The sequence below is a fragment of the Oncorhynchus nerka genome, linkage group LG18 (genome assembly GCF_034236695.1).
Source record: "Oncorhynchus nerka isolate Pitt River linkage group LG18, Oner_Uvic_2.0, whole genome shotgun sequence".
NCBI lineage: Eukaryota > Metazoa > Chordata > Actinopteri > Salmoniformes > Salmonidae > Oncorhynchus > Oncorhynchus nerka.
In genome coordinates, this window is record NC_088413.1 from 45,423,673 (window position 1) to 45,490,567 (window position 66,895).

The 66,895-nt window shown below is 43.0% G+C and overlaps 1 protein-coding gene across 1 annotated transcript; it reads left to right on the top strand.

Annotated features, from left to right (window-relative positions):
- The first annotated feature begins 2,623 nt into the window (after positions 1-2,623).
- Positions 2,624-44,087, top strand: LOC115145968 (calmin-like). The gene is made up of 13 exons (XM_029687690.2): positions 2,624-3,337; positions 27,571-27,632; positions 30,225-30,320; positions 30,599-30,682; positions 30,903-30,995; positions 31,115-31,308; positions 31,490-31,683; positions 31,988-32,070; positions 32,516-34,960; positions 38,292-38,491; positions 40,389-40,479; positions 40,624-40,682; positions 42,853-44,087. Exons 1-13 carry the CDS (start codon positions 3,247-3,249, stop codon positions 42,992-42,994), a joined length of 3,834 nt encoding a protein of 1,277 aa, XP_029543550.2. The 5' UTR covers positions 2,624-3,246; the 3' UTR covers positions 42,995-44,087.
- Positions 44,088-66,895: the final 22,808 nt, after the last annotated feature.

Genomic DNA, 66,895 nt, shown 5'->3' on the forward strand with positions numbered 1-66,895 from the left:
TGAGGAGGTGACAAATGATTCAATCCGCAGGGCATTCTATACTGCTGTTGAGAGCTGAGTCGCTATGTTTCTGTGCTTCTGACTTTGCTGCCCTATTTGTCTGCTCAACACTCCTCTCTCCGCATCTGTCTAACTGCCTGTCTGTCCTCTCTGTGTGCCTTGTTCGAACCAGCAGCAGCTGGTGCCCCGCCTTAAGCTGTGCCTTCTACTGCCCAGATGGGACCTAGCTGGCAACGAGTTTGTCAACAAACAAACAAACAATGCTATGGAGTCATACTATAAATCCATTTCTACTGCACCCCTTTTTGACATGCTCTCCTGAGTTCTCCTGAACTTTTTTTCACGGATGTTGAAAAAAGACGTGTTATTCCTCTCTTGCTGACAAACAATTGCTTCATAAAAGCAATCCTAACATTTCACACACACATGGCATGAGTGCTACACTGGAGCACAGTATGAACTGTAGTGTGTCTTGAAAGCAATCAAATGTACCGTTTCTTACCAAAAACACTCGGACACCTATTTCTTATCAACTGCAGTACTTGAGCTTCTGTCTTCTCCTCCTCCAACTATGTGTCAGAAATGGAATAGGCTGTATAGTACTGTAGACATCGAAATATCTGTCCTCGGAACTACCCTGCCCTGCATCGTGCTGCATAAACACTCGCTTCACTAATTATTGATTCACATTTCCTGAGAGGCAAAGCACAGCACAGTACTGTACAAGCCAGACAGACACCACCGCTAAGGCTTCATGACTTCAGTCCTGGAAGGAGAGACCAACCCGAATTGAATATCCATAGCCGATAAAATGTTGCTTATTTATACAGTACCATTACAAAACATGTGAACAGAGAAGAGATTCAAATACATTCTGTGAGTGCTTGTTTAATTGAGTAACCAAGTGCTACTATAAAAATGTATAATAGAATATGTCCATGCTCCCTGTGGGAGAGGGATGTTAGCAGGACTTTGCTGAGCTCATCTCCATGTAAGAGCTTTTAATCTAAAATAGATGAACCACCTGCAAGGTATAGGATTGTTCAGTGTGTGTAAACTGTGTGTGCGTGTACGTGTGTGTGTGTGTGTACATGTGTGTGTGTGCGCGTGCATACGTGCGCAGGGGCGTCATGCATCCCAAAACTCTGAGGGGGCACCAAATATGTGAGAATGGCTTTTTTTCTGGATATCTAAGCATATCCTGGTTATAAAATGTAAAAAATACTAAATATGCTTGCAACCCTAGTAGCAACGTTGTATATTTGCTCCAGCAGTTTCATATTTTCTAATAGGTTTACTTGTTGTATTTACACTATAGAGGTCAATCATCCTTACTGTAAGAAAACACCCACAATGAACACTGCACACTAGCCATTTAGAGGGTTGTTAGATACAGATCTCAAATAACGTAAAACATTATACTAACAGGTGTTGGTTGTACTTAATAATTCAGGTGAAGGCAGGTGTCAATGCAAGTGTTAGTGGTACGTCTCAACTGAAGGCATGTGTAACGTTTTGACAGAGGGTTTAGAAAGAGCTGAAAATGGCATGCAAGTTCATATCAGTCATACAAGAATGGCTTTCATGGGTTTCTTTAAATATTTAGCTCTTTTTGTCGTTAACCATTGTCACAAGTTGACTTCCATCTACATTTTATTACAAAGTAGGCCTACGGTTTCCTCTGTGCTTGAAGTTCCTATGGACTGGACATAGAGACGAGACCTGCAATTTTAGAATATCTTACAGTGCATAATCCTGGTTGAACCTTATAATTACCAGGGCTTTAATCACTGTTTGTAACTTTAATAACGCCTGCTAGCATACAGAGCACACATCATAAGGCCATTCTAATGATGTGGCCCTACACAGGAGCCAGGTTATATGGGCCAGCTACCCACAGAGACCTGGGGACGTCCCAAATGGCACCCCATTTCCTACAAAGTGCTATACTTTTTTTGTACCAAAGCCTTCTGAGTTCTTGTCAAAAGTAGTGCACTGTGTAGGAAATAGGGTGAGTCTTTGGTCCAAATGACCACTGAATGTAGTGGACTCTTTCCTCCCCTCGAGGTGGGATAAAGGTTATTTTTTACATTTCAGAATGTTCATAAGCTCCTCACGTGGCTTCATATTTCTATTTTCCTCATAGCTTGATCAGAGGGGGCATGCAGATTAAACCAACAGTGGTACAGTCAATAAGTCCTGTAAGGTATTGCACTTGCAAGCCACCGATATAGGCTACAGTAGGCCTACATGTGTTCCTGTACTAGTTTGTATGGGCTACAGTAGTAGGCTCAAGGGCTACTTAATTGGCCAACATTCCTTACACCTGTTGGACATCTCCTTTATAGTGCCCCCTGGAACTCTCTCTCTCTCCTCTTGACAAATGTTGATGTGTGAATAGCAGGTTCTACTTTACATTTTCCTTGATGGCGAGTGAAAAGAAAATGAGAAGTAGTTGTTTGAATGAGAGAGGTATTGAGTACAGGATATAATGCAGTACCATACGGGTGGCGCCCATGCTCGTTTAGTGCTGATGCGCTATATAACTGTAGCGTTGTGGTCCATCAGTTTTTTTGTAACATAAACGTAGTCTACCGGCAGAAGAAAATGTTTATTATTATCTCGGGCAGGGAATCATACTAACGCGCCGTGCAATTCTAACATAATGCAATTATGTTTATAGCGGAAACGGTCTATCTATGGTCCTATTCATAGCCATTCTGAGAACCATATCAGTCATTTTCTCTCTCTCTTTCTGAGCTGAGACTGGCTCTCCTTTCCTCGACTATGCAGTGGCGGGATGGTGGGTATATACTGTAAGATACAACAGCCCACCTCGAAAATATTATCCAGGTGCTGTTAATAATTCCCTTCCTCTTTCCTTGTAGTTTGGTCATCTGTGCCATTTTCCGCGTCCTCGCTTTGCGCCGTAGTGCTATGTGGGTGCTTTCTACGTCACCAGGGGGAAACTCAACGAAAACAATGATCCTTCGACAGAAACCGTATCTACGGAATAGCATTAGAGTAGATTAGACCTTCTCTATGCTATAGCCTACCCCACTCGTGGCTCAGCGTCCGGCGACCGCCACAATAGCCAGCTAGACAAGGGTAGAACGAAGGGGGATAAATAGGGTTGCCATCTCAATCGCCTCCAGATCACACGAGACTGGATGTAGCTTAGACTGTTTAAAATATATATATATATATCGAAGTCCAGTCTGCAACTTTCCCCAGGGTACCGTCCTGATGGCTGGACACGAGTGGGAGTATAAGGACTGGTTCGAACGGGAGGAATTTATCGGACAGATCAGCGACATCCGAGTGCAGAATCTTCAAGGTATGTGGGGCAACGGTGGCTACCATGTGAAATAGAATGGAACCACTGCGTTCATTAGGCTTTATGTTAAAGCTTTGCATTGGTTGTTTAGATTGAATCGGGGGACCCATAGTAAGTCAACCTCATCCGAATACCTTTCATGGTTGTAAAAAATGGTTTGTAAACATTCTACCGGTGCCATGCACAGACGGCTGAAGTTTGAACTTTTTGGGGTTTGTATTTTACCTCACTCCGTCCGCGGCTATGGTTGATCTCAGATCTCTCATCTAATTTCATCAAATCAGTTCGCGACGTGTAGGAATCTGAAAATGAAAGGGAGAAAACGTGACAATGGTGATAAACTGAAGACGGCTATGCACCACTAGAAATCTCAAAGACGGAGACCATGTTTTATTTTATAGCAGACAATACACTTTCAATGAGGGGGCAGACAATATTTGATTGCTAATTCACAGCTGCGTGTCTGTAAAACTTCTAGAGCTACAAAGTTGCACGTCAAATCAAATAGTTTTTGTCACATGCGCCGAATACAACAGGTGTAGACATTACCTTGAAATGCTTACTTACAAGACCTTAATTAACCACTATGTAGTTCAAGAAATAGAGTTAAGAAAATATTTACAAAATAAAATAAAGTAAAAAATAAAGTAAAAAATGAAATAAAAAAGTAACACAAAAAATAACAATACCGAGGAGGTGGTACCGAGTCAATGTGCGGGGGTACAGTTTAGTCTAGGTAATTTGTACATGTAGGTAGGGGTAAAGTGGCTATAGATAGATAATAAACAGCAAGTAGCAGCAAAAAGCTTTATACCTAGGATAGGATAAAGTAATCCCTCTCACCCCCCCCCTTAAAAGATTTAGATGCACTACTGTTCCACTGGATGTCATAAGATGAATGCACCAATTTGTAAGTCGCTCTGGATAAGAGCGTCTGCTAAATGACTTAAATGTAATGTAATGTAAATGGGTGGGGGGTGGGGGCGGTTGGTCAATGTAAGTAGTCCGGGTGGCCATTTGATTCATTGTTCAGCAGTCTTATGGCTTCGGGGTAGAGGCTGTTAAGGAGGCTTTTGGACCTAGACTTGGCGCTCCGGTACCGCTTATCTTGCGGTAACAGAGAGAACAGTCTATGACTTGGGTGACTGGAGTCTTTGACAATTTTTTAGTCCTTCCTCTGACACTGCCTAGTATACAGGTCCTGAATGGCAGGAAGCTTGGCCCCAGTGATGAACTGGGCCGTACGCACTACCCTCTGTAGCGCCTTACGGTCTGATGCCGAGCAGTTGTCATACCAGGCGGTGATGCAACCGGTCAGGATGCTCTCAATGGTGCAGCTGTAGAACTTTTTGAGGATCTGGGGACCCATGCCAAATCTTTTCCGTCTGCTGAGGGGGAAAAGGTGTTGTGCCCTCTTCAGGACTGTGTTTGGACCATGATAGTTTGTTGGTGATGTGGACACCAAGGAACTACAGCCCCGTCGATGTGAATGGGGGTGTGTTCAGCCCTCCTTTTCCTGTCGTCCATGATCAGCTCCTTTGTCTTGCTCACATTGTTGCATGTGACATTGTTACTTCTCTTCGCCCTGTTGTTTCTGACAGTTTCCCTGTGGTGTCAGTCTGAGTCGGTAGCCTATAGCCTGCCCTACGGTAGCATAGTCTGTAATGACTAGGCTATGTGCAGTGAATAAACAAGAATTGGGCAGCAAAGTGGAAAAAATGTATTTGAGTGTTGAGAATGAGAGCTTTGTCTCAGTCTCAAGAGGACGGATCACACATTAACTGAGGCCTCCGCAATGGATACACACACACACACACACACGCACATTTCTCCAGACGGACATATGAGCCTTCAAACACACTTTGTGGCTGCTATAGCCTGCCAAATGCTTTTCACTGTAGCCAGATTGAGCCATCCACTACAACAAACATTATGTATGTCTCTGTGGTTCACCTAGTAGTGCAATGAAATAAATGTAAAACGGTCTGATAATGCATAAGATATGTAAGATATGTTGGATTGTTTGTGTGTGTGTGTGTAATGCACACATTATAGGCCTATGCATATCCATGATGAAGAACCTAAGACATGCTCTTGACATTTGAAGTGTGAAATGGTACACGAGGAGAGGTACCTTTTCCCGTTCTGCTCTGTCAAGCATCTGGGATTGCTCCCCCCAGCTCTCTGTCGTTTTATCTTCCCCACTTTCTCTCTCCCTCCCTCTCTCCTTCCCTCTCATAACACCAACTGGTTTGACACTTCCATCTGATGACTAGCTGGCCCTGGAGGCTTTGTGGTTGGAAGAAAACATACTGAGGAGAACCCAGTGCATTAAAACAATGCTCTGAAGGGCCTTACATAACCAATACTCTCTCACCCATCAGAGAAAAGAGCAATGTCCCCCCTCTCTTTCTGTCTTTGCATTAGAGCGCTGAAATCTCAGAACTGTACGTTCCCACACAGCAAACGCACCCACACACACTCACTCACTCACTCACTCACTCACTCACTCACTCACTCACTCACTCACTCACTCACTCACTCATTCACTAAGGATCTACCATGGTCCACACACACCGACACAGTCATGAAGAGGGCACGACACGCCTCTTCCCCCTCAGGAGACTGAAAAGATTTGGCATGGGCTCAAAAAGTTCTACAGCTGCACCATTGAGAACATCTTAACTGTCTGCTTCACAGCTTGGTATGGACACTGCTTGGCATACGACCGCAAGGCGCTAGAGAGGGTGGTGCGTATGGCCCAGTACATCACTGGGGCCAAGGTCCCTGCCATCCAGAACCTCTATACCAGGCAGTGTTGTCAAAGACTAACAATTGTCAAAGACTCCGGCCAGCCAAGTCACTTTATTGATTCATCACATACGCTGCTCCTACTGTTCATTAGCTGTCACTTTATTCCTAGTTATATGTACATATATTTAAAGTCAGAAGTTTACATACACTTAGGTTGGTGTCATTAAAACTCGTTTTTCAACCACTACACACATTTCTTGTTTTGGCAAGTTGGTTCGGACATCCACTTTGTGCATGACACAGGTATTTTTTCAAACAATTGTTTACAGACAGATTATTTAACTTATAACGCACTGTATCACAATTCCAGTGGGTCAGAAGTTTACACACACTAAGTTGAATGTGCCTTTAAACAGCTTGGAAAATTTGAGAAAATTATGTCATGGCTTTAGAAGCTTCTGATAGGCTAATTGACATCATTTGAGTCAATTGGAAAAATATCAACATAACCTGAAAGGCCACTCAGCAAGGAAGAATCCACTGCTCCAAAACCGGCATCAAAAAGCCAGACTACGATTTGCAACTGCACATGAGGACACAGATCATAATTTTGGAGAAATGGCCTCTGGTCTGATGAAACAAAAATAGAACTGTTTGGCCATAATAACCATCGTTATGTTTGGGGAGGCTTGCAAGCCGAAGAACACCAACTCAACCGTGAAGCACAGTGGTGTCAGTCTCATGTCGTGGGGGTGCTTTGCTGCAGGAGGGACTGGTGCACTTTACAACGTAGATGGCATCATGAGAAAGGGAAATTATGTGGATATATTGAAGCAACATGTCAAGACATCATTCAGGAAGTTAAAGCAATGACCCCAACAATGACCCCAAGCATACTTCCAAAGTTGTGGCAAAATGGCTTAAGGACAACAAAGCCAAGGTATTGGAGTGGCCATCACAAGCCCTGACCTCAGTCCTATAGAACATTTGTGGGCACAACTGAAAATGTGTGTGCGAGCAAGGAGGCCTACAAACCTGACTCAGTTACACCAGCCCTGTCAGGAGGAATGGGCCAAAATTCACCCAACTTATTGTGGGAAGCTTGTGGAAGGCTACCCAAAACGTTTGTCCCAAGTTAAACAATTTCAAGGTAATGCTACCAAATACTAATTAAGTGTATGTAAACTTCTGACCCACTGGGTATGTGATGAAAGAAATAAGAGCTGAAATAAATCACTCTCTCTACTATTATTCTGCAATTTCGCATTCTTAAATTAAAGTGGTGATCCTAACTGATCTAAGACAGGGAATTTTAACTATGATTAAATGTCAGGAATTGTGAAAAACTGAGTTTATATGTATTTGGCCAAGGTGTATGTAAACTTCCGACGTCAACTGTATCTACCTCAATTACCTCATACTCCTGCACTTCGACTCGGTACAGGTACCCCGTGTATATAGCCAAGTTATCATTACTCATTGTGTATATATTATTACTTTTATTATTATGTTTTTAGATTCATTATTTATCATTATTTTACTTTTCTGGTATTTCTTGTTTTCTTTCTCTCTGCATTGTTGGGAAGGGCCCATTAGTAAGCATGTCACTGTTATTCTACACCTGTTTACGAAGCATGTGACAAAAACAATTTGATTTGATTTGACCCTGAGAGGCTCCCAGCTCATTGAGATGCTCATGGACCTCTTTCTGAGCTGGGGTGGGTTGTTCTCTGTACTGACCTGAAGCATCTTTCATTTGAAACACTCCACTCATCACTAGTTTACAGAGAAGAATGACTATTGAAACATCTCAACTGCCTACAGTATATAGGGAATAGGGTGCCATTTGGGATGCAGACAGTGGATGGAGGGCGGGATGTGTCTCTGAGCTCAGCAGGAATAAATGATGCATAAAAGAGTTAATCAATATCGGACATGTTGTGCTGGACAAAGATCGTAGTAGTTGAGCTTTAGGTCACTAGCACGGCTCAGGGGTGCATGTGTGTGTCTGTTTTGTGTACGTGGACACACCTGCTGCTAAGTAGAGAGACCAGCCGGCAACAGCAGTGTGTACACTCTACCTTTAGGGACTGGACATCTGTTGAAATAGTTTATGACAGTCCTCCACTGAACGGAGCCTTCTGCTGATGCCATACAGTACCTCACAAAACGCTCAAACAAGCTAGAGCCGCTGAGCCAGAGTGAAAGTCTGCAGTCACTGCTGCAGTGGACTTGACTTTCTACTCGGAGAGAGAGAGAGAGAGCGAGAAGGCTTTTCTTCTAAAGCCCAGTGACAGAACACATTTTCATACGATGTGTGGGGCGAGGAACTGCCTCAAACACTCACACTTGTTTGAATGTGATGTTCTTGAATGCTCACCAGGCCAGTCGAGTCCCCCACATCTCAACACTTTTTCAAGTCTAAGGGGGAAAGGCTGAGCACACACAGTGCTGCTTCCCTCACATTCTGGTATGAGTTTGAGGAGGGTAGGGTATAGAGAGAGAGATGGGGGTGGAGGCTAAAGGACAATGGTCTCTTCTCTTTCACTCACCCCCTGGCTTATTATCATTTTTGTTCCTCCTAAATTCTGTGTTGGTACTCAGGCAAGGCAAGTAAACGAGCTCAGATGTCCTCTTGATTCAGAACAAATTCAGTGTCCCTTTGATTCTCCCCCTGAAGCCCCCCATGTTTATTCAACTATACTGAAATCGTTGGTGAGACACACGAAACGCACTGAGTATTCACTATCAATGCACGCCATCCATCGCAGTGTTTGGATAACCTAACAGCAGTAGAACCTTACATTATTTGTTGTGTTCCAAATGGAACTCTATTCACTATATAATGCACTACTTTTGACCGGGGCCCATACGGCTCTGGTCGAAAGTAGTGCACTATCTATGGAATAGGGTACCATTTGGTTTCCGTACGTTGTGTGCATGACCATCACTGACCTTCAGCTTGGTTTTCTCTTGGACAGAGCCATTATATTGCAGTGTAAAAAGGGAACCAACTCAGATTAAATCAGTGCATAGTAGAGGTCGACCGATTATTGGAGCACCAAAAAAGGCAGATTGCGATTAATCGGCCAATTTTTTATTTGATTTATTTGTAATAATTACAATTACAACAATACTGAATGAACACTTACTTTAATTTAATATAATACATCAATAAAATCAATTTAGACTCAAATAAATAATGAAACCTGTTCAATTTGGTTTAAATAATGCAAAAACAAAGTGTTGGAGAAGAAAGTAAAAGTGCAATATGTGCCATGTAAGAAAGCTAACGTTTAAGTTCCTTGCTCAGAACATGAGAACATATGAAAGCTGGTGGTTCCTTTTAAAATGAGTCTTCAATATTCCCAGGTAAGAAGTTTTAGGTTATAGTTATTATATGAATTATAGGACTGTTTCTCTCTGTACGATTTGTATTTCATATACCTTTGACTATTGGATGTTCTTATAGGCACTTTAGTATTGCCAGTGTAACAATATGGATAAGAGCGTCTGCTAAATGACTTAAATGTAAATGTAATATAGCTTCTGTCCCTCTCCTTGCTCCTACCTGGGCTCGAACCAGGAACACATCGACAACAGCCACCCTCGAAGCAGCGTTACCCATGCAGAGCAACTACTCCAAGTCTCAGAGCGAGTGACGTTTGAAACGCTATTAGCGCGCACCCCGCTAACTTTGCTAGCCATTTCACATTGGTTACACCAGCCTAATCTCGGGAGTTGATAGGCTTGAAGTCATAAACAGCTCAATGCTTGAAGCATTGCGAAGAGCTTCTGTCAAAACGCATAAAATTGCTGTTTGAATGAATGCTTACGAGCCTGCTGCTGCCTACCACCGCTCAGCCAGACTGCTCTATCAAATCATAGACTTAGTTATAACATGATAACACACAGAAATACGAGCCTTAGGTCATTAATATGGCCGAATCCGGAAACTATCATCTCAAAAACAAGACGTTTAATTCTTTCAGTGAAATACGGAACCGTTCCGTATTTTATCTAACGGGTGGCATCCATAAGTCTAAATATTCCTGTTACATTGCACAACCTTCAATGTTATGCCATAATTACGTAAAATTCAGGCAAATTAGTTCACAACGAGCCAGGTTGCCCAAACTGTTGCATATACCCTGGCTCTGCGTGCAATGAACACAAGAGAAGTGACACAATTTCACCTGGTTAATATTGCCTGCTAACCTGGATTTCTTTTAGCTAAATATGCAGGTTTAAAAATATATACTTCTGTGTATTGATTTTAAGAAAGGCATTGATGTTTATGGTTAGGTACAGTCATGCAACGATTGTGCTTTTTTCGCAAATGCGCTTTTGTTAAATCATCCCCCGTTTGGCGAAGTTTGCTGTCTTTGTTAGGAAGAAATAGTCTTCACACAGTTCCCAAACTGCTGCATATACCCTGACTCTGTTGCAAGAGAAGTGACACAAAGAAATTCATGTTAGCAGGCAATATTAACTAAATATGCAGGTTTAAAAGTATATACTTGTGTATTGATTTTAAGAAAGGCATTGATGTTTATGGTTAGGTACACGTTGGAGCAACGACAGTTGCGAATGTGCACCGCATCGATTATATGCAACGCAGGACACGCTAGATAAACTAGTAATATCACCAACCATGTGTAGTTAACTAGTGATTATGATTGATTGATTGTTTTTATAAGATAAGTTTAATGCTAGCTAGCAACTTACCTTGGCTTCTTTACTGCATTCGCGTAACAGGCAGGCTCCTCGTGGAGTGCAATGAGAGGCAGGTGGTTAGGGCGTTGGACTAGTTAACCGTAAGGTTGCAAGATTGAATCCTCGAGCTGACAAGGTAAAATCTGTTGTTCTGCCCCTGAACAAGGCAGTTAACCCACTGTTCCTAGGCCGTCATTGACAATAAGAATGTGTTCTTAACTGACTTGCCTAGTTAAATAAAGGTGGAAAAAACATGTTTTTTTTTTAAATCAGACAAATTTATAGATTTCCGATTGTTATGAAAACTTGAAATCGGCCCTAATTAATCGACCATTCCGATTAATCGGTCTACCTCTAGTGCAGAGGATTTTGATATTGCTCTGTATTATTGCAGCCTATCCTGTCTGCCTGTACAGAGTGAAGTTCATACAGTATTCAGACATTATCATGCAGTATTCATTTGCTTAGACAGTTCTGCTGCTGCCTTCGCCTCCTCATCATCTCTTTCTCTCCTTTTCTCTGTCTCTCGCTCCCATCCACTCTGAGCCTCTATGTAAAACCGTGGGATCCGCGGTGGGTAAAAGAAAATCAGAATTAAGGTCATGTGCACTCTCTCTCTCTCTCTTACAATGCAGTTCTTGTAAGCACGGGAGAAAGAACCACTTTCATCCTCCCCTGCTCCTCCTCCACCTGCTCGTTATTCAAGGATTGCCTCACTGCACGGTTCTCCAGAGCATCACTGATGTAGCGAGGTTCCGGGAGGCCGTAGATGTACAGCAGTGGACTTCTGAGTTCTGACGTCTATATTTAGTCTATTTACCACTTTCTCTGAGTAGCATGCATGAGGGGCTGACTTCCCTGACACGTACCAAGTGTGTGTAGTGTGTTGAAAAATATGCAGCTGAGAGCTAGAAGCCTGCGCAGCAGAGCTATTATGTAAGCCGTGTTAACCCTGTCATATTTGGATACAGGAGCATGCTGTTGCTGACATGTACTAAGCGTGTGTGTGTAATGTGTGTGTGTGTGTGTAATGTGTGTGTGTGCGCATCTAGGGCTGGGTTGATACCAGTATCGCGATACTCGTTAGTATCGTGGCAAGGAAACAAAACGCGAAGCGAATTCACAGTGATTCATTTTCCAACTATATTACATACAGAAGGTGTTTTAAAGGGCCAAAGAGTTAGATCTGCTTCGTGTTTTCATTTATGCTATGGAAAAGATATTGCAATACTGTTATCGTCCAGGCCCTAGCGCATGTGTGTGTAGTGCAGAGGTTCAGTAGCATACTGTCACTGTAGCAGCCAGACAGTGAATGTGGAGTGTATCAAATATGGACGATTGCATCACTATTGCAAAGTCTCAGTTCACATGCAAGAAGGGGAACAATGTTATTGTGAACTGAATAGTGAATAAACTCAACTGAATGGTGTCCGTATCTTTGAAGAAGCAAGTATAATGTGGACAACACTGTCCTCATAGCGGTGGTTTTCTAATGAGCAGAGATATTGCTAGGGCCAGACCAACAGTTCCAGGATGATGGTCGGTCCAAGTCAACTGTTCTTATTTTATCTTGAGTGATGATAAGTCTAAAGTTACGGTTTATGCTTCAAAAAGCACTCCTTTTGTAGGAGGCCCATTTTCCACTCTAAAAATACCATGGCGCATTTTAAAAGGTCAACGGTTATATTGTCAAATAAACCTGCGGAGAGAGTGAAGTACACGGGGTGAGTTTACTCTTTGTCTGAGGTCTGTATAAGTGCCAGTTTTATTAGATGCAGGTGTTTCTACCAATGGGCTGAAGAAAGAAACGGTCCAACAGAACTTTGAATAAGTAACTCTCATGGATTGCAGTGATGATGACAAATCAGGGCTGTGCTCTCTCTGCCTACAGCTCTGTTTTTATGAAAAGCAATGATTGTTGTTCTTAGGTTGACCTGTAGCTGTCAGGGTAAGGTAATCAGTAACCAGGTTTCTATCCAACCTTTTTATGCGATTAAAGTACATGTGGGGAAGAAAATGTGATGACAGGACGGATGGAAACAGAACATTTGTCGGTAAACTTTCAAATGTCGACAGAACTAAATACGCTAGACAAGATGGGATCTTTTTGTGTCAGTAAAATGTATTATTCAAGAAATGTCCATGGAAATGCTTTTACGCATGTTGTGTGGTCCTCCCACTACGACTCGTGAGGAACGCTTGCAAGTTATTAGGGTACAGATTCAATCATTTATGATGAACTTCACAGGGTGGTGAAAGTGCCAGGTGATGAGCTCGATGCTCCTTTGCAATAAATATCGAGGGTCATATTCTGGTGGCATGATCATTGATGCTTGTCTGCCGTTTGACAAATAAAAATAATATCGCTCTATAATAATGTAACATAGACGCTGGGAGTCGAGAAGCAGTCGCAGGTGGTAAGTTTAATTAATATAACAAGTAACATGGAACGATACAATGTAGGAGTAGCGTCGAGACATGAACAACAGAAACAATACTGCCTGGGGAAATAACCTAAGGGAGTGCCAGAAAAAGGGGTGGTGATGAGTGAGGTAATAGAGTCCAGGTGTGCCTAATGATGAAGCGCAGGTGCGTGTAATGATAAATGCCAGGTGCAAGTAATGATGGTTCCCAGGATCGGTGGTTAGTAAACTGGCGACTTCGAACGCCGGAGGGGAGGAGCGGGAGTAGACGCGACAAAGAATATCATCATGTAGGCTATACCCGCACTGTCTCTGTGAGCTGTTGGCTACAGCACACATGCCAATACCAGAGTGGTATCGCTATATAACGCAACCTTTTTTTGTAAGAAAACCATCCGTAGAGTTGAAAATTCGATGGAAACCCATTTCACTTGTATTTGTAATTTTGGGGGGGGTTAACCATTCCATTTGATTTTTTATGTACACTACGTCATCACACAGTCTTTTATCCCAAACTATTCAATTGGATGGAAACACATCTCTGATGGGAAAATGCGCATATTGTTTTTATGCTGATTTAAAAAAAATATTTGCATGAAAGTAGGCTCTTTTTCCTTCCTTCTTCTTTTCACCAAGTTATGCTCTCCTTGCATATGATCTGATTTGAACTTCACTTTTAAAGCATTACTGATCTATAGTGCACTATATTTGGGAAGACAAAACACATTTTTTTCCCCTTCACTTTTTTTTTAACCAAAGATGACCCCTTCCACCTGATCCCTCGAAGTTATTCATGATTTGAACTTCACTTTTCATGTAGGTTACATGAATGTCATTACTACATCATTACTGATGAGGCAAAGATTTTGCATGGGCCCTCAGATCCTCAAAAAGTTATACAGCTGCACCAGTGAGAGCATCTTGACTGGCTGCATCACCGACTGGTATGGCAACTGCTTGGCATCCGACCGCAAGGCGCTACAGAGGATAGTGTGTACTGCCCAGTACGTCACTGACCGACCTTCATGTGTTAAAGTAATGATGGACTGCTGTTTCTCTACTCATTTGAGCTGTTCTTGACATAATATGGATTATTTTACCAAATAGGGCTATCTTCTGTATAGCACCCCTACCTTGTCACAACACAACTGATTGGCTCAAGCGCATTAAGAAGGAAAGCATTTCCACAAATGAACTTTTAAGAAGGCACACCCGTTAATTGAAATGCATTCCAGGTGACTACCTCATGAAGCTGGTTGAGATAATGCCAAGAATGTGCAAAGCTGTCATCATGGCAAAGGGTGGCTACTTTGAAGAATCTGAAATACATTTTGATTTGTTTCACAATTTTTTGGTTAATACATGATTCCATATGTGTTATTTCATAGTTATTCTACAATGTAGAAAATAGTCTAAATAAAGAAAAACCCTTGAATGAGTAAGTGTGTCCAAACTTTTGACTGATACTGTATATATTTAACGTTTGTACCCAAATTCACCCTAACTAACTGATCTGTATATGAGCAAACAGCACAGTGCATACAATAAGCATAGTTGGTTTTTGTTCAAAATGTGGACTAGATTTGTATCTTTTTGGTCTAGTTTAGTGGAAGCTTGTCTTTTGTATCTTTGTGACTGTACTTATCTTGTTTAGATATTTAGTCTGTTTGGAATGAGGAAGATGCAGCCTGTGACATCAGTACATATTTTCTTTATCTTCTCAAGCTATTCAATTGCCGGTGTGGCTAACATTTTCTTTAACTCAATCGTCTTTGAGAACAATCATCTTGTTCTTCAAGATAATGCCACTGTCAAAAAAAGACCTCTGTGATTTGAAGAATAAATCAGCGCATTGTTGCCATTGTGTCTTTCTGTCTTTGTTCTCCTTGGAAGTCTTTCTGTCATCGCCCAAAGCACGGAGAGGTAGAGCCCACACTTTTAACCCTGATCTCTGTGAAAGGAACCTACCTGCACTTCAAACAAATTACACACCAAAAATGTGGGTTCCTCAAGGGTTCTTTGTGAAGGGCGATGGTTCTATGTGGGACCATAATGACTCAAAGTACCCTTTGAGCTCTTCAATGGTCCTTTACAATTCACAAAATCATTTTTTGCTCTATTAAGTGATAATTCAAATGGTTTGCGCACAGCTCTTATTGTGAAACTGTGAGTGAGAGTGTTATTCCAGTTTGTCTAATGTGTTGTGGTATGTCATTACGTAGTAAGTCTTGTGCAAGACTCATGTATGGGCTTGTGTCAATTGAGAACGGTTGACTAAATCAGGCAGTGTCTCTCTCCTCAGGGACCCCCCAGCTGTTCCAGAGCTGCCACACCTGATTCAACTAGTCAATTAACACAATAATAACAGCTACGGAATTTTACAATATAATATGGCTGACCAGAATAGGTTCTATAAAAAAACATAAAGGGTTCTACATAACTCCAAAAAGGGTTGTATCCATAGTGGAACCCTTTTTTGGTGTTTCTTTATAGACCCTTAGGGAAGGGTTCTTTATAGTGCCATACAGATACAATTTAGAACCATATGAGCATGGTTCTTTACAGATCCTTCAAAAAAAGGGTTCAATATAGCACCAAAAAAGGTTTCGCTATGGTAACAACAAGCCAAAGAACCCTTACCTAGTACTACAATATTTAGAACCATTTTTTGGGGGTGTGTAGCTTTGACCTCACAAACACACTGGCTGAGACCCAAATGGGAGTCACATTTAGATTGAATACAAAATACTGGAATTGTTTGCATATGGAAATGCTTCCGTGAGAGTGTTTTGGTTTCCCGGTATTGTCCGTGTTGGATTCCCGGCACTCGCATTTAGGTAAGGTTTGAACAGAGGTTGTGTCCCAAATGGCACCCTAGTAGATGTGTACTACATTGGGGAATACGGTGCCTTTTGAGACACCGACAAACTCACTTAACCCACATTATAAATGGCCCTTCCTTTCCTGTCAGGAATGACTTTCAACTACAGAATATGTTTAGTAATGTAAATGCAATTCCCTTACAATGCCATGCAAACCTGTAGTTCTGTTGGACGGGAGGGGGGGGGGGGATCTTAGAATTAATTATTGGGCTATGGAGTTTAAGAAGCTACAGGTCTGTACTTCAAAAGTAGTGGGACCCATGCTTTCAGCTATTCAACCATGTTGGACCAGCTACCTCAAGGAAGAACGCATGCCTTTCTGGTATGAAGAGAGATTGTGAAACATAAGCAAATACTAGATAAGGTGAAGGAAGGAGTGAACACACTTTTTTAGTTTGGGTATAGTTCAGGTTCACAGGTCTCTGTCTCACCCAGCTAATAATTGGTGATCGAATCACTACACCCCTCTCTCCTTTTATAATGGTGTGAATGGCTGAGTTTATAGAGCCAAAAATAACCTGATTGATCTTGGCTCTGTGACAATGAATCTGCACCAAGAATCACAATGAATGTATCCCACACTTACTGCTCATTAGTTTGCTGTATTAGTGATTGTAGTTCAGAAGATGAAGTTATTCTTCAGATGAAGTAGGCTAAATGTTGATTTCCTGGCTGTCAGTTATGCAAGCAAAGGCAGCATTAATTCACAGTATATGCAGAAACTGGCCTGCCAGATCACATCCCTGGATTTTATTTGTGTGTAGCCTATGCATGTGTACAGTGTGTGTCTGTGTGTGTGTGTGTGAGAGAGTAACGACACGTTTCGAAGGATAGATAAGGAAATTGATTTCACAAACCTCTGTCTGAACTATTGGTTACCTGTCAAATCATGTTGAGTCACGCTTGGAAAGAATCAAAATGTTATTCTTCTTTTCTGTTCGCTAATTTTCCCCAGTGGAGGCGTGCAGACAACAAATGAACACTTCCTTTCTTCTAAAGGGGCCATCCGGGATTGGTACAGTACATCAATTTTTGGACTTTTAAATTAATGCTGTATAGCCATTGACTCGAGTGACCGCTTTGTTGCTTTTCGAATCCGAGATCCCCCCCCCCTTTTAAGGCGTGAGCTGAGGTAATTATTATGACACTGGACTGTTTCTATTGTAATCATACGCTGTTGGGAATAGTTATTTGTATCCTATTATCTTCTTACAGAAAAATACATACGCTGCATTTATATTGGCTAATCCCAAACATGTAGAATAAAACAAAGTTATTTTTCAATTCGACATGGATGGTGAGGCCTATATAGAACCAGGAAAGGCACTCTAAAATGTGAACTAAAGAGAATTGATATTATACACCCTAGCAACTCTTCTAGTTATACAACCCCTTTGGTTAAGAGTAAGACACCATCAGCAGTGTCTTTAGGGAATCCCCTATCATGGCAGTTTTTGTTTTAATATTTTAATATAAGATGAGCTCCACTTTGTGTAGCACAGTTGTATTGTTACTCTACACAGTGCAGAACGCAACGGCAGTAATGTGATGAATCCAAGCCAACCCACTGGGCACAGAGGTCAGTTCATCGTTTTGGTTTTACATTTGAAATCTGCAAAATATTTCACAGTCTCATTGGATTTAGGGTGAAAGTTGGGTGAAAAGCAAAAACGAAATCCCCTTTATGTTGATAACTTTTTGCAAATCCAATCAGTTTTCCATGTTGTTTTCAACGTCATCACATAGAATTTTTGTTGTTGAAATGATGTGGAAACAAGGTTGATTCAAGCCGTTTTTTTGCCCAGAGGGGACCTCATCTTAATGCAAAGCAACATGAATCAACAGCAGGGATACATTGAGGGAGGGTGAACCCAGCACCCATCCGTCCAGCGTATTTAATTTCATCCTTCTTTCTGTAGATTTATCCAGCACATTTATTACATCTTTCTCGCCTACTTTCAAAAGGATTCTGCACTTTCTGTTCCTTCCGACTGTTCTGAGGTGCGTAGGAGGTGGTGCCAGGCAGGCAGTCAACCATGGCTTCTCCCGACATGGCACCCTATTCACCCCATGCCCCCATAGGGCTCTGTCCATATGCAGTGCACTATATAGGGAATAGGGTGCCATTTGGTTTGAGACGCACCCCAGGACATCTGGAGAAATTCTGTTACCCAGGGAGGAAGATTCCTGTACCCCCTCCTCCCCGTGTTTTTCCTCCTTGTCTTCACAGCCTCTTGGCTGGCAGTGAGGCAGAACTCTGGAGAGGCGCTAGCTGCCCACAGAATTGCCCCCAATCAGACTTTGTTTTGTTTATTAGTGGTAATTACTCTCAGATGGAGGAATGGGACTGTTTGTTATATGGTGTGCCTTGTTGGTGGTGGTGTTGTTGTTGGTGTATCTATTGTACACACTCCAATGGTCAGTGAAGGGAATTATGTTGCTGAAAAAGGATGTCAGGATGTCAGATACTTTTCTCTTAGGCCGGGAATCAATCCGATCACAATTTTGTGGACAATTCATCATTTAGAGTTAATTCCCAGTTTAGCAATCATATGCAGCATTTACCATGAATGAGGGAACAAAGCTGCATCGCCGACAAAGCGCGATCGGATTGAATCCCAGCCTTCGTCTCTTACACTTGTTTTTGCACACTTCCCTACGGAATATCTGCAGATTATTTTGATGTTTACATCCAGAATGCTGATGCAGAGACTCTCAGCTCTCACATCTACTGTTTGTTCCTTTAAATGAGTGGATAATCACATGAACAGTAGGTGAATTTACACTGCAAAGAGACACTAACTAAAAGGCCTAGAAGTGCTTTTTTTATGAGCACACAGCTAGTATATACAGATCTGTGTCAGTGTCATTATACACATCTAGCATGTACAGATCTGTGTTCAACAAAAGCACTGAGTTAATTGCCTCCTAATGATATTTGTTCAGTCCTACAGGGTTGTCCCTTCTCTGTTAAACTCTCTGCGATAGCATGAAAGAGTAACATTATGACTGCGTACCAAATGGCACCCTATTTCCTGCATAGTGCACTACTTTTGACTAGAGACCTACGGGCCCCGGTGAAAAGTAGTGCGTTATGTATGGAAGAGTGTGCCGTTTGGGACGCTGTTGCAATGTTAATCAGATCATTCACATCCCAGTTAAAGGCTTTCTCTACCATATGATTGAGGAGTCTCAGACCTGCTCCCCCCACTCTTTGCATGGCAAGCAAAGGAGAGCTACCCCATTGCTCCCACCGAGTCTGGGATCTTGTCTAGAGCCAGTCCCACCACACTGAGACAAAAGAGAGGGAAAGGGGTTATAGAATAGAATATGTACGTCTGGTTGACAACTTACTATATCCCATTTCGTTATATGATAATTTAGGATTATTAGATTGCAATCATATGATTTTCTCTGCTTCTCCAGACAGTGTTGCTTCAGTTTCCCCTCGATACTGAGTTAAATCCGATCAATCCTAACAATAGAAATGAGTATCAACGGCAACAGCAGCAATATGTAGTAATGTTTGGTCCGCCTTCGAAACTAACAATAGCCTAGATAAGATTAGGGAAGATAGAGTGCTTAGAGAATTGCTTGTCACACTGTACACATTGACACGTCTACATTCACAGTAAGCTTGTGTTCAACATGCCAGTCAGACAAGAGGTACCGGTCCTTGGCAGTGTCCCAAATGACACATTATTCCCTACATAGTGCACTACTTTCTACAGAGGAAAAATAGTGCACTATATAGGGAATAGGGTGCCATTTTGGATGTATCCCTCATGTCAGTCAGTCTGGCCTTATTTCCACACAGAGAATGACCTCATCTTTAATGGCAGTGCAGCCAGAGAGCTGAAATAATGACACCGCTCTGCATTCACCTGTGTTACTCAGGATGTGACATCATCCATGTATACAGTATGTATCCTATTCATTGTGCTCTTACCTTCTGAGACAGAGAGGGAAAACCAAAACAAAACCACTGAGAACATTGTGTTCACGTAAACTAGTGCTAGTCTATGGATTAAGGTTAGAGTTGTACTCTCTGTGGGTGTTAACCCCGATACATTCCCAATCTGGCCCATACCATCATGGCCACCTAATCATCCCCAGCTTCATCCCCTCTCTTCTCCCCTGTAACTATTCCCCAGGTTGCTGCTGTAGAAAATAATGTGTTCTCAGTCAAATAAAGGTAATATTTTAATAACACTCCCCCCACCCCTTACCATACTAGAATGGGGACCTTCCAGGTGACTGCTGTTCTAAGGACAGACCTCATCAAGGCCTTCCAAGAAATGTAAACTTCTGTGTTGTACTGTGTCTATAATAGAAAACACCTCACCAGAGCTGACTCTTAATGCTGCTCTTTCAGGGGGAAAAAAAAGCTTCGGCTCAGCATCCTGCATTTTTCCCAGTACAGAACCTGACCTCAACACTTGACTGACTTACTAAACCCATGCTCTGGCTTTACAGCGTTATTTCACAGTACGGTGTCGTGGGAGAAGAAACAACATAATCGTAAATTCCTCTATTTCCACCCCTGAGTTCAAATGTCAGGGGCTCCTGAACACATGGCTCTTGGAAGGCAGTGTCCATATTTGCCTGTGGACTGGTGGAGGCTTTCATTGAATGGAAGACATCTGGAGTTGACACATGTTGGTGGGCTAACAGACAGATTCCCTGGAGAATAGGGCCTGCTTATACAAGCCTTTTGACAGATTGTCCCCAGACTGTCCCTAACAGGCAATGTTTCAACCAGCCGAGTCCACACTCCCCCGGACTCCTCTCCGGCGCGGCACTTGTTAGTATTCAAGAAGTGTCACCTTTTGTGTCGTAGGAATCTGAATCAGACACAGTGCTGTGACAGAGAGCGAGAGAGCGAGAGAGAGAAAGTAGGGATAATTCTTTTCCATGTAGGCCTGTCTCTCATTGCCTAGACGTTAGGTGTCATTCCCGTCATTCAGCACTGTGCTGTCCACACATTTGTGGGCAAGGAAAAACAAACGAACAGTCTGGTTAGGAATTCTAGGCGCACAGCCACACACATGCTATAAATCACCACCAGCGCACAATGGTAGACATTCACAGCAGCACACACACTCCAACAGACTGGGGTATCCGAGTGGGTCCGGATGCAGCATGCCATAGTAAGTCTCTCTGTAGAGCCCTCAGACCTGACGATACGTGCACCTTTCTATTTGGCCCAGGCTCTGTTATTCCTAAGAGAAACCAGTGCAACGTTTTGGATAATGTACCTGGAAAATTAGATCAACAGTTATGGATGGCCACGGTTATTAATATTTCCAGTGGGCAGTTGGGTCTTCAGACGTTTTTGGTGTGTTTTATTTAACTAGCCTTTCATGACGTGGGCATTTTCTCACATTGGCTAATTGACTACAGAAATGACTATTCTCATCACAGGGGAGGTGTACATGTCATGTACACTACCGTTCAAAAGTTTGGGGTCACTTAGAGATGTCCTTGTTTTTGAAAGAAAAGCACATTTTTTTATACAGTGTAGACATACAGTGTAGACAAATACAGTGTAGACATGGTTAATGTTGTAAATGACAATTGTTGCTGGAAACAGCAGATTTTTTAAATGGAATATTTACATAGGCGTACAGAGGCCCATTATCAGCAACCATCACTCCTGAGTTCCAATGGAACATTGTGTTAGCTAATCCAAGTTTATAATTTTAAAAGGCAAATTGATCATTAGAAAACCCTTTTGCAAGTATGTTAGCACAGCTGGAAACTGTTGTTCTAATTAAAGAAGCAATAAAACGGGCCTTCTTTAGACTAGTTGAGTATCTGGAGCATCAGCATTTGTGGGTTCGATTACAGGCTCAAAATGGCCAGAAACAAATAACTTTCTTCAGAAACTCATCTGTCTATTCTTGTTCTGAAAAATAAGGCTATTCCATGCGAGAAATTGCCAAGAAACTGAAGATCTGTGTACTACTCCCTTCACATAACAGCGCAAACGGGCTCTAACCATAATAGAAAGAGGAGTGGGGAGGCCCCGGTGCACAACTGAGTAAGGGGACAAGTACATTTTTTTTTTGATGACGGCCTGGGAACAGTGGGTTAACTGCCTGTTCAGGGGCAGAACGACAGATTTGTACCTTGTCAGCTCAGCTCTAACCACTAGGCTACGCTGCCGCCCCATTAGAGTGTCTAGTTTGAGAAACAGATGCCTCACAAGTCCTCAACTGGCAGCTTCATTAAATAGTACCCGCAAAACACCAGTCTCAATGTCAACAGTGAATAGGTGACTCCGGGATGCTGGCCTTCTAGGCAGAGTTCCTCTTTCCAGTGTTTGTGTTCTTTTGCCCCTTTTAATCTTTTCTTTTTATTGGCCAGTCTGAGAAATGTTTTTTTGTCTTTGCAACTCTGCCTAGAAGGCCAGCATCCCGGAGTCACCTCTTCGCTGTTGATGTTGAGACTGGTGTTTTGCGAGTACTATTTAATGAAGCTGCCAGTTGAGGACTTATGAGGCATCTCAACATTTTCATAAACTATGAACAAAGAGGATACAATAGAATAGAACAGTCTCATAGAATGTAAACATTAGTTTATGATGACTAATAGTCTTATAAGCATAGTGTGATACTACAAACAGAAATACATGGAGAGTACATTGTTCATCTCTTGGGTTTCTCCTGACTGAAGCTCTTTCTCAGAGCAAGAGCAGGAGCCTGCTTTTACTTCTGTGTGTGTGTGTCACTTTTTTTCTGTGTCTGCATGTCTCTGCCTGATAGTGTATGTGGAGTGTCTCTGTGTGTGTCTAAGTTTACGTGTAGGTGTGGCTGTGTGTCTGTTATTGTGTCCGTCTGTGTGTGTATAGGGCATGTCGCTATAATAAGGGGGCCATTTCCCAGCGCTCCAGCGCCAGCAACCAGCCAGCAACCATAAAGACACAAAGAGCCTAGCTGCTCTGGTCTGGGCCAGGGGCTGGAGCTGGGTGACGGCTTTGAGCACTCAGCTGTGAAAAAGAGGGAGAGAGAGAAAGAGAGGGAGCGAGCAAGGGAGAAAGAGAGAGCGAGAGAGAGCGCACATTGCCAAGGCTGAAAGTGAGGCCTACTCAGGGCCCAGTGAGAGCAGCAAAGAACAGTGTCCAAACTCCAGATGAAACTTTGTTTGGATATGAGGACTAGCAGTACTTCTGTGTCTCAGCTGGAGTCAGCTGTTTGTGTTTTGCTGAATGGGGTGAAGGAACTCCTACATCTGTGAGTAAATGCCTCATTTTAGAACAAACACACACCAGAGGAATGAACAGATGACCCCATACTGAGAATTGCCTGGTGGCTGGTCATGGCAAATGAGGTTGTCATGAACACGAATGGTATTTCGAGAATGAATAAGGATGACGATTTCATTGCTGCTGGCAATTTTTTTCTTAATATGGCACGTTATTAGCCTGGTTGCCAGTCTGTTTCTGCTCTCTTGCCAACTCCTTATGAAATTATCATGTTTGGTTTGAAAATAGAGTAGGCAAGAGCACAAACAGATCTGGGACCAGGTTGGGACATTATTGATTGTCTCTCCTTTTGTCTAATTACTACTCACAGTATGGCTGTCTGTCTTTTCCCTATGTCTATCAGACCTCAGGATAAGACCCAGATGCAGACAGTTCGAAATAACAAATATTTCTTTACAAACAGGGGGCAGGCAAAAGACAGGTCAAGGGCGGGCAGAAGTCAGTAATCCAGGGCAGAGTCCGTAAAGTACAGAACGGCAGGCAGGCTCTGGGTCAGGGCAGGCAGAATGGTCAAAAAATGGGGGAACTAGAAAACAGGAACTAACGAGAAACATGAGTATGGGAAAAAAAACGCGCTGGTAGGCTTGACGAGACAAGACAAACTGGCAACAGACAAACAGAAAACACAGGTATAAGTGCACAGGGGATAATTGGGAAAATGGAGAGGGGTGGAGACAAGCACAAGACAGGTGAAACAGATCAGGGTGTGACATTACCCCCCCTCTGGGGATGCTACCTGGCGTCCTACCAGGGCACGTACCTGCTTAACCGGGGTGCCGGCGGTGGAATTCAGCGATGAGGGCTGGGTCCAGGATGTTCCTAGCAGGGATTGAGCACCTCTCCTCTGGACCATAACCCTCCCAATCAAACATGGGATCCCCTGCCCGAGGTCGAACACTCAGGAGACACCTCACCGTGTATGCCGGATGGCCATCGATGAGACGGGGGGAAGGGGTGGGCCTGGAAAGTGGAGACAGAAGGCTGTGAGACAGAGGTTTAATCATTGATACATAAAACGTGGGATGTATACAGAGGGTGCGGGGCAAACAGCAGAGGGGCTAAGGATCTTGGCGATGGGGAAAGGTCCGATAAAACGAGGGGAAAGTTTGTGGGACTGTACCCAGAGGGGCAGATCCCGAGTGGACAGCCATACCTTCTGCCCAAGACAATAGCAGGGAGCCGGCGTCCGGCGGCGGTCCGCCTGTCAACGATACCTGGAGGTGGTCTTGAGAAGAGCGGACCAAGCTCTCTTCCAGGTACGCCGACAGCGGCAGACGAACATCTGGGTCGAGGGTATGTTGACCTTTTCCTCTATCTCTGGGTAGAGTGGGGGCAGATGCCCTTCGAGTGCTCCGTGGGTTGAGAGCCCAGTGGTCGAGCAGCGAAGGGTGTTCCGGGCATACTCCACCCACACAAATTGCTGTGTGGGTGATGAAACCTGGAGGACAGACTGGCCAACGACCCAATGAGTGTGCAGAATGCCTTCCAGAACCGGGACGAAAACTGAGGACCTTGGTCAAAGACCATTTCCACCGGAAGTCCATGGATCCGGAAGACGTGCTGCACTAAGAGCTGGGCCGTCTCCTTGGCAGAAGGTAGCTTGGGGAGGGGAATAAAATGGGCGGCTTTGGAAAACCTGTCCACCACTGTGAATATAGTGGTGTTGCCATCAGATGAAGGGACACCAGTGACGAAGTCCAGGGATATATGTGTTCAGGGCAGGTGAGGGACAGGAAGAGGTTGAAGGAGACCAGCCGGAGCTTGCCGGGGAGTCTTGTTCTGAGTACAGACAGTACAGGCAGTGTCTGGGACAAACATCCGGTTAGTCAGAGCCCCTCAAGGGTCCGACTGGGAATGCTGCGCCTCACGGACCTGGTTCTATTCCCCAGACGAGGATAGCCAACAGACACGACGTAGGTCCAGGAACACCCGGTCAGCAGCTGGTGAGGTGAGTACTGACAGTGGGAAAGCCAGGGTGCTGTAACCCCGGATAAAACGGCGATAGAAATGGGCAAACCCTAAGAAGCATTGCAGCTGCACTCTGGATGTGGGTTGAGGCCAATCCACCACCGCTCTTACCTTTCCGGGATCCATCTGCACATTCCCAGCAGCTATGATGTAACCAAGGAAGGAGATTGTGGAGTGATGGAATTCACATTTTTCGGGTTTGACATAAAGCTGGAGGACCTGTTGGACGTGGAGAACGTGTTCTTGAGCCAAGCGGGAAAAGACGAGGATGTCGTCAAGGTAGACGAACACGAACTGGTTCAACATGTCGCGGATAATGTCATTAACCAGGACCTGGAACACAGCATGAGCATTGATCAGACCAAATGGCATCACCAGGTATTCATAGTGTCCTCTAGCAGTGTTGAAGGCTGTCTTCCTCTCGTCACCTTCCCGTATCCGTACCAGGTGGTGGACGTTCCAGAGGTCCAACGGAGGTAGTGGCCCCCTGGAGCGGCTCGAAAGCCGACGCGATGAGTGGTAGCGGGTAGCGGTTCTTAACCGTGATGTCATTGAGGCCCCTGTAGTCGATGCACGGGCGCATGGTTTTGTCCTTCTTCTCCACAAAGAAGAACCCTTCACCGGCAGGGAGGCAGAAGGACGGATAACCCCTGCAGCCAGGGAGTCCTCGATGTACGTCTCCATAACTTTGGTCTCCAGACCTGACAGTGAATACAGACGTCCCCAGGGTGGTGTAGTGTCCAGGAGAAGGTCGATCCCGCAGTCATAGGGTCGATGCAGAGGAAGCGAAGTGGCCCGGGCCTTGCTGAAAACCTCCTGGTACTCCGCGGACTTCAGGCAATGGGCAAAGCAGAACGGGCTCCAGCCCATAATAGTACCAGCAGTCCAGTTGATAAGGAGTTGTGGCACTGGAGCCAAGAAAACCCCAATACAATGGAAACCTGAGGAGACTTGATGAGCATAAACTGTATAGACTCACTGTGGTTCCCAGACACACACGGGTGGATAGGAGTGGTATTGTGGGTGACCCTGCATATAGAGCGCCCATTCGGTGCTCTAACGTCCATGGGAATGGAGAGGGGCTGAGTGGGGATGCCCAGCTCAGACACCAGGGTGGCATCCATGAAACTCTCGTCGGCCCCAGAGGCAAAAACCCAGAGAGATTTTGATTGATGCCCCACAGCAGGATGGCATGGAGAGGGGTGCGAGTAAGGGGAGAAGAAAAATTCTCTGTATGTTACACCAGAGTACTCGTACCTACTGATGAGCCTAGTCCTTTTAATGGACAGGTAGACACATAATGATCGGCAGTTTCGCAATACAGACAACTCTGGGTGTTAAGTCTGCGTATTTACATCCTAGTACCAAAGTTTCAATCCAAGAGAAATAGCCGTAGAATCACACTCATCTGGCTAGGAAATGAGGAAAGATATTCATGAGGTTGTTGGATGGTACTCCAGTGATACATTTAATGCACAACGACACACAGGTTAAGAGGTTTTTAAAAATAGCCAAGGAGTGAGCATGCAAGATATGACCATGATTCACCAACTAGCTTCACCGTATTGTGTATGGAAATCAATACAATATATCACATCGTATATAGACTTGTTTATACTGTATTATTGACTGTATGTTTGTTTTACTCGATGTGTAAACTCTGTGTCGTTGTATGTGTCGAACTGCTTTGCTTTATCTTGGCCAGGTCGCAATTGTAAATGAGAACTTGTTCTCAACTTGCCTACCTGGTTAAATAAAGGTGAAATAAAATATGATTGGATATAAATAGGTGTGTGTGTATGTGTGTGGTGTATGCATGTGAGCATGTAGATGTGTGATGTTGTATGTTCATGCAAAGGTTCACATGCGAGGGTTGCATGTGTGTGTTTGCATGCTAAGTGCACCCCCTTGTTGCTATGGTGTGTTGACAGGTCATGACTGCAGGGTAGAGGTCTTGCCGATTAACGACTGGGGTGTGTCACAAATGGCAACCTATTCCCTATGTAGTACACTCTTTTTGACCAAAGCCCTATGGACCCTGGTCAAAAGTAGCGCACTAAATAGGGAACGGGGCTATTTGGGATGCTACCTGGTAGTAGATGAGGCTGTTGTCTTACATGAGTCAGTATTGATGCTGCTGGTCTCTTCTCTGTATTCCCATCTTTTATTCACAGCCACCATATTCACATCCTCCTCTGTGTTTCTGTTGCTTTTCTCTTGCAGTTGAAAGAGAGGTCGTTCAGAAGAGGACGTTCACACGATGGATGAATCTGCATTTAGAGAAGGTAAGTCAGTCTACAGATCAGGGTTTGTGTCAATTCCATTTTAATTGAAAATGAAATTCTAATTTTCCTCATAGCTCTGAGAAGAAAAAAAACAATTGTATTTTTTGTTTACTTCCTGAATTGACTGAATTGAAATGGAATTGACCCCAACCCTGCTACAGTTCCCCCCAAAAAATCCATCCCTCAAAATAAGCGTATCTTACCCAACACCACAAACTGGAGTATGTATAGACTTATTCCTAAACCTGGGTTATTTTACGTTTCCGAAGCATCTCATTTCAATTTTACTGCCCTTTTTCTGACAACACTTTGAGCCTCTCCCTCTACCCTACAAATGATAAATGGAGACTGCTAATGCAGAGAGAGACCGTGTAAAAAAAATATTTGTCGGTAAATGCTAATCTGATAGAATGTGTAGATGCTATCTGTCTGCCCTAGAGTAGATTTACTTCTACTTAATGATGTACAGGTGGTACTGTGGGACTGCATCTCAAATTGCATCTCAAAGTGCTAGATTAGATGTAATAGGGCGATTCCATTCCAGCATGGCCCAAAAATAGTTCTGGTATCACAGATTTTTCTGGTAATTCACATTAAAATCTTCATTGGGAGGAAGGACGTTGAACATTTTTATTACATTTGGTATTTTTGGGGAAATTGTGATGAAAGTGGCAATTTCTATAGGCCCTTTTTAGACCTATACATGCCTCCTGTAAGAACCTATGATCCGTGAACCGTACATGGCACAGACAACATCTTGGTGTCATTATCAGTCCCTCCAGGATTTTGCGGAGGCAATTCTGACATTTTGCATGGCAACATGCTATGATTTTGTCCAATTTGTCGTGAAACTGCACTGACGAGGGAAAAGGTTTGTTGACATTTGGCTTGATTGAACCATATTATTTTTTTTTTTTAACTACGCAAGTCAGTTAAGAACAAATTATTATTTATTTTTAGACATATTATTTGGAACAATATACTTTTTAAAGACATCAGATTTCCAGAGTGGGTTCTCTGGTACTTTGAAGAAATTATACATTTTATACGTACAAATTGACATTATAGATCATTAACCAATCACAACCCTCCTGTACATTCAGCAAATCACCAGCAGAGGGAGTTCCCTTTAAATCCATTTTCCCATTCACTGTTTTGGTGGCGCTCATAAAATTGCTCATGACTTTAAAAGTAGGAGAGAGCCCACTCTGTAAATTTGACTTACGTGTAGAGTATATTGTTTAAAATAATATGTTTAAAAATGAACAAAATCAAAAAGGGTACTTTTGAGATAATAATATTAATAGTTTTAATGTTGAATAAATTAACGTGTTAAATTGTATTTCAGAATGTAGCGATACTCCATATTTTATAGCACAGTATTAGGAGTATAATGACCCTAAGGTGTTGTCTGTATCATGTACGGTTCCCTGATTATTGGGTCTTATAGGGGGCATGTATAGGTCTGAAGAGTGCCTAACATGGCTCCTTTTATCGGGATAAAAAAATGGTTTGTTACAAAAGTAATTAGCATATTAAACATCCTTTCTCCCAATTAAGTTTTTATGTGAGAATTGCCAGAACAATCTGAGATGCAAAAATATTTTTGGGACATGCTGGCATGGAATAATCGCCATAGGCCTTTTTTGTACTATTTCCCCCTCCTTTCTTCTCAGATTGCATTGTGTAATTTGAAGAACTGCTTTATTTACATGAATAGCATTCCTGAACAAATTACCAAGGAACTATGGTGAAAAGGCCCCCACATACGTTCTCTTTGTCTGCTAACCCACATGTACCCTCAGCCGTTCTGTGTTCCCTCCACTCTCAAGCACACATACACTTGTGCTCACAAATTGTTTACATATTTTTTTTTATCTTACCCTCCCTTCACCCCCACCTCCTCTGCTCTCTCTCGCTCACAAAGTCACGCACACGCACACACACCTCTGCCATTAGTCATTCAGTGAGTTTCACTACTCTAGCCTTACACCATTGTTTGCATTGGCAAGGCTGTTTTGTGCTTCTAAGGTTTCAGGCGACAGAGAGATGAGATGATAACAGAGCAGAGCCATGAGGCTGACTGAGAGAGAGAGGGTCCAAATAGTGATTAAGTCTTTGTTTCTCTCACACAATGAACCTCTCTTCTCTGACACACTGTCTGGCGTTACATCAAATCTCTGACCCACTAATCGACAATCATACATTTGTCCGCTGGGTTTCGATGGAAAGTTTTGCTCACTCCCTCTCTCAAGTAAGCGTTCAGATGTAGAGAGATTGGTTCATGCATGGTTCAGTTCGATGTCATAGCTATTACTTAATAGCTGTTTTGACTGACTGCTCATTATACTGATAAGATCCATATTTTGACAGTTATTGGCAGTCCTACCAGCCAGCATAAAACCAACACCAGAGAAATGTCAATGGTCGTTTTACTCCACTGCTTATGCTACATGTGCACTTAAGTCAGACATCAGACACACCCACTTTTAGTGGTTGCAGCTCAATAGCATCATCAAAGGAAGACTGAAATGTGTTTTTAACATCATCAGGTCTGTTGAAAGATTAACTCTCCTCTCCTCCTCTCTTCAGTGCACTCCTCCGATGGAGGTAAACGACCTGTTCAGAGATATCCAGGATGGAAGAATACTCATGGCCTTGCTGGAGGAACTGTCCGGATGCAAGCTGGTGAGATTTCCACCAACAATATTACACCATCTACACAGTATTCAGATGTTAGTGAGGCTTTGTTGATTAATTCGCTTGCGTCACAAATGACACCCTATTCCCTAGTCAAAAGGCCCTGGTCAAAAGTAGTGCACAATGTAAGGGATAGGGTGCCATATGGGAGGCAGCCCATGGCTATGCTAGATATGGAGAAGTTATGTATTAAAGATTGTGTTTGAGTTCGATTTTGGTGGCTAACAATTCATCCAACTGTTTATTGTATGGTCGGTGTCCTCCAGCTTCATGGATGGAAACAGTCCTCACATCGTATCTTCAGACTGAACAACATCGCAAAGGTCCTCACCTTCCTAGAGGAAAGAAATGTGAGTATCACAGCCAATCACCAATGAATCACCAATCACCTATTTAGGGAAGTGTCTAATAAACATCCTGAAATTATAGAAGAAGGTTCAGCTTTATTCCCTTCAATGATATTTATAGCTGAAGCGATTTTTTTCATATTGGGAGGAGCACCAGCACACCACTGTCTAAATATCCTGTTAATTGGTTGGATTGTTTACCTGGGTGTGATTACCTGCACAGGTGAAGCTGGTCAGTATTGATGCTGCAGATGTCGCCGATGGCAACTCTTCCATCGTTCTCGGACTCATCTGGAATATTATCCTGTTTTTCCAGGTAAAATCTCTCTATACTGTCTCTTTCTTCTCTCTCCTCCCTTTCTCTCTCTCCCACCGCCCTCTCTCTCTCAGATATTAAGTAATGAAATAAGTGCCGAGTCTTCCTCCTTCTCTCAGATCAAGGAGTTGACAGGGAACATTAAGAGCCAGTTCCCCTCGTCCTTCAGCCTCTCTTCGCTCCCCACCAGCTCCGACTCCGACAACTCCCACTCCAGCACGCCCTCCGATGAGAGGCCACGCTCCATCGCCATGAGGGATCATGGGAAAGCCATCAAGACGCTCCTGCAGTGGGTCCAGAGACGCACCAGGAAGTGAGTTGTGATTGGACAGCAATCATATGTCAAATTCATAAGAGACAAACTCACAAATAGGATATGGTATTTGATAAACCTGTGAAAATTCTGTGATACACACAAGTTTGAAAGTTTGACTGCAATCATGTTCAAGTGTTAGTGTCAGATGTTGCTGACTTGCCGAGTCTTGTCTTGTCAGGTATGGTGTGGCGGTGCAGGACTTTGGGAAGAGCTGGACCAGTGGGCTGGCCTTCCTGGCCGTTATTAAGTCTATTGACCCCAGCCTGGTGGACATGAGGAGAGCTCTGCTGAGGACAGCCAGGGAGAACCTAGAGGATGCCTTCAGGACAGCCCACTATAGCCTGGGCATACCCAGACTACTGGAACCAGAGGGTAAATTATTCAATTCAATTCAGTTAAATTCAAACCAATTCAATGAATTGAGACTTTATTAATTGTCACAAGGGGCAATTATGCCAGCCTGATCCCAGATCTGTTATGGCTGTATAGCCAACAGCTATGGACGTTGTCTTGCCAAAATAGTTGACATGACAACGGCCATAGCAGTTGACAAGACAGCATAAAGAGATCTGGGAATGGGCTACAATTATGCTGTACAATCAGAGTGTATTAGAAGATTTACCACTAGTCGATCTTAAGTCCCTCTGTTATCATTCCCACATTTCCATCTCCACAGACGTGACCATTAACCCTCCAGATGAGCAGTCCATCATGACCTACGTGTCCCAGTTCCTGGAGCACTTCCCCGGGATGGAAGAGGTGAGAGAGACTGCATCCCAAGGGCTCAGGTCAAAACTAGAGCATTATATAGGAAATGCGGTGCCATTTGGCTGCATAATATTTATCTCATGATCAATATATGATATATACAGTAGTTTAAACAAACCACTAGATCAGGGGTGTCAAACAAATGTTACCCCGCGGTCCGCATTCGGTCTTCACCGAGGTCTGGAGGGACGCCCTTAAAATGTATTATATTTCTCAAAATGTTCCTTTATCCTTCGCCTTTCGTTTCCCTGATTGTGTAGCTTTCGTTTCAATGGCTATTAGCAGGCTGGACAGAGTGAAGAGACTATAAATGTCGGTCTATTATGATTTCTACACAGCTTTGATTTGGTTTTAGTCATTTCAATATTGATTAAGGTCGTAATTTTTATTTGACACCCCTGCACTAGATACACAAACCACTCTTTCTCTCTCTCAGCCCCAGGAGAATGTATCTGATGTGATACAGAGGAGTGTGTCGTCAGGTAGACTCAGCTGTCGTGTCAACGACTCCTCCCATGACCTGAGGAATGGCGTTCACCGGAGTCGGGACCGAGAGAGGCCCTTTGTGGTCCGGAGAGACTTAGTCCAGCACCCGCCCAAAATCTTAATCTCCTCTATCTCCGAGGAGCTCAAGTCCCCCATATCACCGCCCGTGGTGGAGCGCTCCCCGGTCAACGAAGGCTCGACGGTAGGAACCACACCCAGCCCTGTCTTCACCGTCTCCACTTCCAGCTCTCCGCAGCCCTCATTTGTCAACTCCGTCATCGGCTCTGTGTCCTGTGACTCCCCAATCAGTGACTCTGTGATCAGTTCGCCAGACTCCTGTTGGGAGCGCCTGCCGAGCGAGGCAGTGACGCCAGACAGGTCTGTGGAGAGCCGTAGCGATGGGTCGCTATGTGACAGCGGGGTATCCTGGGACATCCCTCCCTCCACACCCCATGGGGTCACACCTGATCTGGAGGATCCGTTGCCGTCGGTTATGGGGCCAAAGGCAGGAAAGCCTCAGGATGAGGAACAGGAAGTGATGCCAGAGCTGTTTATCGACGAGGGGAACTACTCTTTTAGCTCAGTGGAGAGCACACAGTACAGGGCCAATACACAACTAGAAGAGGATGGGGAGGGAAGGGAGAAGAAAGAGAAGGAAGACGAGGAGGAGGCGTATAGCTACATTCTGGAACTTAGTGAGGACAAGGCAGCCAAGCAGAAGCCTGATCAAAGAGAAGGAAAGAACATAACAGAGAGAACAGAAAGTGACTCAGAAGGAATAGACAATAATACACGTCAGAGTAATGGCGTCAACAAGGAGCAGGGGCGGCCATCTTTAGAGTTCTCTGACCAGAAAAGGGAGAGTGTGTGTGAGGGTGAGAGTGTGTGTGTGGGTGAGGGTGAGATAGGTGGAGCTGTGTGTTCTCCTCAACACAAGGATACCAGCCATTCACAGCAGGAGACCCCTGACCTGCATGAAAAGCCAAATCAGCAGGACAGTGTCCTGGAGAAGACAGACAGAGCATCAGAATGTGCCAAGAAGGAAACAGTGGAACCATCTACAGATTCCAGAAAGGCTGGAAACCCAGAGGAGGGGTTAGCTATGGATCGTTCTGATAAAGCAGAGGGTCAAGCAGAGGAAAGGCACAAGCAGGTCACAGAAGAGTCAGAAACACAAAAGAAGATAAAGGACGTTCTGAACGGCCACATAGAGTCACAGGAGAACACTACGACTCAGGAGGTCACAGAGCAGTCACAACCGTATATGGAGATGGACCAGACTCGGACTATCCAGGGGGGATCCTCAGAACCAGAAGAGGAGAGCCATACTGGGCAAAAGGACCCGGAATCTCTGTCTTGCACAGACAATCGGCAGAGCTCCACACTCCCAGCAGAGGACAGAGAGGATAGGACCCAGAGCCCAGAGAGAGAGGCAGAGGTTGGGGATGAAGACCCAGACCTGTGTGAGCCCCCTGGAGGTGGCTTGGTTGAAAAGAGCGAGACAGACCCTTGTGGTGGAGATGCTAATGTGAATGTTGTAGTTCCTGAGAAGAAGAGAGGGGCAGAAAATGGCCATGACAGGGTGGATGCTACTGGGTCTGGAGCAACAGACAACAGAGAAACAGTAGTGGAGGTCCCCCATCAGGGCACACCAGTGTCCATTATCCCCTTGGAAATGGTGTACTACCCCCACTATGATGTCCCCATCTCCCATGTCACTGAGGCCTTCGTGGAGCCTAACCCTGGACTGGTCCTCACTGGGCCGGTTCCTCGCTCTCCTCCCTCAGACACACACACCAAGAACCAGTCTTTATCCCTACCGCCTGGTCAAGAGAGAGCCATAGAAAAGGATGTAGAGGATCATACTGAGGGCAGTCATAGTGAGACAGAGGCCTCTACTGTTGAAGAGACAGGGGACAAAATGTCAGACACAGAAAAGAGTGAAACCAAGAGTGTCAATGTGGCCTATACAGACAGTGAGAGGAGCAGTGCAATGGAGAAGCCTGAAAGTGAACCAATGGACTTGTTCCAAGCTGACATGAGTGGGGCCCTTGATCAGACAATGACATTGAGTGAGACTCTGGAACCCATGGACCTGTTCTACCCGGATACAGATGACTGTGGTCATGTAGAGGAACCAGAGAACGACGTGGAGACCTCGCCGTGGTCCTCTTCCTTCAGCAAGTCAGTAGAGACCTGGCCCTCAACCTTTAGTGTTGCAGCGCTACAACCAGCACCGTCCTCAGAACCAGAACCAGCGACACACACAGACTTGCACACACATAGCCAGGGAGAGACTCATACAGAGACACACAGCAGTCCAGACTCACACATAAAAAGCCAACTGGATCTAGAAGCTCTCAGAGAGGAGTCAACAATGCAGAAGTATGATAAGGTAAGCCAGTATGTATGGACAACAAGGACAGATCTGCGTATGCGTGTATGTGCATGTATGCGCGCCTCCTGCATATGTGTGTGTGTGTGTGTGTGTGTGTACAAGGTGATCCAAACAACACCAGACAACATCAGAGTGACGTGACATTTCACACATACACATAGGACAATGTCACTGTCTCATTACGTGCAATAATCTGTCTGCATGTGTTATATTATCGGTCATCCTTTTCTCTGGTTCTATCTGACGTGTCTGTCTGGGCGTCTGATAATATATGCATTGTTTTGGTGTGCTAGATGTTCTGCATACCAAGTCTGATTTGGAAGTCATTTCATAAGCTGTGTTGACCAACCATGAATCATGAATCAATCATGAGAACGTTACCCCATGATTTAAAGGAGGGACATTGGAGCTACTGTTCAAGACAGTTAAAAAGAAAGAGTGATATTTTTTATCAAGTGCTTTATTCTACTCTATATGACTACTATAAGGCTGGGAATTGAAAGGGATGTCATGATTCGATATTATCGCAATACTTAGGTGCCGCTGTGATATGTATTGCGATTCTCACGATTCTATAGGTATTTCTCACTATATGTCTTCTGCAGAGACCGGAGGGAGCATGATAAATGAGTTTTGATCAGTTATGGAAATAAAATTCATGAAAACATGTTGGCTCACTATTTAAAAAGAAGATGAAGAACAAGCTATAGGATGAAAAATATTTGAGTTTTGGCACAGGCACACCCGACCAGCGTTAGCTAATGATTCCTAGCAAAAACAAAGAAACAAAAATAAACCATACATATACATATTTATATACTAACGGTCAAAAGTTTTAGAACACCTACTCATTCAAGGGTTTTTCTTTATTTTTACTATTTTCTATAACAGTGCAGACATCAAAACTATGAAATAACACATATGGGATCTTGTAGCAACCAAAAAGTGTCAAATAAATCAAAATATATTTTATATTTGAGATTCTTCATTGCCTTGATGATAGCTTTGCACACTCTTGGTATCCTCTTAGCCAGCTCCACCTGGAATGCTTTTCCAACAGTCTTGAAGGAGTTCCCACATATGCTGAGCACTTGTTGGCTGCTTTTCCTTCACTCTGCGGTCCAACTCATCCCAAACCATTTCAATTCCCAAACCATTCAAATTCCCCAAATTCACTTTTAAGAAGGCACACCTGTTAATTGAAATGCATTCCAGGTGACTACCTCATCAAGCTGATTGAGAGAATGCCAAGAGTGTGCAAAGCTGTCATATTTGAAGAATCTCAAATATAAAATATATTTTGATTTGTTTAACACTTTTTCTGTTACGACATGATTCCATATGTTATTTCATAGTTTTGATGTCTTAAACTATTATTCTATAATGTAAAAAAAATAGTACAAATAAAGAAAAACCCTTGAATGAGTAGGTGTTCTAAAATGTTGGACCGGTAGTGTGTATATATATATATATATACATATACATTGGGGCAAAAAAGTATTTAGTCAGCCACCAATTGTGCAAGTTCTCCCACTTAAAAAGATGAGAGAGGCCTGTAATTTTCATCATAGGTACACTTCAACTATGACAGACAAAATGAGAAAAAAAAATCCAGAAAATCACAGATGTATTTATTTGCAAATTATGGTGGAAAATAAGTATTTGGTCAATAACAAAAGTTTATCTCAATACTTTGTTATATACCCTTTGTTGGCAATGACAGAGGTCAAACATTTCTGTAAGTCTTCACAAGGTTTTCACACACTGTTGCTGGTATTTTGGCCCATTCCTCCATGCAGATCTCCTCTAGAGCAGTGATGTTTTGGGGCTGTTGCTGGGCAACACAAACGTTCAACTCCCTCCAAAGATTTTCTATGGGGTTGAGATCTGGAGACTGGCTAGGCCACTCCAGGACCTTGAAATGCTTCTTACGAAGCCACTCCTTCGTTGCCCGGGCGGTGTGTTTGGGATCATTGTCATGCTGAAAGACCCAGCCACGTTTCATCTTCAATGCCCTTGCTGATGGAAGGAGGTTTTCACTCAAAATCTCACATCTCATACATGGCCCCATTCATTCTTTCCTTTACGCGGATCAGTCGTCCTGGTCCCTTTGCAGAAAAACAGCCCCAAAGCATGATGTTTCCACCCCCATGCTTCAGAGTAGGTATGGTGTTCTTGGGATGCAACTCAGCATTCTTTGTCCTCCAAACACGACGAGTTGAGTTTTTACCAAAAAGTGCTATTTTGGTTTCATCTGACCATATGACATTCTCACAATCTTCTTCTGGATCATCCAAATGCTCTCTAGCAAACTTCAGATGGGCCTGGACATGTACTGGCTTAAGCAGGGGGACACGTCTGGCACTGCAGGATTTGAGTCCCTGGCGGCGTAGTGTGTTACTGATGGTAGGCTTTGTTACTTTGGTCCCAGCTCTCTGCAGGTCATTCACTAGGTCCCCCCGTGTGGTTCTGGGATTTTTGCTCACCGTTCTTGTGATCATTTTGACCCCACGGGGTGTGAGATCTTGCGCGGAGCCCCAGATCGAGGGAGATTATCAGTGGTCTTGTATGTCTTCCATTTCCTAATACTTGCTCCCACAGTTGATTTCTTCAAACCAAGCTGCTTACCTATTGCAGATTCAGTCTTCCCAGCCTGGTGCAGGTCTACAATTTTGTTTCTGGTGTCCTTTGACAGCTCTTTGGTCTTGGCCATAGTGGAGTTTGGAGTGTGACTGTTTGAGGTTGTGGACAGGTGTCTTTTATACTGATAACAAGTTCAAACAGGTGCCATTAATACAGGTAACGAGTGGAGGACAGAGGAACCTCTTAAAGAAGAAGTTACAGGTCTGTGAGAGCCAGAAATCTTGCTCGTTTAGGTGACCAAATACTTATTTTCCACCATAATTTGCAAATAAATTAATGAAAAATCCTACAATGTGATTTTCTGGATTTAATTGTCTCATTTTGTCTGTCATAGTTGAAGTGTACCTATGATGAAAACTACAGGCCTCTCTCATCTTTTTAAGTGGGAGAACTTGCAAAATTGGTGGCTCACTAAATACTTTTTTGCCCCACTATATATATATATATATATATATATATATATATATACATTTTTTACAACAAATCAATACTTAGAGTCAAAGTATCTGTATAATATTGTCCAAAATAATATTGTGATATGTAACTGTAGAGATTTTCCCCCATCACTGATGACTAGCCAGTAACCCTTTACCCCCACACCCACTACATCCATACCCTATCATCCTATCCAACAACCTCCACCATCCCCTTACACTCTAAAGTACTCCCCCCCATGTGTGCCCAGGAGGTTGAAGTGAGAGGGGGCTCCAGGCTATCGGGCCCACAGGAATGGTGCTCCGTGCAGGGTGAGCAGACGGAGGGAGATGGGGGTGTGGTGGAGACAGAGATGGAGACCCACCGTGGAGCTGCTGAGAGCAGTGATCTCACCAGGACTGATGAGGAGAAGTCTGTCTCTGCTGCCAGAGGATACAATGAGACCATGAGGTAGGATACTATTCTTAGGTCCCTGGTACAGCTGGGCTATATCCAAAATGGCACCCTATTCCCTTTATAGTGCACTACTATGGGCTCTGGTCAAAAGTAGTGCACTCTATAGGGAAAAGGGTACCATTTGGGACGCCGCTTGAGAAACACAGCACAGAACATTATTTTTGGGGCAATGTTACGCAGCGAAAGACATGACTTCAGAACTGGGCCTCCCAGTTTGATAGAGCAAAATGCCTTAAATTTACTCAATGAAATGTGTTTAGATCTGGTTAGTCATTGATTAGATTTGGCTAGTCACTAATTTCCTCTCCACTAACATTAAGAAGCTCTAAGCAATTCAAATTGCATAATGACATACAGTGCATTCGGAAACTTTTTCCACATTTTGTTACTTTACAGCCTTATTCTGAAATGAATACAATTATTTTTTTCCCCTCATCCATCTACACACAATAACCCATAATGACAAGGCAAACACATTTTTTGGACATTTTAGCAAATGGGTAAAAAATAAAAATGGAAATATCAAATGTACACAAGTATTCAGACTTTGTTGGCTGTGTGCTTAGGGTCATTGTCCTGTTGGAAAGTGAATCTTCACCCCAGTCTGAGGTCCTGAGGGCTCTGCAGCAGGTTTTCATCAAGGATCTCTCTGTACTTTGCTCTGTTAATTTTTCCCTCGATCCTTACTAGTCTCCCAGTCTCTACTGCTTAAAAACATCCAACCAGCATGATGATTCCACCACCATGCTTCACCGTAGGGATGGTGCCAGGTTTTCTCCAGACGTGACACTTGGCATTCAGGCCAAAGTGTTCAATTTTGGTTTCATCAGACCAGATAATCTTGTTTTTCATGGTCTGAGAGTCTTTAGGTGCCTTTTGGAAAACTCCAAGCGGGCTGTCATGTGCCTTTTTCTGAAGAGTGTCTTCCGTATGGCCACTCTACCATAAAGGCCTGATTGCTGCAGAGATGGTTGTCCTTCTGGAAGGTCCCGCCATCTCCACAGATACTCCACTCTGGAGCTCTGCCAGAGTGACCATCAGGTTCTTGGTCACCTCCCTGACCAAGGCCCTTCTCCCCCGATTGCTCAGTTTGGCCGGATGGCCAGCTCTATAGCTCACCATTTTAGAATGATGGATGCCACCGTGTTCTTGGGGACCTTCAATGCTGCAGACATGTTTTGGTACCCTTCCCCAGATCTGTGCCTCGACACAATCCTGTCATGGAGCTCTACACACAATTCCTTTGACATCATGGCTTTTGGTTTTTGCTCTGACATACACTGTCAACTGTGGGACCTTATATAAACTGGTGTGTGCCTTTCCAAATCATGTCCAGTCAATTGAATTTACCACAGATGGACCCCAATCAAGTTGTACAAACATCTCAAGGATGATCAATGGAAGCAGGATGCACCTCTGCTCAATTTCAAGTCTCATAGCAAAGGGTCTGAATACTTATGTAAGGTATTTCTGTTTTTTCCCCAAAAATGTCTAAAAAAACAGTTTTTGTTTTGTCATTATGGGGTATTGGGTGTAGATTGACGAGGAAAAAATATAATTTAATACATTTTAGAATAAGGCTGTAACGTAACAAAATGTGGAGAAAGTCAAGGGGTCTGAATACTTTCTGAATGCACTGTAATTCAATTATATAATCTACGCTGATGATGACTGATTCTGAAATGTTTTATTGCAATAATAGTGGCTTTTTTCTCTCTGCTTTATTGAGTAAGATGAACAGTATGTTAGTCACTGTGTAAATAATAACTAACAAGATGTTTTCTTTGTTCTGAATGATAGTGTTCGTACATTTTATATCTAGTAGAAACATAAATATAGCGCTCTCTCTCTCTGTCTGTCTGTCTCTCTTTCTGTCTCTCTCTTTGAACAGGAGGGAAGCTGACAGTGATGGAACCACAGATGAACAGTGTTCTATGTGTTCTACACCACTCCACCAGAGGAAGGTGGCTGGCTCTAATGAGGTTTGTTGCAAAACATTTCAGATATTTAGGAACTATAATTATTTCCTATGTAAGTATTTTACCATAAGATGAGCCTACAAACAATACCTGTGCTTTTATCATCATCACTCATGTTTTGGGGATTGTAATCCCTCTGTCCCGTAGAAGGACAATCAGAAGAATGGAGCATCCAGCCGAACTCACAGTACCAAGTCTAACACCAGGTAAGAATAGGAGTCAGTAGGCCTCTAGTCCCAAAGGGCAGGGTGCAGCATAACTGTTATACATTTATAGCTTATTATGTTCAAAACAGAGGTTTGTTGCACAAACCGTTTCTCTCTTACTCACTTGTCTGAGCGCTCTTGCTCACTTGTCTGAGCGTAAGTCACTGGGTGGGGCTATCTTGTAGTTGCCATGACAACCCTCCTGTATGAGTGTTGAGGTGAGGCATCGTGGGAATCAGAGACACACAATATTCAACTGATACCATCACTCCTATGGGGCACAGCTTGGCTGGTGTTGTAATTGTGTGAAACATTTACATCATTACATCATCTACAGCCCTCTGGGGAGGGAGATGCCATACAGATTGTCTGTGTCCTAAATGACACCCTATCTCCCTTTATAGTACACTACTTTTGACCAGAGCCCATAGGGTGCCATTTAGGTCACAGCCATAGAGATAAAGGAATACAGCTGTCTGTAGCTCAGGAACAAAGATGTTGTCTTAGTAGTTATTAGGAGGACCTGGAGGAAATCTGACCAAGAAAAACATCAGATGCTAGTTGTATGAAGGGTATAACTAGGGCCCATAGTTTTTCCTGGTCGTGTCAAAACTCCCGTACCTAGTTACAGTATTAGTATGAGACTAACCTTGTCCCATATCTCTTTTGCTCTTGCAAACTCCATTGCTCATGACAATGAATGACAAGGAGTTGGCATTATAGCACAAGCAGACTGGCATTCAGCCTATCCCAGACATAGTTCAATTATTAGTATCAGAAAGCTATTCAACATGAAAATAACTCTTCAGTCTGGATAAATGAAATCCATCCTGGGCTTTTGTTTTGGTGTCATTAGAGAAGCCTCACATATAACCGTTTTTTTATTCAACCTTTGACCCATTTTACCCTGAATTGTAGCTCTGCAGTTTATGTTGACATTATCTCTTCCCAGCTAGCACATAATGTTCTCAGAACCATATGTTTCATAGAGCTTGGTGAGAGCATGGTTGTCCTATGATTATTTTGCATCTAACCTTCTCACAACATTCTGGGAATGTTGCAGGATAGCCAGCTAGCGCATAACATTCTGAGAACCATATGTTTCTTAGGTGGGAATTTCAGTACCTAAGCCGAACGTTTCCCAAAGGTTTTCTCATGGTTCTATATAATGTTCTCAGAACGTTCAGAGAACTTTAAGAAACAACTTTCTTTTGTGCGAATTTCAGTGCTTCACAATAACATTTTCTGAAGATTTCCTCATGTTTCTATTTAAAGTCATGTTCTCAGAACGTTCAGAGAATGTTAAGAAACAATGTTCTTCTGTGGGGATTTCAGTACTTCAGCATAGCGTATTCTGCACCTTTCCTCGTGGTTCTATTTAAAGTCATGTTCTTAGAACGTTAAGAAAACTTTCCATTAAAAATGGAAAAAAAACAGTAGTAACATTCAAAGAATGTTCTAAGAATGTTATTTAAAAACATATACATTCCGTTCGCAGCATCAACAATACTCTCTTTAGCCTATCTTGTTAATTAAGTGTGTTCAGGTGTGTTGGCCGTGCCCACTAATTGGCCACACATAATATTAATGAGTGTGTTTATTTCCCTGGATGGAAATGGGGTCTGCTTGAATAGACTACAATGAACAGTTTAAAAAAAACATGGCACGCTAGCTCCATCCTGGTGGCACAGTGAACTAATTCCATTGATATAGAACAGAAGATCATAGGTTCAGAATCTCACTGATGCCATGGCACAATAAAACAAATACATGTGTTTGCATGATTAATGCCTAAGCAAATTAATTTCCAGGTGTCATATCTGTGTTGGAGTTCCAAACAGTTAACCTAAGCTGTCATTATTATTAAAAGTCTTATTGAAACATGTTCTCAGAACATTATTTAATTGCCTTCAAATAACCTATTATTTCCATTCTCAGAAGGTTAGTAAACTTCCTAGGAAAACCTTCAGAGAACCATAGTAGAACGTTTTCAGAACCTCCCTGCAACCTAAAAATTCAAGTTCTCAGAACAGGCAAAGTGGAAACCAAAAATGTACATTCACACAATTTCCAAGAAACCAAATGTGTTAGCTGGGTTTAAAGTCTGTTTGGTTCTGTCGACCTTCTGCTGAACCCGGTTTTCTCTCCCTTTGTGTGTGTTTGTGTGTAGCTGGAGGGAGATGAGGACTCCTACTTCATTGACAGAGTACTACATTCTCCTACTTCTGTGGCTGCTCCTCTACTGCCTGTTGGTGTTGCCACAGATCGACTACAGGAACCTGCCAAGCCTTCTGCTCAACCTGGAAAAATGAATACACACACATACTGCGACACATGTACATACTGATACACACATCACAAACATGTCACACACACACGACACATACACACGCATGTACACACAACACTTTTTTTATTCCACAATCATTTATAAAGCTGTTTAGAGATTCTGCTCTTTGGCTTTTAATGTGGCTTGCATTGATATGCTTAAATTGTAAAGACAAACCTATAACTTTGTATGTTTTTCTGAGTTTATTGATGTACAAAGAAAGAAGCACTCTGAGGGCTATTTAATCCGTAGCGCTGAAGATCCTCTTTATAGCGCGATTGACAATTAAAGTCAATGTTCCCGCGGTCACGGAGACTGCATTCACGGTAAATGCTGGATATGTACACGGATCGTCAGCAATCGTCAGCAATACTTTGGCAATACGGATTGAATCCAGCCCTAAGAATGTAGGATTGCACGGTGCACAATTATAAAAAATGTTTTTGTAGGTATACAGTCCATGAAGCGTTGCAGTGGTCCATTTACATAAATGGCAATTTAGTGGAATAACATCTATGTTTCAGAAACGTCCCCGATGTCCTTTTTGAATTTACATGGAATTTGATAAGAAAAAGTGTGGCCAATGAGTTATGCAGAAATATTTACACATTTAATTAACTTATTAAGGTACTGCATTCTCTTGAAGGTACTTGTCTTACAAGCTCAGTGGATTCTGTACAGGCTTGTGAGTGTGTCAGTTGCACTTTTGAACCAGAGTATGTGAACTGCCAAAGATACAGTGTTTGGAATGCTGGATAGACAATACAAAATGAATTCACCATTAGCAAATTATGAAATATAAGTGTAACACAGTTTAAATAGTTTTGAAGTGACAATACTGATTTACTAATAATGTTGGTTTTATTTTAATAATATTTTAAGAATGCTGGAGTAAATGTCTATGGATCAGTTGAAAATACAGTATATGAATGGATTTTTAAAGTGTGATTATTAATTCCTTTATTAAATGCTATGTTTGTATGCCTGTGGTTGTTTTTTTAAACTGCTGTTATTGATTCAGCCGTGCTTGAACTTGTTAAAGCCTTTCAATAAAAAGAGAATGCTTTATGATTAAATGTTTATTTATAAAATACCTTTTATTTTTAAACAACATCTGTAATTAAGTACAGTACTATCATCATTTTTTGCTGTTGCGTTTTTAATCATTTTAATCGGCTTAGTTTACAGCCACCTAAATCTTCAATATAATTCCCCTAACAACAAGCACAGAATTCCTACACAGGGGTAAACCAAACTGGATTTACAGTGGGGCAAAAAAGTATTTAGTCAGTCATCAATTGTGCAAGTTCTCCCACTTAAAAAGATGAGAGAGGCCTGTAATTTTCATCATAGGTACACTTCAACTATGACAGACAAAATAAGAAAAAGAATCCAGAAAATCACATTGTAGGATTTTTCATGAATTTATTTGCAAATTATGGTGTGACACTATGGCATAAGGAACGATGAGCGGATAAGCATCACCCGTAATTTCCATTAAGATATCAATGAGCGAGCTAAGACGAATGTAGTCAGTATAACTATTTGTTAAGCACTTTTGAAATGTACAGCGACAGAATTCAGAACATGGGCTGTTCTTACAGTATTATCCACGTACACCAAGTCAGGACTGTAGGAAAATAAAGGCTGCATATAAGCAGGCAACAAAAGCTCTTACAATATTTGATGATGACATTTCTCTAAAACAGGCATTAGGCTACATGTGCACCACCAAGTCAGAAAGGTAGGTTAAGTTAAGAGGGGTAAAAGGGACCAAAGGATTAGGGTGAGGCACATGGCTACAGCTTACTACACAAGATATTACTTCTTAGCTACAGTATACATACAGTATCTCCCTGGCATATTACATAATTTATACAGCAGCCCACAATACATTTTTGGACTCATCTTGTTGTGCTCACTTGAACAGGAAGGTGGAACGCAGTGCTCCTTCTTGTGGGCAAATTTTTTCATCAAACTTTGTCATCAATGTCTGGTTTTCTCTGGATTTATGGCTCTGTCAAGACAACTGGGAACTCGGGGAAAAAACATCAGTAATCTTCAAGATCTGCACTCTAGGAAGAAGCCCGAATTCCAGACTTGGAATTCCGAGTTTGATGACCGTTCAAAATGTATTTTCCCAGTCGTTGCTCATTTTTTCCCCCAAGTTCCTAGTTGCCTTGAATTCGTCAGAAGTCATGATGATGGACTGACTGCATGGCTAATGTATTCACCCTTTTCTGGCCCATGGTGTTGCATGTGAATGTGTATCCTATTAAGCTTGGATAAGAGACCCTTAAACCCACACTTGGACTGCATACACTCTCCAATGAATAGCAGGCTAATGATTGCCTTGCAATGCTTGCAGTTGGCCACTGATTTGTTCCAAACCACTCATTGTTGAATTTGCCATTTCCAACTTGTTGCGTAATGTTTATGTCCAATGAGCGCCAATACGTCTTATCTATAATTTCTCTTCATATGACAGGGATTGAAAAGGATTTGCCAGTAGATTTTCGACTTGATTCATGAGGATGACTGCTTGTCTAGCTTGCTAGCTAAGATTTTGAAGGTATGAGGTTGACATGATCAGTGCAATCAAAAATACGGTAGATATATCGGGATTTAATGTAATTTTATCCCTGTCCAATGACCTTGAGCCTTCTTGTATGGGCAGTTCTAGAGTAAATCTTTGACAGCACCCAAGGGCCTTGAATATTTGAGCTCTCCCCTGTACATTTTGCGGTGACGTAGTTTCCCCATGACTGACAGAACACTGAGCCAATGACGGCGCAACTAGAGAACATTACCAACCCTTATACCTCGTATTTTCCCGCTGGCTGCCCCACCAACACAGAAAGCACTGAGCTAGGCTGAAACACCTGCATTTTGGAGCTGCCTTACTCAAGAAGTAAAAAAGAGACCCTGTTTGTATGCGACTTTATTAACTTAATATTACATTTTTTTTACATTGTTTGCAAACTGATACAAACAGAATGCATTAAATGCATTAATGTCAAAATAACATGCAAAACGAGCTCTGCCCCACCTGCCCTGAATGACGGGTTGCCACTGGTTCTTGGGCACAAGGACTATGGTATTCTGCTTGAAACATGTAGGTATTGCAGCATGGGTCAGGGAGAGGTTGAACATGTCAGTGAAGATACCAGCTTTTCAGCGCATGCTCTGAGTACGCGTAATGTTAATCTGTCTGGCCCAGCGGCCTGATGAATGTTAACCTGTTTAAAGGTCTTACATCGGCTACGGAGAGCGAGTGTCAAGCGTCTTAGATTAGAAGTGCTGATTTGGGATCAATTTAGCCGTTTGGTCACTATTAATAAGAATATATGGACAGTGGGGATCTGATCCTAGATCAGCACTCCTACTCATACATATGGCCACCAAAGTTGATCTGTATGGCCACTCTGCCTCAGTTACCTTGTGCATACTGCCATCTAAAGGACAACATCAGTCATGAACCATCATAAGGCTTGAGAAAAGCCTAGATTTGTCTATGGTTACATAATTTATTGTGTTGATATAGAGGCATCAGTGTCCCTTTTGAAACCATAAGGGAGGTAGATAGGATATGAGTCACAAATGTCTTTCAATACTGCTTTATTGGAATATAAGAAGAATCCAGAAAGCAATGAATTCAATGTCACTAATGACAGATTAACACTTCACACATTGTGTCCAATGGATGACGGTGTTGTCACTTTCTAAAGAGAACATCATGCTAACAAGCTAAACATAAAAATTGTCCATCCACATTGTTACAAGAGAAAAAATTAGGGTAGTCCACTGGACACAACCTTACTGAAGGAAGGAAATATTTTCTCAATGATGAAGTACTGTATATTATAGTAATCAAAGTGTCAATCATTGTTGTGTCTATTTGTGTTTTCTCCTAAGTGGTATTGTTGACAACCTTCCATTGTCAGTAACACCACTTTGAGCAAATAAAAATGGTAGGTTGTCTTTCAAATATGTTAATACGTAACCATTTGAATAGTATTTACAGATAGCCACCACCCACTACCAGATACCTCAACCATGTAATTGTATTCTTATGATGAAAAACCTTGCCTTATTTAACTGCCTAGAATAGAAATGAGATTGACACCAACTCTGCAGAGGAAAGTCTCACACAAGAGGGAAGATGGAACGGCCTGCGATTCCACACTGGTTGTATCCTCTAGCGATGATCAAAAAATCAAACAAGCAAAGCGTCAGTATAGGGACAAAGTAGAGTCGCAATTCAACAGCTCAGACACGAGAGTTATGTGGCAGGGTCTACAGTCAATCACGGACTACAAAAAGAAAATCAGCCCCGTTGTGGACCACGATGTCTTGCTCCCAGACAAACTAAACAACTTCTTTGCTCGCTTTGAGGACAATACAATGCCACCGACACAGCCCGCTACCAAAACCTGCGGGCTCTCCTTCACTGCAGCCAACGTGAGTAAAACATTTAAACGTGTTAACCCTAGCAAGGCTGCCGGCCCAGACAGCATCCCTAGCCGCATCCTCAGAGCATGCACTGACCAGCTGGCTGGTGTGTTTACGGACATATTCAATTAATCCTTATCCCAGTCCACTGTTCCCACATGCTTCAAGAGGGCCACCATTGTTCCTGTTCCCATGAAATCTAAGGGAACTGAGCTAAATGACTATCACCCCGTAGCACTCACCTCCGTCATCATGAAGTGCTTTGAGAGACTAGTCAATGGCCATATCACCTCCACCCTACCTGACACCCTAGAACTACTCCAATTTGCTTACTGCCCAAATAGGTCCACAGACGACGCAATCGCAATCACGCTGCACACTGCCCTAACCCATCTGGACAAGACGAATGCCTATGTAAGAATGCTGTTCATCGACTACAGCTCAGCATTTAACACCATAGTACCCTCCAAACTCGTCATTAAGCTCGAGACCCTGGGTCTCGACCCCGCCCTGTGCAACTGGGTCCTGGACTTCCTGTTGGGCCGCCCCCAGGTGGTGAGGGTAGGAAACAACATCTGCTGATCCTCAACACTGGGTCCCCACAAGGGTGCGTTCTCAGCCCTCTCCTGTACTCCCTGTTCACCCATGACTGCGTGGCCATGCACGCCTCCAACTCAATCATCAAGTTTGCAGACGACACTACAGTGGTAGGCTTAATTACCAATGGCCTACAGGGAGGAAGTGAGGGCCCTCGGAGTGTGGTGTCAGGAAAATAACCTCACACTCAATTTCAACAAAATGAAGGAGATTATCGTGGACTACAGGAAACAGCAGAGGGAGCAGCTCCCTATCCACATCGACGGGACAGTAGTGGAGAAGGTGGAACGTTTTAAGTTCCTCGGCGTACACATCACGGACAAACTGAAATGGTCCACCCACACAGACAGTATGGTGAAGAAGGCGCAGCAGCACCTCTTCAACCTCAGGAGTCTGAAGAAATTCGGCTTGTCACCAAAAACACTCACAAACTTCTACAGATGCCTGGTACGGCAACTGCTCCGCCCACAACCGTAAGGCTCTCCAGACGGTAGTGAGGTCTGCACAACGCATCACCGGGGGCCAACTACCAGCTCTCCAGGACACCTACACCACCCGATGTCACAGGAAAGCCAAAAAGATCATCAAGGACAACAACCACCCGAGCCACTGCCTGTTCACCCCGCTGTCATCCAGAAGGCGAGGTCAGTACAGGAGCATCAAAGCTGGGACCATGAGACTGAAAAACAGCTTCTATCTCAAGGCCATCAGACTGTTAAACAGCCATCACTAACATTGAGTGGCTTCTGCCAACATACTGACTCATCTCTAGCCACTTTAATAATTAAAAATTTGATGTAATAAATGTATCACTAGCCACTTTAAACAATGCCACTTTAGATAATATTTACATACGCTACATTCCTCATCTCATATGTATATACTGTACTCTATACCATCTACTGCATCTTGCCTATGCCGTTCGGCCATCACCGCCTAGTGATATATATTTTTGTTCCATATATTTTTATGTACATATTCTTATTCATTCCTTTACACTTGTGTGTATAAGGTAGTTGTTGTGAAATTGTTAGATTACTTGTTAGATATTACTGAATGGTGGGAATTAGAAGCACAAGCATTTCGCTACACTCACATTAACATCTGCTAACCATGTGTATGTGACAAATACATTTTGATTTGATTTGATTTTGAGGAGATATCTTTATCTCCCCAAGTGGTACCCCATCTGTGAAATGTAAAGACAACACAGACTTTCAATTACAACACAATGAAGTTACCCTTTAATCAACTGAATTATATTTGTTTGTCGCTGATTTTACTTCATGGAATTTGTTGTCTTAAAACATATACAGATAAAAAATATTAGATAAAGTTTCCATTATCATGCCATGCCTGTCTTGGATACTGATGTCATGACAACAAACTTCACACTCCAACAACCGGCCAAAATGTGTATATCACTTGCATGTCATGTTTTATTACATTTTGGTGACTGACCTGTTATTCACAAATCAGTAGCCATACCCAACAGCCAAAACATTATGATTATAATTTTTGGAGCATGCTGGGTTATAGAGGACTCCTAAAAGTAATTATTGTGGTTGTTTTAATACACTTGTGCTATAATTCAGCAATGCAATGAAATGTAAAACCAACATTAAATGTAAGGTCCCTCCCCTCAGACCTTCTTCTCTAATGTGTTTTGAGAAGTAGGTGAGGAGAGGGAGGATGCGAGGAATCGAGAAAATGCTCACCTGGAAGGTCTGAGAGCTTAAATTCATGTGCACAGTGACTGGGCCCACATTGTGCAGACCGTCACACATGTGCTCTTTTGTTGTCAACAGGAAATCTCTAGTATCCCTTGACACAAAAAAGAATATTAGTCATGAATATTAGTCATGCGAAAAGAATAATGTACTACTACACCATGACACCATTGTGTAGCTTTTCTGACACTTTACCTTGGGGGGGGGAGCAGGCTTTGTACAGCATGTGTCAATTGTCCGATTCCCTCTCATCTATAAAGCAAGAGCAAATACGGGGGATCAAGTTTTGGAAGGTTACCTTGCTGAACTTTTCTCCAGCTACATCATCAGTGTCTATTACATGTGAGATACGTAAAGGAAGTATTGTGTGTGAAATTAAGGAAATATTTGTTGTGTTCTTCTAAGGTCACATATTCGTAATTATGCCAGTCCCATGATGACACGACTTTGACAATACAGTGGGTATCATAAGTATTCACTCCTTTTGGATTTTTTTCAATTTTTTTTGTCACACTTTGTGTTACAAAGTGAGATTGAAATAGATTTAATTTTGATGTCTTGTCATTGATCTATACAAAATTGTCACGCCTGCTTCCGCTCTTCCCCCCTGGCGCTCGAGGGTGCGCCAGGCTCCCCAGCATTGCGCACTCCTGCCACCACCATTACATACACTTGCCTTTCCCCCGTCACGCGCATCAACGATTATTGGACTCACCTGGACTCAATCACATCTGTCATTACCTTACCTATACAGTATGTCTGGCTCCCCGCTCTGTTCCCTGCTTCAGCATTGATTGCCGTATGTCCTTGTTTACCCGTGTGCCGACGCTGTGCCTGTCTTGTTACCTGTTTGTTCCTGATTAAATGTTGACTCCCCGTACCTTAATAAATCAAATATGCTACATAATAGGGGTTCACTTGATTTTTTTTAATGACTACATACAACATCTGTAAAGGTCCCTCAGTCAAGTTTTGAATTTCAAGCACAGATTAAACTACAAAGACCACAGAGCTTTTCAAAAGCCTTTCAAAAAGGGCAGTGATTGGTAGATGGGTAACAATAACACATCAGACATTGAATATCTCTTTTAGCATGGTCAAGTTAATAATTATGATGTCGATGATCTATTAAACCACACCAACACATCAAAGATACAGTCCTTCTGAACTGAGCTGCAGTACTGGAAGGAAACTGCTGAGGGATGTCCCAATTAAGCCATTGGGGATTTTAAATCAGCTACAGAGTTCAATGGCTATGATGGGAGAAAACTGAGGTTGGATCAACAGCATTGCAGTGACACCATTATAATGACCTAAATGAGTGAATAGAATAATACAAAATATTACAAAACATGCATCCTGTTTGCTACAAGGCATTAAAGTAATACTGCAAAAAAACACAGCAAAGGAATACACTTTATTTGGTGGTGGCTGCATCATGATATGGGTATGCTTGACATCGGCAAAGACTGGGGAGTTTTTCAGAATAAAACGAAATGGGATGGAGCTAAGCACAGGCAAAATCCTAGAGGAAAACCTGCTTCCGTCTGCTTTACACAAGACACTGAGACACATCTACACTGGAGTTGCTTACCAAGAAGACAGTGAATGTTCCTGAGTGGCCATGTTACCGTTGTGACTTACATTTGCTTGAAAATCTATCGCAAGACTTGAACATTGCTGTCTAACCATGATCCCCAACACCTTGACAGAGCTTGAAGAATTTTGAAAAGAATAATGGGGAAAATATTTCACAGTCTAGGTGTGAATCGATCTTGGGGCCGATTCAGACACAGGAAATGCATGCCTTTCTTACGCACGCCTTTCCTGTACACTTCTCAGTAGTTGATATTCAGACTTACCTTATGCAGGTGTGTAATGGGCTTTGCAGGCTTGGTTCCCTTGCGCACGCTGAATACATACAATTCAACACTGTAAAAACCCTCCCACTTGCTGGCCAACAGATTTTCTCGTAGAGTTTTCATTGAACGGGGTTTACAGTACATTTATCTAAAGCCATCCCTTTAAATTTGGTGTAACCTTAATGAGTATTTTCTCGACAGACTCACTAGAATACAATACGGTTCAGTATATTAGAGATCAATGAAAGAAAGCCATGTAAATACATCCAGATACATCGTATTCTGAATTAATTCCACCACCTTTAAGTGCAATGAAACAATGAATAAGGTTGAGCTACCTGTCGGTACCAAGTGGAACAACATCTACTTTATTTTTTCCAATAGAAATAACACCATTCTCCATGCACTGTAATTTACAAATTGAAAAGAGCTATTGATAAGAGCTAGGTAAATGAGTGAGCCATTTGGATAAGGCGATTGTAAACATAAATAACGTATAAAGAACTTATATAGAATTTTAGTAAAATATATTAAAGTGGCTGTGAACTGTAAGAATATTTTCAGCAGCTTCTGGGTAGGTACCTCGGCATGTTTATAAGTTACTTCATTTCTAGCAAAGTAGAATGTTTATTGCTAGTAGCATGTTTTCTTAGCTAGGTATCTGGCTAACGTTTGGAAGCTAGCTAGCTAGCTTCCAAACATTACCCAGAGATGAATTATTGTGATGATAGGTGTAATGAACACGATGGGAGACAGAGCTGTTTTCAAGCGCAGGGCGCAGCAGGTGTTTATTTGTAAAGGACCACAGGAGGAGGCAGGTAGCTGGGTCTAGGGGCAGGCAGAATGTCATACACAGGGGGTCCAAAAAGGCAAAAGTACAGGCAGGGAAAAGGCTAGTAACGTCGTCCGGGAGATCCGGCAATAGGTTAATAACAGGAAATCCGATTGGCTAAGGTACAGGCAGGGAATAGGCAAAAGGCGTCATTAGTGGGAAAGACAAAAACTATCATACACTGAGGATTAAATTACGGTTAAAAGCAGCGCTCCAAAGTGTGCCGTAAAACAAACAATACCTTACAATGATGCGGTGCAAAGAACTGAACTAAATAGTGTGTGATAATGACATGTGAACAGGTGATCAGAATTCACGTGATTGGGATCTGGAGAGTGAATTGTATTCAGGTGATCTACGTGTTTGAGAGTGAGTTAGAAACAGACGTTACGATAGCCTGTATCGCAGCCCCTGAGTGCCATAGAGAATAAGCTAAACGCAGATTCGTGACCATTATGTTTTTAGCTACCAATACTTGAAAATTAGATGTTTATAGCAGTTCAAAAGATATTACCGCCGCAATGTTTTTTGGGGGGCTTCACGGGCCGCATATTAAACATAAACCACGTCGCTGCGAGCTGCTAAATCCGATAATGCGAATGACAAGAACACTGATTTTTATTGAGATGCCTGCCGATTTAAGAAGGTACAGTGCCACTGGGCAGCTGTAGCCTATTCACACTCAGTGTCGCCGGCATAGCTAGTAATGTGGCCAGTTATTAAGTAGAATAGCATCCTACACAAGAAATAACTAATATTGGTAGTTATCTAGATGTCACTGTGATATAGTCTACTCAATGGGGAGAGCATGAACGGCAAAACACTGGGACACAGTGTCCTCCTTAAAGGTGTCTGCATGCTTCCCTGCCCAAACAGTTTGGCTGAGTTCGTGCATATAAACTCAGCAGAAAAAAAGTCCCTTTTTCAGGACCCTGTCTTTCAAAGATAATTAGATCTTCATTATAAAGGGTTTAAACACTGTTTCACGTGCTTGTTCAATGAACCATAAACAATTAAATGAATATGCACCTGTGGAACGGTCGTTAAGACACTAACAGCTTACAGGCGGAAGGCAATTAAGGTCACAGTTATGAAAACGTAGGACACTAAAGAGGCTTTTCTACTGACTCTGAAAAAGACCAAAAGAAAGATGCCCAGGATCCCTGCTCATCTGCGTGAACGTGCCTTAGGCATGCTGCAAGGAGGCATGAGGACTAGAGATGTGGCCAGGGCAATAAATTGCAATGTCCGTACTGTGAGACGCCTAAGACAGCGCTACAGGGAGACAGGACGGACAGCTGATCATCCTCGCAGTGGCAGACCATGTGTAACAACACCTGCACAGGATCGGTACATCTGAACATCACATCTGCGGGACAGGTACAGGATGGAAACAACTGCCCGAGTTATACCAGCAATGCACAATCCCTTCATCAGTGCTCAGACTGTCCGCAATAGGCTGGGAGAGGCTGGACTGAGGGCTTGTAGGCCTGTTGTAAGGCAGGTCCTCATCAGACATCACCGGCAACAACGTCGCCAATGGGCACAAACCCACCGTCGCTGAGCCAGACAGGACTGGCAAAAAGTGCTCTTCACTGACTAGTCGCGGTTTTGTCTCACCAGGGGTGATGATCGGATTTGCGTTTATCATCGAAGGAATGTGCTTAACACCGAGGCCTGTACTCTGGAGCGGGATCGATTTGGAAGTGGAGAGTACATTTACATTTAAGTCATTTAGCAGACGCTCTTATCCAGAGCGACTTACAAATTGGTGCATTCACCTTATGACATCCAGTGGAACAGTAGTGCATCTAAATCTTTTAAGGGGGGGGGTGAGAGGGATTACTTTATCCTATCCTAGGTATTCCTTAAAGAGGTGAGAGTCCGTCATGGTCTGGGGTGGTGTGTCACAGCATCATCGGACTGAGCTTGTTGTCATTGCTGGCAATCTCAACACTGTGTGTTACAGGGAAGACATCCTCCTCCCTCATGTGGTACCCTTCCTGCAGGCTCATCCTGACATGACCCTCCAGCATAACAATGCCACCAGCCATACTGCTCGTTCTGTGCATGATTTCCTGCAAGACAGGAATGCCAGTGTTCTGCCATGGCCAGCGAAGAGCCCGGATCTCAATCCCATTGAGCACGTCTGGGACCTGTTGGATCAGAGGGTGAGGGCTAGGGCCATTCCCCCCAGAAATGTCTGGGAACTTGTAGGTGCCTTGTTGGAAGAGTGGGGTAACATCTCACAGCAAGAACAAGCATGAGGAGGAGATGCACTGCAGTAACTTAATGCAGTTGGTGGCCACACCAGATACTGACTGTTTGTTCAGGGACACATTATTCCCTTTCTGTTCGTCACATGTCTGTGGAACTTGTTCAGTTTATGTCTCAGTTGTTGAATCTTGTTATGTTCATACAAGTATTTATACATGTTAAGTTTGCTGAAAATAAACGCAGTTGACAGTGAGAGGATGTTTATTTTTTTTGCTGAGTTTTGTGACATTTTGCTTGTTTTGGACTTCGGCAAGGGTTTTTTCGGCTGTTCGTGCAACCCATAACATTTTCTGGACGCAAGCCGAAGTCTAAGCCCCTTCATCGAAGATTGGTCAACAGGGATTCTTCAATAAAGTCTTTGTTGTCATTCAACGAGAGATGACTTGTTGTCATGCACATTTTTTAATTGAGAAATACAGCACCAAACATCTTAGTTAGATGTAAAATTGCTTGATTAAAACTTGTTAACGGTACAGGTTCCCCAAGGGGTACCACCCCCCCCGCTCAACTGAAACAGTGGCGCACAGAATGCAAAAATATTCTTAGAAATATTTAACCTCCACACATTAACAAGTCCAATAGCTCAAATGGAAGATAAACACCTTGTTCATCTACCCAGCGAGTCAGATTTCTAAAATGTTTTACGGCGAAAACATAGCACATATGTATGTCAAACCACCACAAAGACACAGACAATATGTAGCCATTTTGTCGAACAAAAGATGCAATCACAAACGCAGGATTAAAAGAAAAATAATTCACTAACCTTTTGAAAATCTTCATCAGATGACAGTAATAGGACATGTTACACAGTACATTTATGTTTTTTCAATAATATGCCATTTATATCCATAAATCTCTGTTTACATTGACAGAAAATGCAAAAAAAAAATGTCAGGAGAAATTATAGATAGCTCCGCCAGATAACGCCAGATAACAGCAATACACATCATAAACTTTGACTAAATATACATGTTCTACATATAGTTAGAAAGATACACTGCTTCTTAATGCAATCGCTTTGTCACATTTCTTTTTAACGTTACAGAAATTATTCACTATTCAATCATCTGAGAGGGTGCTCAGACATAAGCAATATTTCTGTAACGTACATTTAGCTGTCACAACCCTGTGTGATTCGGTTCTAGCTAACTAATGCAGTGTTGTATTAGTTAGCTAGGGTTTTAAGTAGGTGTATCTATCTGTCTTATTTGTATTTGTTCAATGCCACAATTGATTTCATAAACTGTATTGGCTACATGTTGTAGGTTTGAATCACCCCAAGATGATAAGCCCTGAAGATGGGGCAAAGTGCATGACAAGCAGACCCAGAGAAAGCCAGCTGTTTGTTCTTAACCCCTACATTGTCCCATTATTCCAAGAGCTCACTGAGTTTGAATGAAGACCTCGTGTGAGGTAAGTACACACATACACGACACCAGCTTGATATGTCCCTTGTCCCCTGTCTTTTTACCCACAGAGTAACAGCCCTGGTGCTCTCTGTCTCTCATTCTACTCTTTATTTTTCTATGCTTGTCCTAGAAGTGAGAAGATCTGACAAATAAGAACTGATGATGATTGTTACTGAGCCCCATAAGGGACACCTGATGCTGACTTCTCTCTCCTGGATGCTCTCCTGCCAAAACTGTCCCGTTGCGTGTTTCATCGCCTCTGAACCCCCTTACCTTGAATAGAGTTGCCCCTGATCATACATCTAGGAATCACACGTTTTAACTCCCTCTCCCTCTCTCTCTTTGTCTCCCTATTTCTCAGGACCAGATGCTAGAATATGCATATGATTTACAGATTAGGATAGAAAACACTCGAAAGTTTCCAAAACGGTCACAATATTGTCTGTGAGTATAACAGAACTGATATTGCAGGCGAAACCCTGAGAAAAATCAAACCATGAAGTGGCCTCTATTTTGAAAATTCCATGTTCCATAGCCTCCCATTGCTCCATTTAAAGGGATATTGTCGTGGAAAATCGGTTCAAATATGACACTTGCAAGAACTTGTGAAATCAAATAGGCTTTTAAATACAAAGTATAGCAAGCCGGAGTGGTCTGTGGAACACACACCGCTTCCCAGAGCCCCGGCTCCTGTATTTATACACATATTACATATGGGTCCAACCCATATGCAGATAAGCATACTTCCCCTAATTCTTCTGCCTACCATTATCTTTTTAGTTCAGGCTTCCTGCTTGTTCACGCCCAATAACGCCCATATCTGCTTTTCGTCAGATTATAATGGTGGCAAGACCCTTGCTTTGTCCTAAAAATAATATACATTCCTCTATTCTATAGGCTTGCTTTGTCCCTGCACTTAGCTTAATGCGTTCTTTTGTATGTGTGTTTATCTAAGATCAGCAGACTATGTGTCTCCTCTGTTTTTAGCGTGTCCAGCTATACTAAAAATACTATACATTCCTCTATTCTATAGGCCTATGCTTTGGCCCTGCACTTAGCTTAATGCGTTCTTTTGTATGTGCGTTATCTAGGATCAGCAGACTATGTGTCTCCTCTGTCTTTAGTGTGTCCAGTTGTCCTAGGCGCCTATGTGTCGCCTTCTCTTCGTGTGGTCTGTTTTTAATGTTCAGCTGTCCTATACTCTCATGGCCTTACTCTGGCCTCCTGTCCTATACAATAGACAATGCATTTGACCAGAATGGCAAATGCACTCTAAGTGTATCTTTCTCTTGTGTTACAGTATTATGTTCCTCCCTATATGTACATCTTTCTCCCACAATATCAACCAGATTCCTTTTCCTATCGCTTCCTCAAGGTGCCAACAGTCTTCAGACATAGTTTCATGCTTTTATTTTGAAAAATGAGCCAGAACGATAACATCGTGTCAAGTGGTCACATGAGTTTTGCTTGCGCAATAGAATTTGGACAGCTATTGTTCTTCCCTCTCCTACTGTGAAAGACATTTGCGGTTGATATATTATTGATTATATATTTTAAAAACAACCTGAGGATTGATTATAAAAAACGTTTGACATGTTTCTGTGGTTATTTATGGATATTATTTGGAATTTTCGTCTGCGTTGTCGTGACCACTCTTTCATGTGGATTTCTGAACATAACGCGACAAACAAACGGAGGTATTTGGATATAAAAATAATCTTTATGGAACAAAAGGATAATTTGTTGTGTAACTGGGAGTCTTGTGAGTGAAAACATCAAAGGTAAACGATTAATTGGATTGCTTTTCTGATTTTCGTGACCTAGCTACTTAATGCTTAGTGTATATAATGTTTTGTTATGCTATCGATAAACTTACACAAATGCTTGGATTGCTTTCGCTGTAAAGCATAATTTCAAAATCTGAGATGACAGGTGGATTAACAAAAGGCTAAACTGTGTTTTGCACTTGTGATTTCATTAATATTAATATTTTTTAGTAATATTATTTGACTGTGGCGCTATGCTATTCAGCGGTTGCTGATGACAATTATCCCGCTTAAGGGATGGGTAGCGTCAAGAAGTTAATAAATCCTCTCAATTTCCGCCTGAAGACATACCCAAATCTAACTGACTGTAGCTCAGGCACAGAACCAAGGATATGCATATTCTTGGTACCATTTGAAAGAAAACACTCTGAAGTTTGTGTAAATGTGAATTGAATGTATAACACAATAGATAATACAATGACAAAAACCATACGTTTTTTATTTTTATTGTTGTATCATCATCTTTAAAATGAACAAGATAAAACAAACATTCAGATAGGACGATGGGGACCATTTCAGTGAAAAACATAAGAGGGCAGCAGTACAAAGTTTCAGAATGATAACTTCCAAAATGAGTGTGCTTACATGACATTTATCATGAAGTCACCCAGGTGTCCCACACAAGTAGCCCAAATGTACCCAAGTGGCCAAATTGGTGAAGGTATACATTTTGAAACAAATAGCTATATACAAAATGCCAAAATGGTATTCTAACACACTCCTGTGTTAAAAAAATGGGAATAAAATATGAAGAAAAAATATATATACATTTACAAAATAACATGGGTAACTATTTACACACTTTCAATATTTGGAAGACCCTCAGTCCTCTATCAAATCAAATGTATTTATATAACCCTTCGTACATCAGCTAATATCTCAAAGTGCTGTACAGAAACCCAGCCTAAAACCCCAAACAGCAAGCAATGCAGGTGTAGAAGCACAGTGGCTAGGAAAAACTCCCTAGAAAGGCCAAAACCCAGGAAGAAACCTAGAGAGGAACCAGGCTATGAGGGGTGGCCAGTCCTCTTCTGGCTGTGCCGGGTGGAGATTATAACAGAACATGGCCGAGATTTTCAAACGTTCATAGATGACCAGCAGGGTCAAATAATAATAATCACAGTAGTTGTAGAGGTTGCAACAGGATAGCACCTCAAGAGTAAATATGAACAGTTTAGGGTTCCATAGCCACAGGCAGAACAGTTGAAACTGGAACAGCAGCAAGGCCAGGTGGACTGGGGACAGCAAGGAGTCATCATGCCAGGTAGTCCTGACGCATGGTCCTAGGGCTCAGGTCCTCCGAGAGAGAGAAAGAGAGAATTAGAGAGAGCATACTTAAATTCACACAGGACACCGGATAAGACAGAAGAAGTACTCTAGATATAACAAACTGACCCTAGCCCCCCGACACATAAACTACTGCAGCATAAATACTGGAGGCTGAGACAGGAGGGGTCAGGAGACACTGTGGCCCCATCCGATGAGACCCCGGACAGGGCCAAACAGGAAGGATATAACTCCACCTACTTTGCCAAAGCTCTACACAATATTGTGCTGCTGATGCCAGGTGCCATAGCAGTCTCTTTCTGCTGTAAAGTGAGTATCAACAGGTATAATAAACAGATATAGAGTACAGGGAACATAAGGTTGAATATATTATTATAGACCTGCTAGATTTTACATCTACTGTCTCTTTTATATTATGACATTTCAGCTAGATCTACTGTCTCTATTATATTATGACAGACCAGCTACATCTACTGTCTTTATTATATTTACAACAGACCAGCTGTATCTACTGTCTCCATTTCACGTCGGCCATTGTTGTGGGCCTGCCCTCCCCTCAACAGGCTCAAATAGGCTATTTCATGTGGGTTGGGGTGGGGCGGCAGACACACGCATCTCACATGTTATTACATAACATTTGTATATATTGCTTCTAAAATAAAATAAAATCACAAATAATATTTTATATTATTAATTTCAAACCCGGGCATTAGCATGGCATCCTGTCCGTTCAAAAAATATTCTTCCACTTGGGAATCGCTAAATGAATCGTCCTACAACAATCTCTGTCTCACTTTTCCGATCAATTTCTTCTAAAATTGTGTGTACACCTGTATATCTAGACTTCGATTTAGCTTTCCCTGACTTAGTCGCCATACTAATTGATATATAATCAGCTGAATCTGCACGTTTACCAAACAATGCTGTGCGTAATATGCGTAGCTCCTTCCGGTATAAAACTTCAATAGCGAATGACTCTCTTTACGCCTGAGTTTACTACATGGGTTGGGTCTTCCAACACATAACCATTGCATATTGCCGTTTACCTCAGCTCATTGGCTATCTACCCAGCTAGATTTCAAGACGATCAGTGGTCATTGGGTTAAAATACAGTCAATCAACGAAACAGTGGTCATATCATTGGTGCACAGTGATGTCATTACTTGTTGTCTTCAAATAGATTTATTTCAGTCAATGCGTCCCGTCAAATGGCCCATCAGGTTTGGTTGTGTTACAAACAAACCAGTTGATTGCAGTGAAACCAAACATGCCTGGAAAAGTCACGTTTTGTGTGGGTATTTACCCTCGAATGTGTCGTTGAAAATGAAATGAGACGGAATTCACGACACAAGCGGTTCACAAAATGTTTTGTGTTAGGCTATAAAAATGGATTTTATCAAACAAAAGATCATTCAATGTGTAACGATGAGCATTGGGATTGCAAACAGACGAAGATCGTCAAAGGTAAACAATTTATTTTAATGCAGTTTGTGATTTTGTTAGCCTGTGCTGGTTGAAATAAAATAAAATTATGGGTCTCTATCCTCAGATAATCGCATGGTATTATTTCGCAGTAAATCCTTTTTAAAATCTGACAACGCAGTTGGATTAGCAAGATTCTAGGCTTTCGATACATGTGAGGTAATTGTATTTTCAGGAATGTTTAATATGACTAATTATGTAGCGATCACCGTATGTTGTGGAATTTCAGCCCGCTACCGGGTTCCGTGCGCAGAGTGGTTAATGTTCTTCAAATCAAATTAGACACTTTTAAACTTCTCATATTAACCTCTGCCAGCTAGCCTACTTCAGCAGTACTGTATCATTTTAATCATTTTAGTCAATAAGATTCTTGCTACGTAAGCTTAACTTTCTGAACACTCGAGACGTGTAGTCCACTTGTCATTCCAATCTCCTTTGCATTAGCGTAGCCTCTTGTGTAGCCTGTCAACTATGTGTCTGTCTATCCCTGTTCTCTCCTCTCTGCACAGACCATACAAACGCTCCACACCGCGTGGCCGCGGCCACCCTAATCTGGTGGTCCCAGCGCGCACGACCCACGTGGAGTTCCAGGTCTCCGGTAGCCTCTGGAACTGCCGATCTGCGGCCAACAAGGCAGAGTTCATCTCAGCCTATGCCTCCCTCCAGTCCCTCGACTTCTTGGCACTGACGGAAACATGGATCACCACAGACAACACTGCTACTCCTACTGCTCTCTCTTCGTCTGCCCACGTGTTCTCGCACACCCCGAGAGCTTCTGGTCAGCGGGGTGGTGGCACCGGGATCCTCATCTCTCCCAAGTGGTCATTCTCTTTCTCCCCTTACCCATCTGTCTATCGCCTCCTTTGAATTCCATGCTGTCACAGTTACCAGCCCTTTCAAGCTTAACATCCTTATCATTTATCGCCCTCCAGGTTCCTCTGAGAGTTCATCAATAAGCTTGATGCCTTGATAAGCTCCTTTCCTGAGGACGGCTCACCTCTCACAGTTCTGGGCGACTTTAACCTCCCCACGTCTACCTTTGACTCATTCCTCTCTGCCTCCTTCTTTCCACTCCTCTCCTCTTTTGACCTCACCCTCTCACCTTCCCCCTACTCACAAGGCAGGAAATACGCTCGACCTCATCTTTACTAGATGCTGTTCTTCCACTAACCTCATTGCAACTCCCCTCCAAGTCTCCGACCACTACCTTGTATCCTTCTCCCTCTCGCTCTCATCCAACACTTCCCACACTGCCCCTACTCGGATGGTATCGCGCCGTCCCAACCTTCGCTCTCTCTCCCCCGCTACTCTCTCCTCTTCCATCCTATCATCTCTTCCCTCTGCTCAAACCTTCTCCAACCTATCTCCTGATTCTGCCTCCTCAACCCTCCTCTCCTCCCTTTCTGCATCCTTTGACTCTCTATGTCCCCTATCCTCCAGGCCGGCTCGGTCCTCCCCTCCCGCTCCGTGGCTCAACGACTCATTGCGAGCTCACAGAACAGGGCTCCGGGCAGCCGAGCGGAAATGGAGGAAAACTCGCCTCCCTGCGGACCTGACATCCTTTCACTCCCTCCTCTCTACATTTTCCTCTTCTCTCTCTGCTGCTAAAGCCACTTTCTACCACTCTAAATTCCAAGCATCTGCCTCTAACCCTAGGAAGCTCTTTGCAACCTTCTCCTCCCTCCTGAATCCTCCTCCCCCTCCCCCCCCTCCTCCTCTCTGCAGATGACTTCGTCAACCATTTTGAAAAGAAGGTCGACGACATCCGATCCTCGTTTGCTAAGTCAAACGACACCGCTGGTTCTGCTCACACTGCCCTACCCTGTGCTCTGACCTCTTTCTCCCCCTCTCTCCAGATGAAATCTCGCGTCTTGTGACGGCCGGCCGCCCAACAACCTGCCCGCTTGACCCTATCCCCTCCTCTCTTCTCCAGACCATTTCCGGAGACCTTCTCCCTTACCTCACCTCGCTCATCAACTCATCCCTGACCGCTGGCTACGTCCCTTCCGTCTTCAAGAGAGCGAGAGTTGCACCCCTTCTGAAAAACCTACACTCGATCCCTCCGATGTCAACAACTACAGACCAGTATCCCTTCTTTCTTTTCTCTCCAAAACTCTTGAACGTGCCGTCCTTGGCCAGCTCTCCCGCTATCTCTCTCAGAATGACCTTCTTGATCCAAATCAGTCAGGTTTCAAGACTAGTCATTCAACTGAGACTGCTCTTCTCTGTATCACGGTGGCGCTCCGCACTGCTAAAGCTAACTCTCTCTCCTCTGCTCTCATCCTTCTAGACCTATCGGCTGCCTTCGATACTGTGAACCATCAGATCCTCCTCTCCACCCTCTCCGAGTTGGGCATCTCCCGGCGCGGCCCACGCTTGGATTGCGTCCTACCTGACAGGTCGCTCCTACCAGGTGGCGTGGCGAGAATCCGTCTCCACACCACGTGCTCTCACCACTGGTGTCCCCAGGGCTCTGTTCTAGGCCCTCTCCTATTCTCGCTATACACCAAGTCACTTGGCTCTGTCATAACCTCACATGGTCTCTCCTATCATTGCTATGCAGACGACACACAATTAATCTTCTCCTTTCCCCTTCTGATGATCAGGTGGCGAATCGCATCTCTGCATGTCTGGCAGACATATCAGTGTGGATGACGGATCACCACCTCAAGCTGAACCTCGGCAAGACGGAGCTGCTCTTCCTCCCGGGGAAGGACTGCCCGTTCCATGATCTCGCCATCATGGTTGACAACTCCATTGTGTCCTCCTCCCAGAGCGCTAAGAACCTTGGCGTGATCCTGGACAACACCCTGTCGTTCTCAACTAACATCAAGGCGGTGGCCCGTTCCTGTAGGTTCATGCTCTACAACATCCGCAGAGTACGACCCTGCCTCACACAGGAAGCGGCGCAGGTCCTAATCCAGGCACTCGTCATCTCCCGTCTGGATTACTGCAACTCGCTGTTGGCTGGGCTCCCTGCCTGTGCCATTAAACCCCTACAACTCATCCAGAACGCCGCAGCCCGTCTGGTGTTCAACCTTCCCAAGTTCTCTCACGTCACCCCGCTCCTCCGCTCTCTCCACTGGCTTCCAGTTGAAGCTCGCATCCGCTACAAGACCATGGTGCTTGCCTACGGAGCTGTGAGGGGATCGGCACCTCAGTACCTCCAGGCTCTGATCAGGCCCTACACCCAAACAAGGGCACTGCGTTCATCCACCTCTGGCCTGCTCGCCTCCCTACCACTGAGGAAGTACAGTTCCCGCTCAGCCCAGTCAAAACTGTTCGCTGCTCTGGCCCCCCAATGGTGGAACAAACTCCCTCACGACGCCAGGACAGCGGAGTCAATCACCACCTTCCGGAGACACCTGAAACCCCACCTCTTTAAGGAATACCTAGGATAGGATAAAGTAATCCCTCTCACCCCCCTTAAAAGATTTAGATGCACTATTGTTCCACTGGATGTCATAAGGTGAATGCACCAATTTGTAAGTCGCTCTGGATAAGAGCGTCTGCTAAATGACTTAAATGTAAATGTAAATGGATGAAGCAACATCTCAAGTTAATTCAAGTTTAATACCCAGATAGCCTATCCAGGTAGGATTAATCATTGGCATTGATCAATTCATTCAATTTGCTTTTGCAAATTCATTCACGTCCAACTTCCACATTACTGGTACGGTACTGATGGTTCGTCAACATCTATAAATAGATTAAACTTGTCTTTGCAGCTTCCAATGAATTCCAAACCCAAACTTTGAAAAAAAAAAATTAGAATACGAACATTTTCCTGTAAATTTGTCTAGGAACACATCGACAACAGCCACCCTCGAAGCAGCGTTACCCATGCAGAGCAAGGGGAACAACCACTCCAAGTCTCAGAGCGAGTGATATTTGAAACGCTATTAGTGCGCACCCCGCTAACTAGCTAGCCATTTCACATTGGTTACACCAGCCTAATCCCGGGAGTTGATAGGCTCAAAGTCATAAACAGCTGCTGGCAAACGCACGAAAGTGCTGTTTAAATGAATGCTTACGAGCCTGCTGCTGCCTACCACCGCTCAGTCAGACTGCTCTATCAAATCATAGACTTAGTTATAACATGATAACACACAGAAATAGGTCATTAATATGGCCGATTCTGGAAACTATCATCTCAAAAACAAGACATTTATTCTTTCAGTGAAATACGAACCGTTACGTATTTAATCTAACGGGTGGCATTCACAAGTCTAAATATTCCTGTTACATTGCACAACCTTCAATGTTATGTCATAATTACGTAAAATTCTGGCAAAATAGGCGGCCCAAACTGTTGCAAATACACTGACTCTGCGTGCAATTAACGCAAGAGAAGTGACACAATTTCACCTGGTTAATATTGCCTGCTAACCTGGATTTCTTTTAGCTAAATATGCAGTTTTAAAAATATATACTTCTGTGTATTGATTTTAAGAAAGGCATTGATGTTTATGGTTAGGTACACATTGGAGCAACTATACGCACCACATCGATTATATGCAACGCAGGACACGCTAGATAAACTAGTAATAAACTAGTAATATCATCAACCATGTGTAGTTAACTTGTGATTATGATTGATTGATTGATTGTTTTTTATAAGATAAGTTTAATGCTAGCTAGCAACTTACCTTGGCTTACTGGATTCTCGTAACAGGCAGTCTCCTCGTGGAGTGCAATGTAATCAGGTGGTTAGAGTGATGGACTAGTTAACTGTAAGGTTGCAAGATTGAATCGCCCGAGCTGACAAGGTAAAAATCTGTCATTCTGCCCCTGAACGAGGCAGTTAACCCACCGTTCCTAGGCTGTAATTGAAAATAAGAATGTGTTCTTAACTGACTTGCCTAGTTAAATAAAGTTTAAATTGGCCAAATCTGTGTCCAAAAATACAGATTTCCGATTGTTATGAAAACTTGTAATCGGCCATTCTGATTAATCGGTCGACCTCTAGTTCAAATCCGGGCTCTGGCTGGGCCACTCAAGGAGACTTGTCCCGAAGCCACTCCTGCATTGTCTTGGCTGTGTGCTTAGGGTCGTTGTCCTGTTGGAAGGTGAACCTTCACCCCAGTCTGAGGTCCTGATCACTCTGGAGCAGGTTTGTTCTTGGGGACCTTCAATGCTGCAGACATTCCCCAGATCTGTTCCTCGGCAAAATCCTGTCTCGGAGCTCTTCGGACAATTCCTTCGACCTCATGGCTTGATTTTTTCTCTGACATGCACTGTCAACTGATTAGGTATCCCACTTTTCCTTTCCCTTTCATCTGTGGGACCTTATAATGACAGGTGTGTGCCTTTCCAAATCATGTTCAGTCAATTGAATTTTCCACAGGTGGACTTCAATCAAGGATGATCAATGGAAACAGGATGCACCTGAGCTCAATTTCGAGTCTCATAGCAAAGGGTCTGCATACTTATGTAAATAAGGTTTTTCTGTTTTTTAGTTTGAATAAATTTGCTAACATTTCAAAAACCTGTTTTTTCTTTGTCATTATGGGGCAATGTGTAGATTACTGATGAATTATTTGTATTTTATCAATTTTATAATAAGGTTGTAACGTAACAAAATGTGGAAAAAGTCAAGGGGTTTGAATACTTTCCGAAGGCACTGTAGAAGCAGTAAAGAAATCTGAGATAGGAACAAAACATCTTTGAGTCCTAAGACATATTTATCAGGAAAAACACCTAAATCTTACTATCCTCAGTTCACTGTTTTCACGTGTTGAGTTGATCATTATCAGGACATGTAAGGGTCTGTTTAACCTGGGCACACTGTTTGCTGGGTTGAGTTTTTCTGCCCTCCCAGACACCATCCCTCTCAGAGCTCAGAGGTTGCCTGAGAGGACGCTGTTGCCACGGCACCCAGGGCCATCAGCATCAGCAAGAGAGTCACCTTCATCCTGGTTTACAGATACAGTAAAGGGCCAAATAACAATTAGCATATGATTCAGTTGTCTGGGGACCAGGCCCCAGGCAAATTAAGAACTAAATTTCACTCTAATTATTGTGCGTTTCCATAAGTGGAAAAAATTATGACCTGGTGAATACTTACTGAACATCACACAAAAATCAAGTGTAAATAAATCATTAAAAAATGTAATAATCAAGCTCC

What these genes read in the sequence shown, in the direction of transcription:
- LOC115145968 (XM_029687690.2), top strand. Translation starts at nt 3,247, where the DNA reads ATGGCTGGACACGAGTGGGAGTATAAGGACTGGTTCGAACGGGAGGAA. An exon ending in TGAATCTGCATTTAGAGAAG is followed by an intron (nt 27,633 to 30,224) that starts GTAAGTCAGTCT and finishes TCCTCTCTTCAG; the next exon opens with TGCACTCCTCCGATGGAGGT. An exon ending in CAGACTACTGGAACCAGAGG is followed by an intron (nt 31,684 to 31,987) that starts GTAAATTATTCA and finishes CCATCTCCACAG; the next exon opens with ACGTGACCATTAACCCTCCA.